Raw genomic sequence first — 71,509 nt, forward strand, 5'->3', positions numbered from 1 at the left:
AAAATAATCCCCAAAATACCCCAAAAATCCACAAAAAAAGCCCCAAAAAATCCCACAAAAATCCCCCCAAAATCCCCAAAAAATCCACCAAAAATCACAAAAAATACCAAAAAAAAAATCTCATTTTTCATCGCCGTATTGGTATTTTTGTGTTCGGGACAAAGGGAGGGAAATGGCTGGAGAAATCCCAGAAAATTCCCTAAAATCCCCAAAATCCACAAAATACCCCAAAAAATAAAAAAAAATCCCTCGAGAATCCCCAAAGAAATCCCAAAATATCCAAAATACTCAAAAATCCACAAGAAAATCTCCCAAAAAGTCCACAAAAAATAAAAAAAAAATCTCATTTTGCATCGCAGTATTGATATGTTTGTGTTCGGGACAAAGGGAGGGAAATGGCTGGAGAAATCCTCCAAAAATCCCCTAAAAAATCCTAAAAAAATGCACCAAAAAATCCTAAAAATACCCCCAAAATAATCCCCAAAAATCCCAGAAAAATCCCCACCAAAAATCTCCTAAAAATCCCAAAAAAATCCCCAAAAATCACAAAAAACACAAAAAAAAAAAAATCTGATTTTGCATCGCCGAATTGATATGTTTGTGTTCGGGACAAAGGAAGGGAAATGGCTGGAGAAATCCTCAAAAAATCCCCTAAAAAAATCCCCAAAAAATCCCCAAAAATCTTTTAAAAATCCCCCCCAAAAAATCCCCAAAATACCCCAAAAAATCCCAAAAAAAATCCCCCAAAAATCCACAAAAAATCCATTAAAAATCCACCAAAAATCACAAAAAACACCCAAAAAAATCTCATTTTTCATTGCCGCATTGATATTTTTGTGTTCGGGACAAAGGGAGCGAAATGGCTGGAGAAATCCCAGAAAAATCCCCTAAAAAAATCCCCAAAATACCCTCCAAAATCCACAAAAAAGCCCCAAAAATCCCAAAAAAATCCCCCAAAAATCCATAAAAATCCACAAAGAAATCACAAAAAAATCTCCAAAAAAATTTCATTTTGCATCTCCGAATTGATATGTTTGTGTTCGGGACAAAGGGAGGGAAATGGCTGGAGAAATCCTCCCAAAAATCCCCTAAAAAAATTCCCAAAAAATCCTAAAAATACCCAAAAAAACCTCCCAAACCCCCTAAAAATCCCCCCAAAAAATCCCCCAAAATTCCCAAAAATATCCAAAAAATACCCCAAAAAATAACAGAAAAATCCCCCAAAAAATCTCATTTTTCATCGCAGTATTGATATGTTTGTGTTCGGGACAAAGGGAGGGAAATGGCTGGAAAAATCCCAGGAAAATCCCCCCAAAAAATCCCCAAAAAATCCTAAAAAAATCCCCCCAAAAATCCGAAATAAATCCACAAAAAATCCACAAAAAATCCGCAAAGAATGCACAACAAATCCACAAAAAATAACTAAAAAATCTCCCAAAAAATCTCATTTTGCATCGCAGTATTGATATGTTTGTGTTCGGGACAAAGGGAGGGAAATGGCTGGAGAAATCTCCCAAAAATCCCCAAAAAAATCCCCAAAAAATCCCCAAAAATTCCTAAAAATCTCCCAAAAAAACCCTAAAAACACACCCAAAAAATCCCCCAAATTCCCAAAAATATCCAAAAAAATACCCCAAAAAATAACAGAAAAATCCCAAAAAAATCTCATTTTTCATCGCAGTATTGATATTTTTGTGCTCGGGACAAAGGGAGGGAAATGGCTGGAGAAATCCTCAAAAAATCCCCAAAAAAATTCCCAAAAAATGCACAAAAAATCCTAAAAATACCTCCAAAAATATCCCCAAAAATCCCAGAAAAATCCCCAAAAAATCCCCCAAAAATCCACCAAAAATCACAAAAAACACCAAAAAAAATCTCATGTTGCATCGCAGTATTGATATGTTTGTGTTCGGGACAAAGGGAGGGAAATGGCTGAAAAAATCCCTCAAAAATCGCCCAAAAAAACCCCAAAAATACCCCCAAAATCTTTTAAAAATCCCCCAAAAAATCCCCAAAAAATCCCCCAAAAAATCCATAAAAAATCCGCAAAGAAATCACAAAAAAATCCCCAAAAATCTCATTTTGCATCTCTGTATTGATATTTTTGTGTTCGGGACAAAGGGAGGGAAATGGCTGGAAAAATCCCAGGAAAATCCCCCAAAAAATCCCGAAAAAATCCCCAAAAAATCTCCAAAATATCCCCAAAATACCCCAAAAAATCTCCCAAAAATCCACAAAAAATCCGCAAAGAAATCACAACAAATCCACAAAAAATAACTAAAAAATCTCCCAAAAAATCTCATTTTGCATCGCAGTATTGATATTTTTGTGCTCGGGACAAAGGGAGGGAAATGGCTGGAGAAATCCCAGGAAAATCCCCAGAAAACCCCAAAAAATCCCCAAAATACCCCCAAAAATCCACAAAAAATCCCCAAAAAGATCCACAAAAACTCCGCAAAGAAATCACAAATAAATCCAAAGAAAACCCCCCAAAAACCCCAAAAAATCTCATTTTCCATCGCCCTATTGATATTTTTGTGTTTGAGACAAAAGGAGGTAAATCGCTCCCACCGCGCAGGAAAAATCCAAAAAAAATCCCAAAAAATCCCCCAAAAAATCCCAAAAAAATCCCCAAAACAGACCCAAAAATTCTCCCAAAAAATCTCCCAAAAAATCCCCAAAAAAATCCCCCAAAAAACCCCCCAATGAAAACAACGAAATCCACAAAAAAACCCAAAAAAACCCCAAAAAAATCCCCCAAAAAAACCCAAAAAAGACCCCAAAAACCCCAAAAAAACCCAAATAAAAACCCAAAAAATTCTCATTCCTCATCGCTGTATTGATATTTTTTTAAAGATATTTTTTACCCCAAAAAACCCATTCGGGAATAATATATTCCTATTTTTTGTGGATTTTTCCACCCAAAAAACATCTTTATTTCCATTTTTTGTGGATTTTTCCCCCTAAAAACCTCTTTATTTCCATTTTTGGTGGATTTTTTCCCCTAGAAACCTTTTTATTCCTATTTTTTGCGGATTTTTCCACCCAAAAAACCTCTTTGTTTCCATTTTTTGTGGATTTTTTCCCCTAAAAACCTCTTCATTTCCATTTTTTGTGTATTTTTCCCCTAAAAACCTTTTTATTCCTATTTTTTGTGGCTTTTTCCACCAAAAAAACCTCTTTATTTCCATTTTTGGTGGATTTTTTTCCCCTAAAAACCTCTTTATTTCCATTTTCTTGAGGATTTTTCCCCCTAAAAACCTCTTTATTTCTATTTTTTGCGGATTTTCCCATAAAAAATCCCACCGGGATTTTATTGTGTATTTCTATTTTTTGTGGATTTTTTTTTCCCCTTTAAAAAACCCAATTATTTCCATTTTTGGGTGATTTTTTCTTTATTTTTCCCCCCCAAAAAATCTTTTTATTTCTATTTTTTGTGGGTTTTTTGGTGTGATTTTTGTGGATTTTTTGTAGGTTTTTTATGGGATTTTTGTGGATTTATTGTGGATTTATTATGAATTTTTTCCCTTCTCTCCCTCTCCGGACCGAAGAAAAAAAACCCCAAAAATAAAGAAATAATTATAAAAAAATCCCAAATCCCACCTCGGATTTGGGAGAAAAGTTCGGGATTTTAGCCTTTAGGGTTTAGGATTTTTTTCCAATTCTGCAGTTTTTGATTTTTTGTGGATTTATTGTGGATTTTTTCCTCTCTTTCTCTCTCTCCGGACAGAAAAAACCCCAAAAAATTACAAAAAAATCCCAAATCTCAACTCGGATTTGGGGAGAAAATTTGGGATTTTAGCCTTTAAGGTTTTTAGGATTTTTTTTCCCAATCCTGCAGTTTTGGGGATTTTTGTGGTTTCTGCGGTTTATTGTGGAATTTTTCCTCTCTTTCCTCTGTAAAAGAACCCCACCAAAATCCCAAATCCCACCTCGGATTTGGGGAGAAAATTCGGGATTTTAGCCTTTAGGGTTTTTAGGATTTTTTTCCCAATTCTGCAGTTTTTTGGGGATTTTTTTGTGGATTTATTGTGGATTTTTTCCTCTCTGTCTCTCTCCGAACAGAAAAAAACCCCAAAAAATAAAAAATTTATTACAAAAAAATCCCAAATCTCACCTCGGATTTGGGGAGAAAATTCGGGATTTTAGCCTTTAGGGTTTTTAGGATTTTTTTTCCCCAATTCTGCAGTTTTTTGGGGATTTTTTTGTGGATTTATTGTGGATTTTTTCCCCTTTCTCTCTCTCCGGACCGAAAAAAACCCAAATAATTACAAAAAAATCCAAATTCTCACCGCGGGATTTTGGGAGAAAATTTGGGATTTTAACCTTTAGAGTTTTTAGGAATTTTTTTCCCAATTCTGCAGTTTTTTGGGGATTTTTTTGTGGATTTATTGTGGATTTTTTTCCTCTCTCTGTCTCTCTCCGAACAGCAAAAAACCCAAAAAAACCCCAAAAAATAAAAATTTTATTACCAAAAAATCCCAAATCTCACCTCGGATTTGGGGAGAAAATTCGGGATTTTAGCCTTTAGGGTTTTTAGGATATTTTTTCCCAATTCTGCAGTTTTTTGGGGATTTTTTTGTGGATTTATTGTGGATTTTTTCCTCTCTCTGTCTCTCTCATGGCCGAAAAAACCCCCAAAAAATCGAAAAAATAAAGAAATAATTACCAAAAAATCCCAAATCTCACCTCGAGATTTGGGGAGAAAATTCGGGATTTTAGCCTTTAGGGTTTTTAGGATATTTTTTTCCCAATTCTGCCGGTTTTTGGGGATTTTTTTGTGGATTTATTGTGGATTTATTGTGGATTTTTTCCTCTCTCCGAGCCAAAAAATTTTTAAAAAACCCCAAATAATTACCAAAAAATCCCAAATCTCACCTCGGATTTGGGGAGAAAATTCGGGATTTTAGCCTTTAGGGTTTTTAGGATATTTTTTCCCAATTCTGCAGTTTTTTGGGGATTTTTCTGTGGATTTATTGCGGATTTTTTCCTCTTTCTCCGAGCCAAAAAAACCTCCAAAAAATCGAAAAAATAAAGAAATAATTACCAAAAAATCCCAAATCTCACCTCGGATTTGGGGAGAAAATTTGGGATTTTAGCCTTTAGGGTTTTGAGGATTTTTTTTCCCAATTCTGCCGGTTTTTGGGGATTTTTTTGTGGATTTTTTTGTGGATTTATTGTGGATTTTTTCCTCTCTCCGAGCCAAAAAATTTTAAAAAAAACCCAAATAATTACCAAAAAATCCCAAATCTCACCTCGGATTTGGGGAGAAAATTCGGGATTTTAGCCTTTAGGGTTTTTAGGATTTTTTCCCAATTCTGCAGTTTTTTAGGGATTCTTTTTGTGCATTTTTCTGCGGATTTATTGTGGATTTTTTCCTCTCTTTCTCTCTCTCCGGACCAAAAAAAACCCCAAATAATTACCAAAAAATCCCAAATCTCACCTCAGAATTTGGGGAGAAAATTCGGGATTTTAGCCTTTAGGGTTTTTAGGATATTTTTTCCCAATTCTGCAGTTTTTTGGGGATTTTTCGGTGGATTTATTATGGATTTTTTCCTCTTTGTCTCTCTCCGAACAGAAAAAAAACCCCAAAAAACCCCAAAAAATAAAAAATTTATTACCAAAAAATCCCAAATCTCACCTCGGATTTGGGGAGAAAATTCGGGATTTTAGCCTTTAGGGGTTTTAGGATTTTTTTTCCCAATCTGCAGTTTTTTGGGGATTTTTTTGTGGATTTTTCTGTGGATTTATTATGGATTTTTTCCTCTCTCCGAGCCAAAAAATTTAAAAAAAAAAAAAAAAAATTATAAAAAAATCCCAAATCTCAACTCGGATTTGGGGAGAAAATTCGGGATTTTAGCCTTTAGGGTTTTTAGGATTTTTTTTCCCAATTCCGCCGTTTTTTGGGATTTTTTCCCCATTTTTTCTCTCACTTCACACAAAGGCTGCTCAACCCGCGGCTGCAGCAGCGCCAGATGGCAGCGAGAAAAAAATCCCAAAAATTCCCATTTTTTGGGGAAGAAATGGAGAAAAAAAACCCGAAAAGAGAACTGGGGGAATTTGGGAAAAATCGGATTTATTGCTGGGTTGTTTCTGATTTATTTCTGATTTTTTTCTGATTTTTCTGGGTTATTTCTGATTTTTTTGTGATTTATTTGTGATTTATTTCTGATTTTTTTGTGATTTATTTATGATTTATTTGTGATTTATTTCTGATTTATTTCTGATTTATTTCTGATTTTTTTCTGGGGTTTTTTTCTGATTTCTTTCTGATTTTTTTCTTATTTATTTCTGGGGTTTTTTTCTGATTTCTTTCTGATTTTTTTTTTTCTTATTTATTTCTGGGTTTTTTCTGATTTTTTTCTGATTTATTTCTGATTTTTTTTCTGGTTTTTCTGGGTGATTTCTGATTTATTTCTGATTTGTTTCTGATTTATTTCTGATTTATTTCTGATTTGTTTCTGATTTTTTTCTGGGTTTTTTTTCTGATTTCTTTCTGATTTTTTTCTTATTTATTTCTGGGTTTTTTCTGATTTTTTTCTGGCTTTTTCTGGTTTTTTTCTGGTTTTTCTGGGTTATTTCTGATTTATTTCTGATTTATTTCTGATTTATTTCTGATTTATTTCTGATTTATTTCTGGGTTTTTTCTGGTTTTTTTTTTCCCTGTTTTTTTCTGGGTTTATTTCTGATTTTTTTCTGATTTATTTATGATTTATTTCTGGGTTATTTCTGAATTATTTACGATTTTTTTCTGGGTTATTTCTGGGTTATTTCTGGGTTATTTCTGAATTTTTCCCTGTTTTTTTCTGGGTTATTTCGGATTTTTTTGGTGATTTCATTCTGATTTTTTCCTGTTTTTTCTGGTTTATTTCTGTTTTATTTCTGATTCTTTTCTGGTTTATTTCTGATTTTTTCCTGATTTATTTATGATTTTTTTCTGTTTTATTAATGATTTGTTTCTGAATTTTTTTCCTGATTTTTTTCTGTTTTTTCTGGTTTATTTCTGATTTATTTTTGATTTATTTCATATTTATTTCTGATTTATTTCCTATTTATTTCTGATTTATTTCTGGTTTATTCACGATTTTTTTCTGATTTATTTCTGATTTTATTTCTGATTTTTTTTCTGGTTTTTCTGTTTTATTTCTGATTTTTTTTCCTGATTTTTTCTGATTTATTTCTGATTTATTTCCGTTTTATTTCTGATTTATTTCTGATTTTTTTTTCCTGTTTTTTGCGTTACTTTTGTAATCATTTTAGTATGTTCTTCGGGTTTGTTGCCGTTTTGGGATTTTTTTATTATTTTTCTCCTCATTTTGGGGTTTTTTTCGCTTTTTTTGGGGCTGGTTTTGGGGCTGGATTGGCTAGTTATAGGGTTGGCTATGGGGTTGTTATGGGATTGGCTATGGGGTTGGCTATGGGGTTCATTATGGGGTTGGACTGGTTGGTTATGGGGTTGGATTTTTTGGCTATAGGGTTGGCTATGGGACTGACTATGGGGTTTGTTATAGGGTTGGTTATGGGGTTGGATTGGCTACAGGGCTGGTTTTGGGGTTGGATTGGCTGGTTATTGGATTATTTATAGGGTTGGTTATGAGGTTGGATTTTTTGGATATAGGGTTGGCTATGGGGTTGGCTATGGGGTTCATTATAGGATTGGATATAGGGTTGGTTATGGGGTTGGATTTGCTACAGGGTTGGCTATGGGGCTGGTTGTGGGATTTGCTATAGGAATGGCTATGGAGTTGGCTATGGGATTGTTATGGGACTGGCTATAGGATCGGCTATAGGAATGGCTATCAGACTGGCTATAGGATTGGCTATAGGATTGGCTATAGGATTGTTATGGGGCTGGCTATAGGATTGACTATAGGGTTGGCTATAGGGTTGGCTATGGGGCTTATTATAGGAATGGCTATAGGGTTGGTATAGGGTTGGCTATGGGGTTGTTATGGGGCTGGCTATAGGATTGTTATGGGTTTGGCTATAGGGCTGGCTATGGGGTTGCTATGGGGTTCATTATAGGATTGGCTTTAGGATTGGCTATAGGATTGGCTATGGGGGTTGTTATGGGGTTGGCTATAGGATTGCCATGGGGCTGGCTATAGGATCGGCTATAAGGCTGGCTATGGGTTTGGCTATGGGACTGGCTATAGGATCAGCTATAGGAATGTCTATCAGACTGGCTATAGGAATGGCTATGGGTTTGGCTATAAGATTGTTATAGGATCGGCTATAGGATCGGCTATAGGGCTGGCTATGGGTTTGGCTATGGGTTTGGCTATAGGATTGTTATAGGATCGGCTATAGGATCGGCTATAGGGCTGGCTGTGGGTTTGACTATGGGTTTGGCTATAGGATTGCTATGGGGTTCACTCTAGGCTCGGCTCTGGGGTCAGCTGTAGGTTCCCTGGGCTCTCCCCTTGCCCGTGACCCCACTGCCCTCCCTCACCCCACACAGCTCGGAGCCTCAGCAGCACAAAGCTGCCGACCCCAAATGGGGTCAGACGGCCCTAAAAGCCTCTGCAGACCCCAAATGGGGTCAGACGGCCCTAAAAGCCTCTGCAGACCCTAAATGGGGTCAGACGGCCCTAAAAGCCTCTGCAGACCCCAAATGGGGTCAGACGGCCCTAAAAGCCTCTGCAGACCCTAAATGGCAGCAGACGGCCCTAAATGGGATCAGACGGCCCTAAATGGAATCAGACGGCCCTAAATGCAGTCTGGAGGCCCTAAAAGGGAGCAGACGGCCCTAAATGGGGTCTGGGGGCCCTAAGTGCAGTCTGGGGGCCCTAAAACGGGGTCTGGAGGCCCTAAAAGGGATCAGACTGCCCTAAAAGGGGTCTGGCTGCTCTCAATGCAGTCTGGCGGCCCTGAAAGGCTTCAGACGACCCTAAAAGGCTTCAGACGACCCTGAAAGGCTTCAGACGACCCTGAAAGGTTTCTGGCTGCCCTGAGAGAGTTCTGGCTGCCCTGAAATGGTTCAGACGGCCCTAAGTGGGGTCTGCTGGCCCTAAAAGGACTGTGGAAACCCCAAAAGGGTTCAGGAGACCTTAAAGGGACTCAGGAAACCCCAAAAGGATTCAGAAAACCCTAAAAGGGTTCAGGAGACCCCAAAAGGACTCAGGAAACCCTAAAAGGCCTCAGCCAGTCCCAAAAGGGTTCAGGACACCCCAAAAGGACTCTGAAAACCCTAAAAAGGTTCAGGAGACCCTAAAAGGGACTCAGGAAGCCCCAAAAGGCCTCAGGAAGCCCCAAAAGGACTCTGAAAACCCCAAAAGAGCTCAGCTGACCCCAAAAGGGTTCAGGAGACCCTAAAGGGACTCTGAAAATCCTAAAAGGACTCTGGAAACCCCAAAAGGACTCTGAAAACCCCAAAAGAGCTCAGCTGACCTCAAAAGGGCTCAGAAGACCCTAAAAGGGACTCAGGAAACCCTAAAGGGACTCAGAAAACCCCAAAAGGCCTCAGGAAACCCCAAAAGGACTCTGGAAATCCTAAAAGGACTCTGGAAATCCTAAAAGGGCACAGCTGACCCCAAAAGGGTTCGGGAGACCCTAAAGGGACTCTGGAAATCCTAAAAGGACTCTGGAAACCCCAAAAGGACTCTGAAAACCCCAAAAGAGTTCAGGTGACCCCAAAAGGGCTCAGAAGACCCTAAAAGGGACTCAGGAAACCCTAAAGGGACTCAGGAAACCCCAAAAGGATTCTGGAAATCCTAAAAGGACTCAGGAAATCCTAAAAGGGCACAGCTGACCCCAAAAGGGTTCAGGAGACCCTAAAAGGGACTCTGAAAATCCTAAAAGGCCTCAGGAAGCCCCGAAAGGACTCAGGAAACCCCAAAAGGACTCAGGTGACCCTAAAAGCACTCAGGTGACCCCAAAAGGACTCTGGAAATCCTAAAAGGCCTCAGGAAGCCCCGAAAGGACTCAGGAAACCCCAAAAGGACTCTGAAAATCCTAAAAGGACTCTGGAAACCCCAAAAGAGTTCGGGTGACCCCAAAAGGGCTCAGAAGACCCTAAAAGGGATTCAGGAAACCCTAAAGGGACTCAGGAAATCCTAAAGGACTCAGAAAACCCCAAAAGCACTCAGGAAACCCCAAAAGGGCTCTGGAAATCCCAAAAGCACTCAGAAAACCCCAAAAGCACTCAGGAAACCCCAAAAGGACTCTGGAAATCCCCAAAAGGGCTCTGGAAACCCTAAAGGACTCAGAAAACCCCAAAAGGCCTCAGGTGGCCCTAAAAGATCTCATTTGACCCCAAAAGGAGAGGTTTGGGATTAGGGAAATGGGATTTGGGGTCACAATGAAACCTTTTGGCCCTAAAAGCTGCAAAAGCCCCGCAGGGGATTTGGGGTCTGGAGGAGTTAATTAACGAGGATGAATTAATTAATGGGAAGGAGGAAAATCCCCTCTGGGGTTGGGCTGTGTTCGGGGAGGGATGGAGGGGAAATCCCAATAAAAATCCTAATAAAATCCCAATAAAAATCCTAATAAAGTCCTAGTAAAATCCTAATAAAAATCCTAATAAAATCCTAATAAAAATCCTAATAAAATCCTAATAAAATCCTAATAAAATCCTAATAAAATCCTAATTAAAATCCTAATAAAAATCCTAATAAAAATCCTCATAAAATCCTAATAAAAATCCTCATAAAAATCCTCATAAAAATCCTCATAAAATCCTAATAAAAATCCTAATAAAATCCTAATCGAATAAAAATCCTCATAAAATAAAAATCCTCATAAAATAAAAATCCTCATAAAATAAAAATCCTCATAAAATAAAAATCCTCGTAAAAATCCCCATAAAAATCCTCGTAAAAATGCCAAATAAAATCACAATGAAAATCCCAATAAAATCCCTAGAAAATCCCTATAAAATCCCTGAAAAAAATCCCTATAAAATCCCTAAAAAAATCCCTAAAAAATCCCAATAAAATCCTTATAAAATCCTAATAAAATCCCAATGAAAATCCCTATAAAATCCTTATAAAATCCCTAAAAAAATCCCTATAAAAATCCCAATAAAATCCCTAAAAATAATCCGAATAAATATGATGACAAAGTGGATTTTCCCCTAAAAAAAAATCGCAAAGAATTCCTGAAATAAACGCAATAAAAATGAGGATTTCCCCGAAAATAAATCCTGGAGGAAAATCCCAACCTCTTCCCTCTTTAATCTTAATTTCTTTTTGGGTCATAAATCTGAAAAATAAATCCTTTTCCAGACCCTGAGAGCTCCTTAATGGGTTTTGTGGGATTTTTATTTTATTTTATATTTTGTATTTTATATTTATATTTTATATTTTATATTTTATATTTTATATTTTATATTTTATATTTTATATTTTATTTTATTTTCCTGCTGATGGTAAAAAATGAGGATTTTTATTTTATTTTATGTTTTATTTTATTTTATTTTATTTTCCTGCTGATGGTAAAAAATGAGGATTTTTATTTTATTTTATGTTTTATTTTATTTTATTTTATTTTATTTTATTTTATTTTATATTTTCCTGCAGGTCGTAAAAAATGGGGATTATTTTTATTTTATTTTATTCTATTATATTTTATTATTTTATTTTATTTCCTTTTTATTTTATTTTATTTTATTATTTTCCTCCCTGGCCACGTGCTGGGGATGTTGCTGCAACCCCAAAAAAAACCCTTAAAAAACCCCTAAAAAACCCCAAAAAACCCCAAAAATCCCCCAAAAAACACTTTAAAAAAACCCTAAAAAAACCCCAAAAACCCCAAAAAATCCCCAAAATTCACAAAAATCCCCAAATCAATCCTAAATCCCCAAAATCCCAAAATCCCCAAAAAATCCTCAAAAAATTCTGGGAAAAAAGGAGATAAATCAGGGGGAGGAAAATGGAAAATAAATCAGTTTTCTCTCCAGAAAAAAACAACCAAAAAATCCCCCAAAAAATCCAGGAAAAAGCCAAGAGGCAAATCATGGAAAGAAAAGGAAAAAAATCAGTTTTTTCCCCCAAAAAACCCCAAAAATTCCTGGAAAAAGCAAAGAAACACATCGAAGGAAGGAAAATAAAATAAATAAAAATCAGATTTTTTTGGGGGATTTTTTGGGAAACATTTTGGGGGCAAAATTGGGAGGGAAATAAATTGAATTTTTGGGGATTCATCGACTCTCTCTGCTGGATTTTCCTGATTTTTCTGCTTTTCTGCCTCCTGGAAAAATGGGGTTGGGGAAGTTGGAATTTCCTTTTTTGGGTTTTGGGGTTTTTAGGTATTTTGGGGATTTTGGGGATTTTTGGGGTTTTTTTAGTTTTTTGGGGATTTTTAGGGTTTTAGGTTTTTGGGGGTTTTTGGGTGTTTTTTAGGTTTTGGGGGTTTTGGGGTTTTGATTTATTGGGGGTTTTGGGTTTTTAGGGTTTTTTCCCATCATTTTCCCCTCGCAGTGCAAAGAAAAGGAATTGAGGGGGAAGGGATTTGACTTTTCCCATTTTTTGGGGTTTTTTTTGGGGTTTTTTGGGGGTTTTTTAAGGGTTTTTTGGGTTTTTTTCCATCATTTCCCCTCTCAGTGCAAAGAAAAGCAGCAGGAGATGTGAGAAGTTCTCGATATCTATTATTTTCCTAATTTTCCTCTCGATTTTTCTCCCCTTTCCACCCTCAGTTTCCACCTCTCCATTCTTTTATTTCCATTTTCCCCTTTATTTCCACTTTCCCTTATTTCCAATTTTCCCTTTATTCCCATTTTCCCCCTTTATTTCCCCTTAATTTCCATTTTTCCCAATTTCCATTTTTTCTCTTTATTCCCATTTTCCCCTTTATTCCCATTTTTCCCTTTATTATTTCCATTTTTCCCTTTATTCCCATTTTCCCTTAATTCCCATTTCCCCCTTGATTTCCATGTTTCCCTTTATTCCCATTTTTTTCCCTTATTTTCCCTTTTTTTCCATTTTTCCCATTAATTCAATTTTTCCCTTTATTCCCATTTTTCTCCTTATTCCCATTTTCCCCCTTAATTCCATTTTTCCCTTTATTCCCATTTTTCCCTTAATTCCATTTCCCCCTTTATTCCCATTTTTTCCTTAATTCCCACTTTTCTCCTAAATTCCCATTTTTCCCATTATTTCCATTTTTTCCCATTATTCCCATTTTCTCTTTTATTTCCTTTTTTTCCCTTAATTCCATTTTTTCCCATTATTTCCATTTTCCCCTTAATTCCCATTTCTTCCCTTTATTCCCATTTTTCCCCTTAATTCCCATTTTTCCCTTAATTTCCTTTTTTCCCCTTAATTCCCATTTTTACCTTAATTCCATTTTTTCCCTTAATTCCCATTTTCTCCTTTATTTCCTTTTTTCCCTTAATTCCCATTTTTCCCATTAATTCAATTTTCCCCTTAATTCCATTTTTCCCTTTATTCCCATTTTTTCCCATTTCCATTTTTCCCTTTATTCCCATTTTTCCCTTAATTCCCATTTTTCCCATTATTTCCATTTTTCCCCTCAATTCCCATTTTCCCTTGATTTCCATGTTTCCCTTTATTTCCATTTTTTCCCTTTATTTTCCCTTTATTCCCATTTTTCTCCTTAATTTCCTTTTTTCCTTTTATTTCCATTTTTCCCTTTCATTCCATTTTTCCCCTTAATTCCCACTTTTCCCTTTATTATTTCCATTTTTCCCTTAATTGCCATTTTCCCTAATTCCCATTTTTCCCTCAATTCCCATTTTCCCCTTAATTTCCATTTCCCCCTTTATTCCCATTTTTCCCCTTAATTCCATTTTCCCCTCAATTCCATTTTTTCCCTAATTCCCATTTTCCCATTATTCCCATTTTTCCCTTAATTCCCATTTCCCCTTAATTCCCATTTTTCCCTTTATTCCCATTTTTTCCCTTTATTCTCATTTTTCTCCTTTATTCCCATTTTCCCCCCTTAATTCCATTTTTCCCCTCAATTCCCATTTTCTCCTTTATTTCCTTTTTTCCCTTAATTCCCATTTTTCCCATTAATTCAATTTTTCCCCTTAATTCCCATTTTTACCTTAATTCCATTTTTTCCCTCAATTTCCATTTTTCCCTTTATTCCATTTTCCCCTTAATTCCATTTTTTCCCTTAATTCCATTTTCCCTAATTCCCATTTCCCCCTTTATTCCCATTTTTCCCTTTATTCCCATTTTTTTCCCTTAATTCCAATTTTTCCCTTTATTTCCATTTTTTCCTTTTTTCCCATTTTTTCCCCTCATCCCCATTTTCCCCTCAATTCCCATTTTCCCCTCAGTTCCCATTTTCCCCTCAATTCCCATTTTTCCCATTAATTCCATTTTTCCCTCAATTCCATTTTCCCTCAATTCCCATTTTTTCCCATTAATTCCATTTTCCCTTTATTCCCATTTTCCCCTCAATTCCATTTTCCCTAATTCTCATTTTTCCCCTCAATTCCCATTTTTTTCCCTTAATTCCATTTTTTCCCATTATTCCCATTTTCCCCTTTATTTCCATTTTCCCCTCAATTCCCATTTTTCCCCTTTATTCCCATTTTTCCCTTAATTCCCATTTTTCCCTCAATCCAATTTTTCCCTTTAATTCCATTTTTCCCCCTCAATTCCCTTCCCCTCCCCTCCTCCCCGCGGCCCCAAAATGTGAATTTCTCGGATCACTTCCATCCCATTTTCCCTCATTTCCATCCCAACCTCCCCAAACCTCCTCCATCCATCTTTTTTATCTTTTTTTTCCCTTTTTTTTTCCCCATTTCTCTTCTCCCCTCTCAGCCTCCCGAAGCCATAAATTAACACCAATTAATTAAAACTCCAAATCCCTTCGCTCAGCAGGTTTTTCTTTTTTCCCTACAGAAACACAAAAACGCGCCGAAAACACCCAAAAAAAATTAAAAAAAAATTCCAAAAAAATACCAAAAAAATACAAAAAAATTCAAATTAAAACCACCAAACCTGGGAGGAATTTAAAGAACAAAACACACCTGAAATCACATTTTTTTCTCATTTTTTTTCCTTGTTTTCTCCATTTTTTTTGTGGTTTTTCGGGTTTTTTTTTTTCTTTTGTTTTTTTTTAAAGGAAATATTTACAGATTCTCTACAATCATCCGGAACAGAACAAAGAGTTACAGTTCAGGGGCGAGACGAGGAGAAAAAGACACAAAATTTTGGGGTACAGCAGGAAAAAAAACATCCAAACACTGCAAAGACATCACCAGCCACTCCAGCCCTCCTCTTTTTCCATTTTTTTCCCTTTTTTCCCCCATTTTTATCCATTTTTTCCCAATTTTTCCCATTTTTTTTCCCTTTTTTCCCACTTTTTTCCATTTTTTTTCCACTTTTTTCCGGGTTTTTCCCCATTTTTCCCCATTTTTCCCCATTTTTCTTCAATTTTTTCCCCATTTTTTCCCATTTTTTCCCCTTTTTTCCCCATTTTTTTCCATATTTTCCATATTTTTCCATTTTCCCATTTTTTCCCACTTTTTTCCATATTTTCCACTTTTTCCATTTTTCCCATTTTCCCCTTTCCTTTTTTTCCTTTTCCATTTTTCCCTTTTTTCCCATTTTTCCATTTTTTCCCCCTTTCTTTCCCATTTTTTTCCATTTTTTCCCATTTTTTTCCATTTTTTCCATTTTTTCCATTTTTTCCACTTTTTTCCCATTTTTCCCCTTTTTTCCACTTTTTCCCTTTCCATTTTCCACTCTTTTCCATTTTCCCATTTTTTCCCCTTTTTTCCCCATTTTTTTCCATTATTTTTTCCATTATTTTTTCCATTTTTTCCCATTTTTTCCCCACTTTTTTCCATATTTTCCCTTTTTTCCCCACTTTTTCCATATTTTGCCACTTTTTCCCATTTTTTTCCATTTTTTCCTCATTTTTTCCATTTTCCCCACTTTTTTCCATTTTTTTTCCATTTTTTCCCATTTTTTTCCATTTTTTTCATTTTTTTCCCACTTTTTTCCAGTTTTTCCCACTTTTTTCCATTTTTCCCCTTTTTTCCCATTTTTCCACTTTTTTCTCCTTTTTTCTCCTTTTTTCCCATTTTTCCCACTTTTTCCACTTTTTCCATTTTTCTCCCATATTTCCCCTTTTTTTCCCATTTTTCCCATTTTTTTATCCTTTTTTTCCTCCTTTTTTTCCATTTTTTCTCTTTTTTTCCCTTTTTTCCCATTTTCCATTTTTTCTCCTTTTTCCTTTTTCCCATTTTCCATTATTTTTCCTTTTTCCCCCTTTTTCCATTTTCCTTTTTGTTTTCCTTTTTCCATTTTCTTTTTTCCTTTTTTCCTTTTTTCCCCTTTTTCCATTTTTTCCCTTTTTTCCATTTTTCCTTTTTCTCATTTTTCACTCCTTTTTCACACCAAACAATTCACTCGCTGGATTTTCTCTCACCACCAAAACAATTTAAAAATCATCAAAATAAAAAATTATTAATAAAAAAAAAAATTCAAAGCTTTAATTTAGGGCATAAAATAGAATAATCATCATCATCATTATCATCATAATATAAAAAAAATCATAAAAAATAATAATAAAAATTCAAGTAATTCCTCGAGTTTCGCCGAGGGCAGAGCAAGGCGGAAAAAAGGAAGAGAAAAACCAAAAAAACCCTCAAAAAGCTCCATTTTTTGTCATTTTTGTCATTTTTTGTCATTTTTGTCATTTTTGTCATTTTTGTCATTTTTTTCCATTTTTGTCATTTTGTCAATTTTTGTCATTTTGTCAATTTTTCCATTTTTTCCATTTTTCCCATTTCTAATTTTAAATCCCATTTTACAAAATCCTCGAAGCCCAAACCTCAACACATTCAGCTAGAAATATTTCATCCTTTTAAAATTAATATTATTAATTGTAATTATTAATTATTATTTTCCTGATTTTCCTCTTTTTTTTTTTCTCCTTTTTTTGTGTTTTTCCCCATTTTTCTCTCATTTTCCTTTTCCTTTTCCTTCCTCGCTCTGCCAACATTGATTTTCCTTTTTTTTCTCCTTTTTTCTCCTTTTTCTCTCCTTTTTTCTCTCTTTTTACTCTCATTTTTCCCTCCTTTTTTCCCTCCTTTTTCCTCCTTTTATTCCTCCTTTTTTCACCATTTTTTCCTCCATTTTTCCTCCTTTTTTTCCTCTTTTTTCACCTTTTTATCTCCTTTTTTCCTCCTTTTTTCCTCCTTTTTTCCACCTTTTTTTCTCCTTTTCTCCTCCTTCTTCCATCTCTTTTTCCTCCTTTTCCTTCCTCCATTTTTCCTCCTTTTTCCTCATTTTTTCCCCATTTTTCCTCATTTCCTCCTCCTTTCCCTCCATTCCCCTCAATATTTTCCATTACTTCCCCACTTCCCTCCATTCCTTCCATTTCCCTCTTTTTTTCCCATTTTTTCCACATTTTCCTCATTATTTTTCCACATTATTTTTTCCTTTTTTCCACATTTTCCTCATTATTTTTCCTCCTTTTTTCCACATTATCCTCATTTTTCTCATTATTTTTTCCTCCTTTTTTCTCATTTTTCCTCCATTTTTCCCTCATTTTTTTCCTCCTTTTTGCTCATTTTTTCCTCCTTTTTTCCTCCTTTTTTCCTCTTTTTTCCCACATTTTCCTCATTTTTCTCATTATTTTTTCCTCATTTTTTTCTCAATTTTTTCCACATTTTCCTCATTTTTCTCATTATTTTTTCCTCCTTTTTTCCTCATTTTTCTCATTATTTTTTCCTTATTTTTCTCATTATTTTTTCCTTATTTTTCTCATTATTTTTTCATCCTTTTTTCCCACATTTTCCTCATTATTTTTTCCTCCTTTTTTCCTCCTTTTTCCCCACATTTTCCTCATTATTTTTTCCTCTTTTTTTCCACATTTTTCCTCCTTTTCTCCTCCTTTTCTCCTCCTTTTTTCCCGCATTTTCCTCATTATTTTTTCCTCCTTTTTTCCCTCATTTTCCTCATTATTTTTCCCTCTTTTTTCCCACATTTTTCCTCCTTTTCTCCTCCTTTTCTCCTCCTTTTTTCCTCCTTTTTTCCCCCATTTTCCTCCTTTTTTCTCCTCCTTTTTTTCCTCCATTTCCCCACATTTCCCTCATTTTTTCCCCTTTTCCCCCATTTTTCCCCCATTTCCCCCCATTTCCCCCCAAATCCCCTCCCTCTCCTCCCCTCTCACTGCTGCTCCTTCTCGCTTTTCTCCTTATTCATTTTCTTCATTTTCATCCTCCTGTTCTGGAACCAGATTTTCACCTGCCGCTCGCTCAGGTTCAGCCCTCGCGCCACTTCGTACCTCCTGTCCCGCGTCAGGTACATGTTGAACAGGAACTCCTTCTCCAGCTCCAGCGTCTGGTACTTGGTGTACGGACAGCGCTTCTTGCGGGTGGAACGGGCGTGGATCCAGTTCGCCACGGGGTTGCCTGGGGGAAGAAAATATTTTAGGGTTTATTGCAAGATTTGGAAATTTTTCCAAAATTTTTCACAATTTTTTCACAATTTTTTGTCATTTTTCCCTACTTTTCCACCATTTTTCCCATTTTTTCACCATTTTTTGTCATTTTTTGCCATTTTCCCCCTATTTTTTTGCCATTTTTTCCCCATTGATTCAATTTTCTTCCCCATTTTTCCCCATTTTTTCCCCATTTCCCCCCATTTTTTTGCATTTTTTTGCCATTTTTTACCATTTTTCGCCCATTTTTCCCCATTTTTTGTACTCTTTTCACCTTTTTTTGCCATTTTTCACGATTTTCCCCCATTTTCTTCACCATTTTTGCCTTTTTTTGCCATTTCCCCCCATTTTTTCACCATTTTTCAGCATTTTTTCACCACTATTTGCCATTTTTTCGCCATTTTTTTCAGCATTTTTTCAGCATTTTTTGCCATTTTTTGCCCATTTTTTTCACAATTTTTTGCCATCGTTTTCCCATTTTTCCCCATTTTTCACAATTTTTTAATCATTTTTTGGCCATTTTTTGCCCCTTTTTCACGAATACATTTGGTATTTCGTGTAGGGACAGCGCTTCTTGCGGGTGGAGCGGGCGTGGATCCAGTTCGCCACGGGGTTGCCTGGGGGAGGAAATGGTTTTAGAGGGTTATTTTGGAGGTTTTGGAATTTTTCCCAATTTTTTTCCGATTTTTTCACCATTTTTTGCGATTTTTTTCACAATTTTTTGCCATTTTTTTCACAATTTTTGGCCATTATTTGCCATTTGTCCCCATTTTTTGCCATTTTTCCCCATTTTCTTCACCATTTTTTCACAATTTTCCCCCATTTTTCCCCATTTTCCCCCATTCTTAATGTAGGGACAGCGCTTCTTGCGCGTGGAACGAGCGTGGATCCAGTTCGCCACGGGGTTGCCTGGGGGAGGAAATGATTTTAGAGGGTTTTCAGAATTTTTCGCAATTTTTTCCGATTTTTTTCACAATTTTTTCACCATTTTTTTTGTTTTTTCCACAATTTTTCACCATTTTTTACCACTTTTTGCCTTTTTCTGCCATTTTTTTCACAATTTTTGGCCATTTTTCACAATTTTTTGCCATTTTTTCCCCATTTTTCCCCATTTTTCCCCCATTTTTTCATCATTTTTCCCCATTTTCCCCCATTCTTAGTGTAGGGACAGCGCTTCTTGCACGTGGATCCAGTTTGCTACAGGGTTGCCTGGGGGAAGAGAGGGGTTTAGAGGGTTATTTTGGAGGTTTTGGAATTTTTCCCAATTTTTTTCCGATTTTTTCACAATTTTTTGCGATTTTTTTCAGCATTTTTTCACAATTTTTTGCCATTTTTTTGCCATTTTTTCCCCTTTTTTCACCATTTTTCCCCCATTTTTCATCATTTTTTCACAATTTTCCCCCATTTTTCCCCATTTTCCCCTATTTTTCCCCATTTTCCCCCATTCTTAGTGTAGGGACAGCGCTTCTTGCGCGTCAAGCGAGCGTGGATCCAGTTCGCTACGGGGTTGCCTGGGGGAAGAGATTGTTTTAGGGTTTATTGCAAGTTTTGGAAATTTTTCACATTTTTTTCCGATTTTTTTCACCATTTTTTGCGATTTTTTCACAATTTTTTCACAATTTTTCCCCATTTTTTCACGATTTTTTGCGATTTTTTTCACAATTTTTTCACCATTTTTTCACAATTTTTTCACGATTTTTTCACCTTTTTTGCGATTTTTTTCACAATTTTTGCCATTTTTCCCCATTTTTTCCCCATTTCTTGCCATTTTTTCCCCCATTTTTTCCCCATTTTTTGCCATTTTTTGCCCCATTTTTTCACCTTTTTTTCACCTTTTTTTCATCATTTTCCACCATTTTTTCCCATTTTTTGGCCTTTTTTTATCATTTTTTTCACCATTTTTCCCCATTTTTTCCCCATTTTTTTCACAATTTTCCCCCCATTTTTTCACAATTTTTCCCCCATTTTTTCCCATTTTTTGGCCATCTTTTTGCCCCTTTTTCACGAATACGTTTGGTATTTCATGTACAGACAGCGCTTCTTGCGCGTCGAACGGGCGTGGATCCAGTTTGCTACAGGGTTCCCTGGGGGAAGAAATGATTTTAGAGGGTTTTTGCAAGGTTTGGAAATTTTTCCAAATTTTTTCACAATTTTTTGTCATTTTTTTCAGCATTTTTTGCCATTATTTGCCTGTTTTTTCCAAAATTTTTGGCCATTTTTCCACCATTTTTTGTCATTTTTCCCCATTTTCTTCACCATTTTTGCCTTTTTTTTGCCTTTTTTTGCCATTTTTCTGCCATTTTTTGCCCATTTTCCCCCATTTTTCCCCCATTTTTTCCCCATTTTTTCCCCATTTTTCCCCCATTTTTTCAGCTTTTATTCAATTTTTTTCCCATTTTTTCATCATTTTTTCACCATTTTCCACCATTTTTTGCCATTTTTTCACCATTTTTTGCCATTTTTTCCCCCATTTTTCCCCATTTTTTCCCCATTTTTTCAGCTTTTATTCAATTTTTTTGCTATTTTTTCACAATTTTTTGCCATTGTTTTGCCATTTTTCCTCATTTTGCCCCCAGTTTTTGCCATTTTTTTTACCATTTTCCCATTTTTTCCCATTTTTTCTCCATTTTTTCCCATTTTTTCCCCATTTTTCCCCATTTTTTCCCTTTTTTCCCCATTTTTTCCCCATTTTTCCCTCATTTTCTCCCCATTTTCCCACATCTTTTTCTCCACCAGGTCGCCTGTGGAAAGAGAGGGGTTTAGAGGGTCATTTACAAGTTTTTGGAATTTTTTCACAATTTTTGGCCATTTTTTTCACAATTTTTTCACCATTTTTTGCCATTTTTTTCATCATTTTTTCACCATTTTTTGCCATTTTTCACCATTTCCCCTCCATTTATTCAATTTTTCCAATTTTTCCCCATTTTTTTCATTTTTTCCCCATTTTTTCCCCATTTTTCCCCATTTTTTCCCTTTTTTCCCCCAATTTTTCCCCCATTTATTGAATTCTTTTCCCATTTTTTTGCCATTTTTTCCACCATTTTTCCTCCATTAATTCAATTTTTCCACCATTTTTTCCCATTTTTTACCATTTTTCCCCCATTTCTTTCACAGTTTTCCCATTTTTTTCAACATTTATTCAATTTTTTCCCCATTTTTCCCCCATTTTTTGCCATTTTTTCACCATTTTTTTCACCATTTTTCACAATTTTTTCACAATTTTTTGCCATTTTTTCACCACTTTTTCCCCATTTTCCCACGTTTTCTCCATTTTTTCCCCATTATTTCCATATTTTCCCCATTATTTCCATATTTTTTCCCACGTTTTTCCCCATTTTCCCCATTTTTTTCGGTTTTTTCCCATTATTTTCATATTTTCCCCACTATTTCCCCATTTTCCCCCATTATTTTCATACTTTTCCCCATTTTCCCCCATTTTTTTCACCACTGGGTTGCCTCGGGAAGGAAATTATTTTAGAGGCTTTTTCCGAATTTTTTCACAATTTTTCCCCAATTTTTTCCCCAATTTTTTCCCCATTTTTTCCCCAATTTTTTCCCCAATTTTTTCACAATTTTTCCCCAATTTTTCCCCAATTTTTTCCCATTTTTTCCCCATTATTTTCATATTTTTCCCCCATTTTTTTCTCCACCGGGTTGCCTGGAGAAGCAGAGGGGTTTAGAGGTTTTTCCAAGTTTTGGAGGTTTTTCACAAATTTTACCATTTTTTCCCACATTTTTCAGCATTTTTTCACCATTTTTCCCCATTTTTTGACATTTTTTTGACATTTTCCCCTCATTTTTTGCCACCTTTTCACCATTTTTCCCCCATTTATTCCAATTTTTTGCCATTTTTTCCACCATTTTTTCCCCATTGATACAATTTTTCCCCATTTCTCCCCATTATTTTCGTATTTTCCCCATAATTTTCATTTTTTCCCCCATTTTTTCCCATTTTTTCCATATTTTTCCATATTTTCTCCCATTTTTCACAATTTTCCCCATTTTCCCCGCATTTTTCAGCATTTTTCCCCCATTTTTCCCTATTTCCCCCAATTTTCCCCCATTTTTAAAATATTTTTCCTTTTTTCCTCCATTTATTCCCATTTTTTACACCATTTTTGCCATTTTTCATCATTTTTTGCTATTTTTTCCCCCATTTTTCCCCATTTTTCCCCATTATTTTCATACTTTCCCAATTATTATAATATTTTTCCTCCATTTTTTCATATTTTTTAATATTTTTCCCATTATTTTCATCTTTTCCCTCATTATTTTCATGTTTCCCCCAATTTTTAAAATATTCTCCCCAATTTCTTTCCTATTTTTCCCTATTTTATTTTCCATTTTATTCCACATTTTCCCCATTTTCCCATATTTTTCCCATATTTTCCTCATTTATTTCACTTTCCCCCCTTTCTTTTCATATTTTTCCCCATTATTTTCACATTTTTTCCCCAATTTCTAAAATATCATTCTTATTTTTCCCCATTTTTCCCACTTTTCCCCACTTTTTTCATACTTTTCCCAACTTTTCTCATATTTTCCCCCATTTTTCCCAATTTTTTCCCATTTTTTCCCCAATTTTTTTCCATTTTTTTCCCATTTTCCCTCAATTTTCCCCATTTTTTTCCACTTCTCATATTTTTCCCCATTTTTTCATATTTTCCCCATTTTTTCCATCTATTTCCCCCATTTTCCCCCATTTTTTCCCATTTTTCCCAGTTTTTTCCGATTTTTCCCATTTTCCCCATTTTTTCCCATTTTTCCCAGTTTTTTCCCATTTTTCCCATTTTTCCCATTTTCCCCCATTTTTCCCAGTTTTTTCCCAAATTTCCCCATTTTCTCTGCTTTTCCATTTCCACCTTTTCAGGACGTTTTCCATATTTTTCCACAATTTATTCCATTTTTTCCCATTTTTTCCCATTTTTCCATTTCTCCATTTTTCCCAATTTTCCCATTTTTTCCCATTTTTTCCCCATTTTCCCATTTTCCCCATTTTTTCCCATTTTTCCATTTCTCCATTTCTCCATTTTCCCCAATTTTCCCATTTTTTCCCATTTTTTTCCATTTTTCCCATTTTTCCCTTTTTTCCCATTTTTTCCCTTTTTTCCCATTTTTTCCCATTTTTTCCCATTTTTCCCATTTTCCCTTTTTTCCCATTTTTCCCCCATTTTTCCCATTTTTCCCATTTCTCCATTTCGCTATTTTTCCCATTTTTCCCATTTTTCCCATTTTTTCCCATTTTTCCCATTTTTTCCATTTTTCCCATTTTCCCCATTTTTCCATTTCTCCATTTCTCCTTTTTTCCCATTTTTTCCCATTTCTCCATTTTCCCCATTTTTCCCCAATTTTCCCATTTTCTCCATTTTTTCACCATTTTTCCCTTTTTCCCCATTTTTCCATTTCTCCATTTTTCCCATTTTTCCCCATTTTTTCCCAATTTTCCCATTTTCCCCATTTTTTCCCATTTTTCCATTTCTCCATTTTCCCATTTTTCCCCATTTTTCCCATTTTTCCAATTCTTTTTCATTTTTTCACCTTTTTCACCTTTTTCCCCATTTTTCCATTTCTCCCATTTTTTCCCATTTTTCCCATTTTTTTCCATTTCTCCATTTTTTCTCCATTTTTTCCCATTTTTCCCCATTTTTCCCATTTTTTTTCCATTTTTCCCCATTTTCTCCCATTTTTTCCATTTTTCCATTTCTCCATTTTTCCGCATTTTTTCCCATTTTTTCCCAGTTTTCCCCATTTTCCCAATTTTTCCAATTTTTTCCCATTTTTCCCATTTTTTCCCATTTTCCCCATTTTTTCCTATTTTTCCCATTTTTCCCCATTTCCCACCTCAATCTCCCAAACATTCCCCAATTTCAAATTTCCTCTTTTTCCTCACATTTCCATTTTTAAATCCAATTTTTTCCCTTTTTTTCCCATCCGGAAAAACCCAAATCTTCCCTTTTTTAACCATTTTTTTTTCCCCTCGAGGCCAAAAAATCCTCTTTTCTTCCCCAAAAATCTGAAGTGACCTCAGCGAGAGGTTTTTCAAACAAAAAAAATTCTGTTTATTTGCCAAAAGGTCATTTCCTCTCTCTTCTCGCTGCCCTTTAGAAAAAACCAAAAAAACCCAAAAAACCGTAAAAAAATTCCAGAAAAATCCCAGAAAAAAACCAGAAAAAAACTCAGAAAAAAACCAGAAAAAAACCAGAAAAAAACTCAGAAAAAAACCAGAAAAAACTCAGAAAAAAACTCAGAAAAAACCTCAGAAAAAACCTCAGAAAAAACCAGAAAAAAAACCAGAAAAAAACCAGAAAAAAACACTAAAAATCAGAAAAAAACAAAAAAATACCAGAAAAAAAAGGGGTAAAAAAACAGGACAAAAACATTAAAAAACCATTTTAAAAACATTCAAAAACCCGAAAAAAACCCAGAAAAAAACAGAAAAAAACCAGAAAAAAACCAGGAAAAAACCATTAAAAAACGAGGGAAAAAACCAGAAAAATAACCATAAAAAACCGAAAAAAACCCCATTAAAAAACAGGAAAAAAAACCGGAAAAAAACAGGGAAAAACCCATAAAAAACACAGGAAAAAACCATTAAAAATACAGAAAAAAAAACCTATAAAAAACCAGAAAAAAACCAGAAAAAAACAGAAAAAAAACACGTAAAAAAACAGTAAATAAACCAGAAAAAAATCCATAAAAAAACCAGAAAAAAACCGTAAAAAGCCAGAAAAAAACCCATAAAAATCGCCAAAAAATTCCAGAAAAATAACTAAATTCAAACCAAACACACCTAAAAACAAAATCCAAATACTCCAAGCGGCACGAGAGGGTTGAAAATAAAAAATAGGATTATTTTCCGGGTGGAAATCGAGGAAAAAACTCCTAAAAAAGCCCAAATTCTTCCCATTTCTGAGGCCAAAAATCTCATTTTCCAGCCTCGCGCCGCGAAAATCTGATTTTTTGGGGTTTTTTGGGGGGAATTTGGGGGTTTTGGGGGTTTATTTGAAGTTTTTCGGGATTTATTTGGGGTTTTATTTGGGTTTTATTTGGATTTTTTGGGTTTTATTTGTGTTTTATTTGGGTTTTTTGGGGGTTTTTGGGTTTTATTTGAGGTTTTATTTGGGTTTTTTGGGTTTTATTTGGGTTTTTTGGGTTTTATTTTGGTTTTATTTGAGGTTTTATTTGGGTTTATTTGGGTTTATTTGGGTTTTTTTCGGGTTTTATTTGGGTTTTATTTGGGTTTTTTCCGGTTTTATTTGGGTTTTTTGGGTTTTATTTTGGTTTTATTTGAGGTTTTATTTGGGTTTTTTAGGTTTTATTTGGGTTTTATTTGGATTTTTTGGGTTTTATTTGGGTTTTATTTGGGTTTTATTTTGGTTTTATTTGGGTTTTATTTGGGTTTTTTGGGTTTTATCCAGTTTTATTTGGGTTTTTTTCAGTTTTTTCGGGTTTTATTAGAGTTTTTTCAGGTTTTATTTGGGTTTTTTGGGGTTTTATTTGGGTTTTATTGGAGTTTTTTCGGGTTTTATTTAGATTTTTGGGGTTTTTTTTAAAAGGTTTTTTCTCCTCCGACTCACAATTTCCCCCTTGGCTGGTTTTTTTTAGGATTTTTCCCCAAAATCTTCCCCAAATTGTTTTTCTCCCAAAAATTTCTTCACCCCATTTCTGTCCCATTGATTGTCAAACCCCAAATGAGCCAAAAAATCGCTTTTTAGGCCCAAAATTCCCCTAAAAATTCCCCCAAAAATCTCCCAAAAATCCCAAAAAAATCGCACCAAAATCCCCAAAAAATACTCCCAAAATACGCCAAAAATCCCAAAAAAATCCCCTAAAAATATCACCAAAATCCAAAAAAAATCCCCCAAAAATCATCCAAAAATCACCCAAAAATCTCCCAAAAATCCCCAAAAATCCCCCAAAATATCACAAAAATCCTCCAAAAAATCCCCCAAAAATCACCTGAAAATACCCCAAAAATCACTCAAAAATCACCCAAATCTCCCAAAATCGCCCAAAAATAAAAAAAAATCCCCTAAAAATATCACAAAAATCCCCCAAAAATCCTCCAAAAAATCCCCCAAAAATCCCCAAAAATCCCTCAAAAATCACCCAAAAATCCCCCAAAAATCCCAAAAAAATCCCCAAAAAACCCCAAAAGCTCCTCGGCGGTTTTTGGGGTGAATTTCGGGGATTTTCTCCTCTTTTCGCTTTGCCTTTACCTGCAAATAATTCCGATTTTTTCACCTTCCTCGGTTGAATTTTGGGGTTTTTTTTCAAAGTTTTGGAGTTTTTTTTAAAGTTTTGGGTTTTTTTAAAAACTTCTCCTCTCCCTCCTCGGAGCTTCTCCTCCAAAAATCTGCATTTTTACCCCAAAAATCTGCATTTTTACCCCAAAATTCTGCATTTTTACCCCAAAAATCTGCATTTTTACCCCAAAATCCTGCATTTTCACCCCAAAATTCTGCAATTTTACCCCAAAATCCTGGGTTTTTATCCCAAAATTCTGCATTTCTACCCCAAAATCCTGTCTTTTTACCCCAAAATTCTGCATTTTTACCCCAAAATCCTTCATTTTTACCCCAAAATCCTTCATTTTCACCCCAAAATTCTGCACTTTTACCCCCAAATTCTGCATTTTTACCCCAAAATTCTGCAATTTTACCCCAAAATCCTTCATTTTCACCCCAAAATTCTGCATTTTTACCCCAAAATCCAGGTTTTTTACCCCAAAATTCTACATTTTTACCCCAAAATTCTGCATTTCTACCCCAAAATTCTGCATTTTTACCCCAAAATTCTGCATTTTTACCCCAAAATCCTTCATTTCTACCCCAAAATTCTGCATTTTTACCCCAAAATCCTTCATTTCTACCCCAAAATTCTGCATTTTTACCCCAAAATTCTGCATTTCTCTCCCAAAATTCTGCATTTCTCTCCCAAAATTCTGCATTTCTCTCCCAAAATTCTGCATTTCTACCCCAAAATCCTGAATTTTTACCCCAAAATTCTGCAATTTTACCCCAAAATCCTGAATTTTTACCCCAAAATCCTGAATTTTTACCCCAAAATTCTGCATTTTTACCCCAAAATCCTGTATTTTTACCCCAAAATTCTGCAATTTTACCCCAAAATCCTTCATTTTTACCCCAAAAATCTGCATTTCTACCCCAAAATCCTGCATTTTTACGCCAAAATTCTGCATTTCTACCCCAAAATTCTGCATTTTTACCCCAAAATCCTGGTTTTTTACCCCAAAATTCTGCATTTCTCTCCCAAAATTCTGCATTTTCACCCCAAAATCCTTCATTTTCACCCCAAAATTCTGTATTTCTACCCCAAAATTCTGCATTTTTACCCCAAAATCCTGGTTTTTTACCCCAAAATTCTGCATTTTTACCCCAAAAATCTGCAATTTTACCCCAAAAATCTGCATTTTTACCCCAAAATCCTTCATTTTTACCCCAAAATTCAGCAGTTTTACCCCAAAATTCTGCAGTTTTATCCCAAAATTCTGCATTTTTATCCCAAAATTCTGCATTTCTACCCCAAAATTCTGCATTTCTACCCCAAAATCCTGTATTTTTACCCCAAAATCCTGTATTTTTACCCCAAAATCCCGAATTTTTATCCCAAAAATCCCAATTTTCTCCGAATTTCTCCTTTTCCCCCCAAACCTCCACCTTTCCCTTCTTTCCCACGCCGAGTTTATTTTATTTTGGGGCAAAAAATGAAGTTTTTTATTTAATTCCGGGGAAAAAAATGAAGTTTTTTATTTAATCCCGTAGGAAAAAATGAAGTTTTTTATTTAATTCCGGGGAAAAAAAGAGATTTTTTCATTTCATCTCAGGGAAAAAATGAAGTTTTTAATTTAAAAAGAGATTTTTCATTTAATCCGGGAAGGAAAAATGAGATTTTTAATTTAATTTCGAGGGAAAAAAATGAGATTTTAATTTAATTCTCGGGGAAAAAATTGGGTTTTTAATTTAATCTCGGGATGGGGGAGGAATGAAGTTTTTAATTTAATTTTGGGGGGAAAAATGAGATTTTTTATTTCATTCCGGGAGGGAAAAGTGAATTTTTCATTTAATCCTGGGGGGGAAAAAATGAGATTTTTCATTTAATCCGGAGGGGAAAATGAGATTTTTTATTTAATCCGGAGGAACAAAAATGAATATTTTTATTTAATCGTGGGGGAGAAAAAAAAGAGATTTTTAACTGAATTCTGGGGGGAAAAAATGAGATTTTTAATTGAATTCCTGGGGAAAAAAATGAGATTTTTCATGTAATTATGGGGAAAAAAAGAGATTTTTAATTTCATCCTGGGGGGGAAAAAAAGAGATTTTTTATTTAATCTTGGGGCAAAAAAATGAAGTTTTTAATTTAATCCGGAGGGGAAAAAATGAGATTTTTCATGTAATTATGGGGGAAAAAAGGAGATTTTTAATTTCATCCTGGGGGGTGAAAAAAGAGATTTTTTCATTTAATTCCGGGGGGGAAAAAATGAAGTTTTTCATTTAATTCCGGAGGGGAAAAAAGAGATTTTTAATTGAATCCAGAGGGGGAAAAATTGAGATTTTTAATTTAATTCCTGGGGAAAAAATGAGGTTTTTTATTTAATTCCGGGGGAAAAAAATTGAGATTTTTAATTTAATTCCTGGGGGAAAAAATGAATTTTTTAATATAATTCCAGGGGAAAAAAAAAGAGATTTTTAATTGAATCCAGGGGGGGAAAAAAATTGAGATTTTTAATTTATTTCCTGGGGAAAAAATGAGGTTTTTTATTTAATTCCGGAGGGGAAAAAAGAGATTTTAACAGATTTTTGATTTCATCCGGGAGGGGAAAAAATGAGGTTTCTCATTTAATTCCGGAGGGGAAAAAAAAGAGATTTTAACAGATTTTTAATTGAATCCGGGGGGGGGAAAATTGAGATTTTTAATTTAATTTCTGGGGAAAAAATGTGGTTTTTTATTTAATTCCGGGGGAAAAAAATGAATTTTTTCATTTAATTCCGGAGGGGAAAATGAGATTTTTCATGTAATTATGGGGGAAAAAAGGAGATTTTTAATTTCATCCTGGGGGGTGAAAAAATGAGGTTTTTTATTTAATTCCGGAGGGGAAAAAAGGAGATTTTAACAGATTTTTAATTGAATCCAGGGGAGGGGGGAAATGAGGTTTTTTAATTTAATTCAGGGGAAAAAAAAGAATTTTTTCATTGAATTCTGGAGGGGAAAAATGAGATTTTTCATGTAATTATGGGGAAAAAAGGAGATTTTTAATTTCATCCTGGGGAGGAAAAAAATGAATTTTTTCATTTAATTCCAGGGGAAAAAATGAGATTTTAATTTAATTCCGGGGGGGAAAAAAATGAATTTTTTCATTTAATTCCGGAGGGGAAAAAAGGAGATTTTAACAGATTTTTAATTTCATCCGGGGGGGTGAAAAATGAGGTTTTTTAATTTAATTCCTGGGGAAAAAATGAGGTTTTTTATTTAATTCAGGGGAGAAAAAAATGAATTTTTTCATTTAATTCCGGAGGGGAAAAAAGGAGATTTGAAGCGATTTTCGCGGGGAGATGAAAGGAAAAACCCAAATTCAGATCAAGATAAGATAAACTTTCCTTTTCCTTCCCTAAACACCCAAAAAAAAAATGAAATAAAAAATTCCCAAACCATCTCCACCTCTTTCCCTGCGGCGATTTTCTCGTTCCTGGAAAGTTGATTTATAAAAAGGAATTAATTCCTCGATTTCTCTTCCTCTCGTTGGAATTTGGGATTTTGTCGCGATTTTTGTGGGGTTGGGAGGAGGAGGAGGGAGAAGGAAAATAATTAAAAACAAAAATAAAAATAAAAATAAAAATAAAATTAAAAATTAACATGAAGATTAAAATTAGAATTAAAATTAGAATTAAAATAAAATAATAAAAAATAAAAATAAAATAAAAAAATAAAAAATAAAAATAAAATTAAAATTAGAATAAAATAAAAATAAAATAAAAATAAAAATAAAATAAAAATGAAAATGAAAATGAAAATGAAAATAAAAATAAAATAATAAAATAAAAATTAAAATAAAATAAAATTAAAATTAAAATTAAAATTAAGATGAACATTAAAAATTAAAATTAACATTAAAAATAAAATTAACATTAAAATTAACATTAAAAAAAGGTGGAAATGAAGGAAAATAAAGGGGGGAAAGGAGGGGATGATAATTAAAATTAAAATTAAATAGAAGGTGGAAATAAAGCGAAATAAAGGGGAAAATAAAGGGGGGAAGAGGGGAGGATAATTCAAATTAAAATTAAAAATAAAATTTAAATAAAAGGTGGAAATGAAGGGAAATAAAGGGGGAAATGAGGGTGATAATTATAATTAAAATTATAAATAATTAAAATAAAAAGAGGAGGAAATAAAGCGAAATAAAGGAAAATCAAGGGGGAAAGGAGGGCGATAATTCAAATTAAAATGAAAAATAAAATTTAAATAAAAGGTGGAAATAAAGCGAAATAAAGCGGGGAAATGAGGGTGAAAATTATAATTAAAATTACAAATAAAATTTAAATAAAGAGTGGAAATAAAGGGAAATAAAGGAAAATAAAGGGGGGAAAGGAGGGAAATGAGGGCGATAATTAAAATTAAAATTAAAATTAAAATTAAAATTAAAATTAAATAAAAAGGGAGGAAATGAAGGGAAATAAAGGGGGAAAGGAGGAGGATAATTATAAATAAATGAAATAAAAGGGGTGGAAATAAAGCGAAATAAAGGAAAATAAAGCGGGAAAAGGGAAAGGGAAATTATAATTAAAATGAAATAAAGGGGAGGAAATAAAGAGAAAAAGGGAAAATGAGGATGATAATTCCAATTAAAATTTGAAGAAAGGGGGAGGAAGGAAAGGAAAGTAGAGCAGAAAAAAGGGGGAAAATCGGGGGGAAATCGGGGAAAAATCAGAAAAAAAACCGGAAAAAAACCCCAGAAATAAACCATGAAAAAACCGGGAAAAAAGCCAGAAAAAAACCCAGAAAAAACCATGAAAAAAACCGGAAAAAAACCCAGAAAAAAATCAGTGAAAACCCAGAAAAAACCAGCAAAAAATCAGAAAAATACCGGGAAAAAAGGGGAAAAACCCAGAAAAAAACCACAAAAAAATCGGGAAAAAAAGGGAAAAAAAGGGAAAAAAAGGGAAAAAAACCCAAACTAACCTCCTCACCACCTCCACCTCCCTAAATCCCCCAAACCCTCCTTAACCCCCTCTCACTACATCCCCCAAAACCCCATAAAAACCCCCAAAAAAACCCCCAAAAAACCCAAAAAACCCCCAAAAAGACCCCAAAAAAACCTCAAAATGCCCCCAAACAACCCCAAGAAAATAACAACCCCACAAAACCCCCCAAAAAACCCAAAAACCCCAAAAAACCCAAAAAACCCAAAAAAACCCCAAAATCACCCCAAAAAACCCCCAAAAAAACCCCAAAAAACCTCAAAAAAACCCCAAAAAACCCCAAAAAACCCCAAAACCCCCCAAAAACCCTAAAAACCAACCCAAAACCCAAAAAAAAAACCCCAAAAACCTAAAAAATAACCCCAAAAAACCCCAAAATAACCCCAAAAAAACCCAAAAAACCCCAAAAAAACACCCAAAAAAACCCCCAAAAAACAAAAAAACCCAAAATACCCCAAAACCCCAAAAACCCAACCCAAATCCCCCAAAAAACCCCAAAAAAACCCAAAAAAACCCCAAAATCACCCCAAAAAAACCCCCAAAAAACCCAAAAACAACCCCAAAAAAACCCAAAAACCCCAAAAAAACCCCAAAAACCCCAAAAAACCCATAAAAAACCCCAAACCAAAAACTCCATAAAAACTGCAAAACCCCTTAAAAAAACTAAACCCAAAACCCCATTAAAACCCCAAAAAACCCCAAAATACCCCAAAACCACAAAAAACCCCAAAAAACCCCAAATCCAATAAAACCCCCAAAAACCCATAAACTACCAAAAACCCTAAAAACCCCACAAAAACCCCATAAAAATCCCCAAACAACCTCATAAAAAACCCCAAAACCCCAAAAACCTAAATACCCCCAAACAACCGCATAAAAATCCCCCAAACAATCCCCAAACAACCCCCAAAAAACCTCAAAATGCCCCAAAAAACCCCAAATAAAACTCAAAAAAACCCTCAAATGCCCCCAAAAACCCCAAAAAACCCCAAAATCCCCAAATCCCCCCAAACCCTCCCATCCCTTACCGGCTTCCAGCTCGTGCTTCTCCTCTTTGTTGTGTTTCGCTCCGGCCGCTCCTCCTTCCCCCTCGCCGCTGCCCGCGGCCACCCCGCGCTCCCTCAACTCGCCAAAAACCAGCTCCGCGTAACCTCCGCGGCCCTCCGCGCCCTCCGCCCCTCTCCGCGGGTGAAGATGATGATGATGATGGTGGTGCCGACCGCCGAACGCGTCCGTTTTGACGCCGAACGCGTCCGTTTTGACGCCGAACGCCCCGAACGGCGGGAAGGAAACCGGACACTCCAACCAGCTCCGCACGTAGCGCTGCTGCTGCTCCGCGCTCTGCGGCGCAAAACCCGCGCCGGGAGGAGGAGGAGGAGGAGGGTGGTGAGGATGATGAGGATGATGATGGTGATACCCGACGGCGGCTTGGGGACTCCACGAGGAGGCGAAGGAAGGTTTCGGGGCGAAGCTACACGCCGGGAAATCGCCGCAGTCCGGCAGCAGAGGCGCGGAGGGTTGCGCGGCGAAGCGCGGGGCGAGCAGCGAGTCCACCTCGGCCTCCGGGGCGAGTAGAGAATCCACGTAGTAGTTGCCGAGGGTGGCCGGAGCAGCCATGGCCGCGCGGCGCCCGCATGGACGGCAGGAAAAGCGAGGGTTTGGACTGCTTTTTTTGGCTCCGCTGCTGCTGGTTTTTACTCCTTTTTTTCCCTTTTCTGCTGGTTTTTCTGTTCTCGTTTTTTCGCCTCTTCTCCGGGTTTTTACTCCTTTTTTTTCCCTCTTCTGCTGGTTTTTCTGTTCTCGTTTTTTCGCCTCGTCTTCTGGTTTTTTTTCCTCCTGTTTTCGCCTCTTCTCCTGTTTTTTCCTCCTTTTTTTTCGCCTCTTCTCCTGTTTTTTCTCCTCCTTTTTTTCCTCCGCTTCTCCTGTTTTTTCCTCCTTTTTTTTCCCTCTTCTCCTTTTTTTTTCCTCCTTTTTCTCCTTTTCTCCTTTTTTTCCTCCTTTTTTTCTCTTCTCCTTTTTTCTCCTCTTCTCCTTTTTTTCTTCCTCTTTTTTCTCCTCTTCTCCTGTTTTTCCTCCTTTTTTTCCCCTCTTCTCCTGTTTTCTCTTCCTTTTTTTTCCCTCTCCTTCTCCTTTTTTCCCTCCTTTTTTCTCCTCCTCTCCTTTTTTTTTCCTCCTTTTTCCTCCTCTTCTCCTTTTTTTTCTCCTCCTTTTATTTCTCTTCTCCTTTTTTTTTTCCTCCTTTTTTCTCTCCTCCTTTTTTTTCCCTCCTCTCCTTTTTTTCCTCCTTTTTTCTCCTCTTCTCCTCCTTTTTTCTCCTCCTCTCCTTTTTTTTCTCCTCCTTTTCTCTCTTCTCCTTTTTTTTCTCCTCCTTTTTTCTCCTCTTCTCCTCCTTTTTTCTCCTCTTCTCCTCCTTTTTTCTCCTCTCCTTTTCCGCCGCGCCGAGCGCCGATGGGGAAGTTTTTATCCGCCCGCCGCTGCCGAGGAACAATCAGCGCAGGTAATTATTTTTTTTTTTTTTCGCCTCTTCTCTCTTCTCTCTCTCTCTCTCTCCTCGTTGCGATTTTTTTTTTTTTTCCCGAGCTCGTTATGCTTTTTTTTTTTTAATTTTTTGGGTTTTTTTTTCCGGAGGAGGAGGGAGGAGGAGGAGGAGGAGGAGGAGGAGGAGGAGGAGGAGGAGGCGATTTTTCTTTTTCTTCTTTTTTTTTTTCTCCTCCTCCTCCTCCAGGCTCGGTTGGGTTGCGATTGGAGCTTTTTGGCTTCACGTGGTTTGGGTTTAGCCCCAAAAAAAAAAAAAAAAAAAATCTCGGCCGGATCGATCCGCTGGGTTGGTTGGTTGGTTTTTTTGGCATTCTTTGCGCTTTTTTTGGGCATTTTTTCCTTTTTTTTTTGAGTTCTTTTCCCTTTTTTTTGCGTTCTTTTTATTTTTTTTTGTAGCATTTTTTCCTTTTTTTTTTGGCTTTTTTTTCTTCTTTTTTTTAACATTCTTTTCTTTTTTTTTCCAGCATTCTTTCTCTTTTTTTTTGCTTTTTTCTTTTTTTTTTTTTTTGCGTTCTTTTTATTTATTTATTTTTTTGCATCCTTTTTATTTCTTTTTTTTTTGGCGCTTCCTCTTTCATTTATTTGCTTCTTTTTCCTTCTTTCCCTTCCTTTCGTATTTGTTTCTCTCTCTGTTTTACTTTTTTCTCTCTCTATTTTAGTTTTTTCTCTCTCCTTTTTTTACTCTCTTTTTTCCCTTCTTTTCTTTCCTTTTTTCCCCTTTTTTCCCTTTTTTCCCCCTTTTTTTCCCCTTTTTCCCCTTTTTTTCCCCTTTTTTCCCCTTTTTTCCCCTTATTCTCCCTTTTTCCTTCTTTTCCCCCTTTATTCCCTTTTTTCTCCTTTTTTCCCTTTTTTCCCTTATTTCCATTTTTTCCCCTTTTTCCCTTTTTTTCCCCTTTTTCCCTTTTTTTCCCCTTTTTCCCCTTTATTTTCCATTTTTTCCCCTTTTTCCCTTATTTCCATTTTCCCCTTTTTCCTTTATTTCTCCTTTTTTCCCTTTTTTTCCCTTTATTTCCCCTTTTTCCCCTTATTTTCCCTTTTTCCTTTTTCCCCTTTTTCCCCCCTTTTCCCTTTATTCCCCTTTTTTCCCATTTTTCATCATTTCCCAATTTTTTCCCCATTTTTTCTCTCCCTCCCTCCTTCCCCCTCCTCCTCCTCCCATTTCCATTATTTAATTTATTTAATTTTTTTTTAACTCCTCACTCCTCCCGCTTTCCCCCTCTTCAAAAAAATTAAAAAAATAAATAAAAAATTTAAAAAAAAAAACCTCTCGGAGGGCGGAGATGAGGATGAGGAGGAGGAGGAGGAGGAAGGATGATGATGATGATGATGATGATGATGATGAAGAATTCTCACCCCGCAGGCGGAGAATCCGCGAGGTAAAACCACCAAATATTCCCTTTTTTTTTTTCTTTTTTTTTTAAATTTAATTCTCTATTTTTCCACCCAAAAATTCTCTCCTTCCTCTCCTCCAAAATTCGGGTTTTTCACCCCAAATCCACCCGCGGCTGGAGGGGAGAAAATGCCGGAGAGGGAAATGGGGAAAAAAGGGAAAAAAGGGGAAAAAAGGTGAAAAAAGGGAAAAAAGAGATTTTTGGGGATGAAAATCGCAGAGCGGGAAAAGGAAATAAAGGGAAAAAAGGGAAAAAAAGGGAAAAAAAGGGGAAAAAAAAGGGGGAAAAAAAAGGGAAAAAAAGAGATTTTTGGGGATGAAAATGCCAGAGCAGAAAATGGGGAAAAAAAGGGAAAAAAAGGGGAAAAAAGAGATTTTTGGGGATGAAAATCCCAGAGCGGAAAATGGGGAAAAAAAGGGGAAAAAAGGAGAAAAAAGAGATTTTTCGTGATGAAAATCGCAGAGCGAAAAAAAGGGAAAAAAGGGAAAAAAAGAGATTTTTGGGGATGAAAATCCCACAGCGGAAAAAGGGAAAAAAAGTGGAAAAAGACATTTTTTTAGTGATGAAAATTCCAGAGGCGAAAATGGGGAAAAAAGGGGAAAAAACCCGATTTTTGGTGATGAAAATTGCACAGCGGAAAAAAGGGGAAAAAAGGGGAAAAAAGAGATTTTTAGTGATGAAAATCGCAGAGCGGAAAAAAGGGGGAAAAAGGGGGAAAAAGGGGAAAAAAGGGGAAAAAAAGGGGAAAAAAACCGATTTTTTTGTGATGTTTGCAGCTCGGATCGGAGCGTCGAGTTCCTCCGGCAGCGAAAAAAGACATTTTTGCGCCCAAAAAAAGACATTTTTCGCCCAAAAAATGATATTTTTCGCCGAAAAAATGACATTTTTCGCAAAAAAAAAGACATTTTTAGCAAGAAAAAAAGACATTTTCCGCCGAAAAAATGACATTTTTCGCCCAAAAAATGACATTTTTCGCAAAAAAAAGGACATTTTTAGCCAAAAAAAAGACATTTTTCGCCCAAAAAAAGGACATTTTTCGCCCAAAAAATGACATTTTTCGCCCAAAATAAGACATTTTTCGCAAAAAAATGACATTTTCGACCTAAAAAATGACATTTTTCCCCCAAAAAACGAATTTTCTCCCAACTTCGGACAGCCGGAAAAACGCGAATTGGAAAAATAAAATTGAATAATCATCGTCGGGATGGAAAACGACGAAAATCCCTGAAAACGGAGCGAAAAAAATGGGAAATAAATTGGGAATAAATTGGGAATAAATGGGAGTTCAGGAGGAGCTACCGGATGGATTTGATTTTCCTTTTTTATGTCTTTCAATAAAATTTTTTTTACGAGGATCGTTTGGTTTGTTCGTAAAAGTGTCGTTCGTTGGTTTTATGGTTTGTTTTATTTTATTTTATAGTTTATTTTATTTTGTTTTATTTTATTTTATTTCTTTTGGGTTTTTTCGGGGAGAATCTGATTTTTTGGGGGTTTTTTTTGGGTGAAAAATGGGAAGTTTTGGGGTTTTTTTGGACGAAAATTCGATTTTTTGGGGGTTTTTTTTAATGACGTTCGAAAGGTTTTGGGTTTCTTTTAGCGAAAGTCGATTTTTGGGGTTTTTTGGATGAAAATTCGAATGGTTTTTGGGGTTTTTTTGATGAAAATTCGAATGTTTTGGGTTTTTTTGATGAAAACTCGAAAGGTTTTGGGGTTTTTTTAGATGAAAATTCGATTTTTTGGGGGTTTTTTTAATGAAAACTTGAAAGTTTTGGGGTTTTTGTGATGAAAACTCGAAAGTTTTTCGGGTTTTTTTTAATGAAATTCAGATTTTTTGGGGGTTTTGAATGAAAATTCGAATGTTTTTGGGGTTTTTTGATGAAAAATCGAATATTTTGGGGTTTTTTTCAATGAAAACTCGGAAGGTTTGGGTTTTTTTAAATGAAAAATCGATATTTTGGGGTTTTTTTAATGGAAACTCGAAAGATTTGGGGGTTTTTAAATGAAGATTCGAATGTTTTTGGGGTTTTTTTGGATGAAAAATCGAAAGTTTTGGGGTTTTTTTAATGAAAAATGGGAAGTTTTGGGGTTTTTTTAATGAAAAATCGAAAGTTTTGGGGTTTTTTTAATGAAAAATGGGAAGTTTTGGTTTTTTTTAATGAAAACTCGAAAGGTTTTGGGTTTTTTTTAACGAAATTCGAATGTTTTTCGGTTTTTTAAATGAGAATTCGAAGGTTTTTGGGGTTTTTTTAAATGAAATTCGAATATTTTTGGGGTTTTTGTGATGAAACTCGAAAGGTTTTGGGTTTTTTTAGTGAAACTCGTTTTTTTTGGGGTTTTTTTAATGGAACTGGAATGTTTTTGGGGCTTTTCGATCAAAACTCGAATATTTTTGGGGTTTTTTTTTAACGAAACTCTAAAATTTTGGGTTTTTTCGATGAAAACTCGAATATTTTTGGGTTTTTTTGATGAAAATTCGAAAGTTTTTTGGGTTTTTTTGATGAAAACTCTAAATTTTTGAGTTTTCCGAGCGGGAAAAATCGGGAGAGTTGGAAAAAAATGGGATTTTGGGAGAAAAACTTTGATTTTGGGGAGGAAAGAGAAGGAAGGGAAGGTGAGGAAACTCCAGGGAGGATTTGGAAGCAAAAAATTGAATTAAATTTATTTTTAAAAACCAAAAAAAAACCTCTCAGGGTTTGGATTTTTGGGTTTTTTGGGAAGATGGAACAACCTCGGGAAAGGAAAAAATATAAAAAATGGATTTTTGGAGTTTTTTGGGATTTTCTCAAGCGGAGAGGAAAATTTAAAAAATATTAAAAAAAGGATTTTTCGGATTTTTTTGGGATTTCCTCAAGCTGGGAGAGAAATGGGGAAATTGGGGAGGAAAAGGGGAAATTTGGGATTTTCGGGAAATCCTAAAAATCTCCTCCGAGAGGCTTGGAGTGAATCCTCAACACCCAAAATCCCAATTTTTACCCATTTTTCGCCCAATTTTCACCCATTTTTCACTCATTTTTCACCCAAATTTCACCCAATTTTCACCCTTTTTTAACCCAATTTTCACTCATATTTTACCCAATTTTCACCCTTTTTAAAATGCAATTTTCACCCTTTTTTAACCCAATTTTCACCCTTTTTTCACCCATTTTTCATCCATTTTTCACCCAATTTTCACTCATTTTTTACCCAATTTTCACCCTTTTTTAAAATGCAATTTTCACCCTTTTTTCATCCAATTTTCACCCATTTTTGACCCATTTTTCACCATTTTTTAACCCAATTTTCACCCTTTTTTTACCCAATTTTCACCCTTTTTTCACCCATTTTTCATCCATTTTTAAATGCAATTTTCACCCATTTTTAACCCAATTTTCACCCTTTTTTAAATGCAATTTTCACCCTTTTTTTACCCAATTTTCACCCTTTTTTAACCCAATTTTCACCCTTTTTTCACCCATTTTTCATCCATTTTTCACCCATTTTTTTACCCAATTTTCACCCTTTTTTGACCCAATTTTCACCCTTTTTTAACCCAATTTTCACTCATTTTTTAACCCAATTTTCACCCTTTTTTAAAATGCAATTTTCACCCTTTTTTCATCCAATTTTCATCCATTTTTTACCCAATTTTCACCCTTTTTTCACCCATTTTTCATCCATTTTTCACCCTTTTTTAACCCAATTTTCACCATTTTTTTAATGCAATTTTCACCGTTTTTTCATCCAATTTTCACCCATTTTTTACCCAATTTTTCACCCTTTTTCACCCATTTTTCACCATTTTTCACCTTTCGAAGCTGCGAGAGGAAAATCCAGAGAAAAATCGAGGCAGAAATTGAGGAAAAAAACCCCAAAAAACCGAAAAAATCCCCAAAAATCCTCTCCGGAATCCCACGAGGTGAATCAACACAAAATCCCCAAAAAATCCACTTAGGGCTGGAAATCGCAGGATGGAAAAAAAATGAGATTTTTCAGCTAAAAAACTGGAATTTTTCAGGGTTTTTTCCCCCAAAAAATCCGATTTTTCCTCAAAAAAATCCGATTTTTTCCCCAAAAATTCCCATTTTTTCCCCAAAAATTCCCATTTTTTCCCAAAAAAATCCCATTTTTTCCCAAAAATTCCGATTTTTCCCCCAAACTCTCCAGCTGGGGGAGGAGAGGATTTTTTTCTCGCTTTGCTTTGGGATTTTTGAGCCTCAAAAGGGAATTTTTGGGAGGAATTTGGGATTTTTTTCCTTCGGTTTTCCCGGTTTTTCTGCCATTGGGAGTCATTTGGATTTAAAAAAATAAAAATAAAAATAAAAATAAAAATAATAATAAAAATAATAAAAATAATAAAAATAATAACAATAAAATGAAAATGAAAATGAAAATAAAAATAAAAATAAAGATAAAAATAAAGATAAAAATAAATATAAATATAAAGATAAAAATAAAATAATTACATAAAATAAATATAAAATATTCTCATTTTTCTGCTCTTTATCCCAATTTTCCGAGCGCTAAAAATATCTTTTTTTATGTTTTTTTTCGGGAATATTTTGAGGAAAATTCTCGGGAAATTGGGAGGAAAAGAAGGAAAAATGAGGAGGAGAGAGTTGAGCGAGTGAGGAGCTGCGGGGAGAGAAAAATGGGAATTTGGGGTGAAAAATGGGAATTTTTCATGGAAAAATGGGAATTTGGGGAGGAAAAATGGGAATTTCGGGTGGAAAATGGGAATTTGGGGTGAAAAAATGGGAATTTGGGGAGGAAAAATGGGAATTTGGGAAGGAAAAATGGGAATTTTTCATGGAAAAATGGGAATTTTTCATGGAAAATGCGAATTTCTTCTAAAAAATGGAAAATTCGGGAGGAAAAATGGGAATTTGGGGTGGAAAAAAGGGAATTCCGGGAGGAAAAATGGGAATTTTTCCCGGAAAAATGGGAATTTGGGGCTGAAAAATGGGAATTTCGCCTGGAAAATGCGATTTTTTCCCTGGAAAATGGGAATTCCGGGCGGAAAAGTGGGAATTCTGCCCGAAAAAAAAGCGAATTTCGGGCTGAAAAATGGGAATTTTTCCCTGGAAAATGGGAATTCTACAGGGAAAAAAATGGGAATTTCATCTGGAAAATGGGAATTTTGGGAGGAAAAATGGGAATTTGGAGTGGAAAAAAGGGAATTCTACCCGAAAAAAAGCGAATTTCGGGCTGCAAAATGGGAATTTTTCCCTGGAAAATGGGAATTCTACCGGGAAAATTAGATTTTTTTTCCCGGGAAAGTGGGAATTCCGGGCGGAAAAATGGGAATTCTACAGGGAAAAAATGCGAATTTCGGGCTGAAAAATGGGAATTTTTCCCTGGAAAATGATAATTCCGAGCTGAAAAAAAGGGAATTCTACCGGGAAAAATGGGAATTCTGTCCTGGAAAATTAGGTTTTTCCCGGGAAAAAATAGGAATTGCGGGCGGGAAAACGAGAATTCCGGGGGGAAATGGGAATTCTACCCGAAAAACTGCGAATTTCGGGCTGAAAAATGCGAATTTTTCCCGGGAAAATGGGAATTCCTAGCTGGAAAAAGGGAATTTTTCCCGAAAAAATGCGAATTTTTCCCTGGAAAATGGGAATTTTTCCCTGAAAAATGGGAATTTTATCCGGAAAATGCGAATTTTTCCCGGAAAAATGGGAGTTTTTTCCTGGAAAATACGAATTCCGAGCTGAAAAATGCGAATTTTTCCCGCAAAAATGGGAATTTTTCCCGGGAAAAATGGGAATTCCGCCCGGGAAATGCTATTTTTTCCCGAAAAATGCGATTTTTTTCCCCTAAAAAATGGGAATTTTGTCCGGAAAAATGGGAATTATACCCCAAAAAATGCCAATTCCGGACGGAAAAATGGGAATTTTGTCCGAAAAAATGAGAAGTTTTCCCTAAAAAATGCGACTTTTTCCCGAAAAAAAGGGAATTCCGCCCGGGAAATGCTATTTTTTCCCGAAAAACGCGATTTTTTTCCCGCAAAAATGGGAATTTTCCCCCGAAAAATGGGAATTTTGTCCGGGAAATGCTATTTTTTCCCGAGAAATGCGATTTTTTTTCCCGCAAAAATAGGAATTTTGTCCGGAAAATGGGAATTATACCCGAAAAAATGCCAATTCCGGACTGAAAAATGGGAATTCTACCCGAAAAAATGCGAATTTTTCCCTCAAAAATGGGAATTTTTCCCCGGAAAAAAGGGAATTCCGCCCGGGAAATGCTATTTTTTCCCGAAAAATGCGATTTTTTTCCCGAAAAAATGGGAATTCTGCGAGGAAAAATAGGAATTCTACCTGAAAAAAAGCCAATTCCGGGCGGAAAAATGGGAATTTTGTCCGAAAAAATGAGAAGTTTTCCCTAAAAAATGCGACTTTTTCCCGAAAAAAAGGGAATTCCGCCCGGGAAATGCTATTTTTCCCCGAAAAACGCGATTTTTTTCCCTCAAAAATGGGAATTTTTCCCCCGAAAAACGCGACTTTGGGTCTCGATCGGCGCTGGGATTTCCCGCGGCTGCCGGAGGAACACAAAGGAGGAAATTCTTTGGATTTCTTTCCTCGCGAAGCTCTCGGGGAGAATCGGAAATTCCCAAAAATCCTCCCTGGAGCCGCGCGAGGGGCGAAGGTGGGAAATCCGGATGGAGGGTTGGGATGGGAGAGAGGATTGGGGGAAAAAAATGGGATTTTGGGGGGAAAAATGGGATTTTTAGGGGAAAAAATGGGATTTTTGAGGAGGAAAAGTGGGATTTTGGGGAGAAAAATGGGATTTTGGGGAGAAAAATGGGATTTTGGGGGAGAAAAATGGGATTTTGGGGAGAAAAATGGGATTTTTGAGGGGAAAAATGGGATTTTTGAGGAGGAAAAATGGGATTTTCAGGCGAAAAAATGGGATTTTGAAGGAAAAAATGGGATTTTGAGGGGAAAAAATGGGATTTTGAAGGGAAAAAATGGGATTTTGAGGCGAAAAATGGGATTTTGAGGAGGAAAAGTGGGATTTTGAGGATAAAAATAGGATTTTCAGGCGAAAAAATGGGATTTTGAGGCGAAAAAGTGGGATTTTGAAGGGAAAAATGAGGATTTTGAAGGGAAAAATGAGGATTTTTAGGATAAAAATGGGGATTTTCAGGCGAAAAACTGGGATTTGGAGGCGAAAAAGTGAGATTTTTAAAGAAAAACTGGGATTTTGAAGAGAAAAACTGGGATTTGGAAGATAAAAATGAGGATTTTGAGGTGAAAAACTGGGATTTGGAGGAGAAAGAAATCCGGTTTTGGGGCTAAAGCTGCGAGTTTGAGGATAAAAATTCGGTTTGGGGGATAAAAATTCGGATTTTGAGGATAAAAATCAGAACTTTGAGGATAAAAATGAGAATTTTGAGGCTAAAAATTCGGTTTTTGAGGGTAAAAATGAGACTTTTGAGGGTAAAGATCTGGGATTTAATCAGAATTTTCCCCCAAATTCCTAAACTTCATCAAAAAAAAACCCAAAAATCTTCAATTCTTCCCATCGCCCGGAAATTCCGGGAGGGAAAAATTCCTCCAAAAGCAGCGAAATGGGAAAAAATTCCCATTTTTTGGGGGAAAATTCCCATTTTTCAGGGAAAATTCCCATTTTTTCCGGGAATTCTGGCAGCTCGCGGCTCTGCTTGGGAGATTTTTGGGGAGATTTTCCTGGAAATTGGGGAGAAATAAATCGGAAAATTCCCAATCCTGGAGAAAAATTCCCTCAAACTTCCCTGTTTGGAATTTTAGAAAAAAACCCAAATTTTTAGAGAAAAACCCAAATTTTTAGAGAAAAAACCCAAATTTTTAGAGAAAAACCCAAATTTTTTAGAGAAAAACCCCAAATTTTTTAGAGGAAAAACCCAATTTTAGAGAAAAACCCAAATTTTAGAGAAAAACCCAATTTTTAGAGAAAAACTCAAATTTTAGAAAAAAAACATCAAATTTTTTAGAGAAAAAACCCAAATTTTTTAGACAAAAACCCCAATTTTTTTAGAGAAAAAACCCAAATTTTTTAGAGAAAAAAACCTTTTGGGATTTAGTTTCTTCCTGGCGGAGCTAAGAAATAAAACTACCAAATAATTCCAATAAATAATAATAATAATAACAATTTCCTGGAGGATTTTTGGAGCTAAAATCCGAATTTTTTTGGGATTTAAAAATCCCAAAATTTCTCCTCCCGAGCGGCGATTTTCCCTCTTCTCCCTAATTCCCAACATTTTTCCTTCTCTCCGAGAAATTGGGGCGAAAAATTCACTTTAATTCGACAGAAATCAATTAAAAAATAAAATTAAAAAGGGAAATAAATAAATGAAATTCTCCCAGCCAGGCTGACGCTGCTTTTTGGGGAATTTTCCAGCTTTTTTAGGATTTTTTGGGATTTTTTTCTGCGGGAATTTCAGCCGGGAAGAGGTTTGGGGAAAAACTTTCGGATTTTTTCCCTTTTTTCCCAATTTTTTATCCTTTTTTTCCCAATTTTTATCCCTTTTTTTCCCAATTTTTAATCCCTTTTTTCCCATTTTTTCCCATCTTTTTTTCCTTTTTTCCCATTTTCCCTATTTTTATCCTTTTTTTCCCGATTTTGATCCCTTTTTCCCCATTTTTTGGGTTTTTTTTCCCATTTTTTATCCCTTTTTTCCCATTTTTCCCCAATTTTTTACCCCTTTTTTCCCTTTTTCTCCCATTTTCATCCCTTTTTTCCTGATATTTTATCCCTTTTTTCCCATTTTTTGATCCCTTTTTTCCCATTTTCCCCTTTTTCCCATTTTTTCCCATTTTTCCCATTTTTTATCCCATTTTTTCCCCTTTTTCCCCAGGCGGAGGAAGGAAAACCACAAAAAGGCTCCAAAAAACCCCAAAAATTCCCCAAATTCGAGGTTTGGCGGCAAAACTTTGGGGTTTTTTCCCCATTTTTCCCTTTTTTTCCCATTTTATTTCCATTTTTACCCTTTTTTCCCCCTTTTCCCCCATTTTTTATCCCTTTTTTTCCCATTTTTAATCACTTCTTTTCCCTTTTTTCCCATTTTCCCCCATTTTTTATCCCTTTTTCCCCATTTTTCCCCCATTTTCCCCATTTTTTTATCCCTTTTTTCCCATTTTTCCCCCATTTTCCCCATTTTTTTATCCCTTTTTTCCCCATTTTTAATCCTTTTTTTCCCCTTTTTTTCCCCTTTTTTCCCCTTTTTTCCCATTTTTTCCCATTTTTCCCCATTTCCCCCCCAAGCAGAGGAGGACAAACCCCACAAAATCTCCAAAAAACCCCAAAAATTCCCCAAATTAGAGGTTTGGGGACAAAATTTGGGGTTTTTTCCCCCATTTTTCCCCATTTTTTCCCCATTTTTTCCCATTTTTTCCCCTTTTTTCCCCAAGATTTTTCCCCTTTTCCCATTTTTTATCCCTTTTTCCTCGATTTTTTCCCTTTTTCCCATTTTTTCCCCATTTTTTACCCCTTTTTTCCCATTTTTTCCCATTTTTCCCCCGATTTTTCCTTTTTTCCCATTTTTTCCCCTTTTTTCCCCCAAGATTTTTCCCCTTTTCCCCATTTTTTAATCCCTTTTTCCTCGATTTTTTCCCTTTTTCCCCATTTTTTCCCATTTTTTATCCCTTTTTCCCCCATTTTTTCCCATTTTTTCCCTTTTTCCCCATTTTTTACTCCTTTTTTCCCATTTTTCCCCATTTTTTCCCCTTTTCTCCTCAAGATTTTTCCCATTTTTCCCCATTTTTTTATCCCTTTTTCCTCGATTTTTTCCTTTTTTCCCATTTTTCCCCAATTTTTCCCCTTTTTTCCCCCCTAGACGACAAAAAAACCCCAAAATCCCCAAAATTCCCAACCCCGACCCTTCAATCCGCACCGTCAAGTTCGAATTTTGCCGAATTTGGGATTTTCCGGTGGCGAATCAGCAATTTCCGACCTTCAGCCCCAAAAAAAATTCCTTTTTTTTTTTTTTCTCCTTTCTTTGTCCTTCCCCTTCCTCTCCTCGCCAAGTTCTCCTCCAAACCTTTTGTTCCTCACTCCTCCTCCTCTTTCGTCCCCAAAAAACCCGAAAAATGGGGAAAAATGGGGAAAAAATGGGGAAAAAATGGGGAAAAAATGGGGAAAAATGGGAAAAAAAAGGAAAAAAAAGGCTCTGGAAGAGAAGATTTTCCCGAATTTCCAGGATTTTGGGGAGAAAAAAGGATGGAAAATGTGAATTTCGAACCATCGAGGATCTCGCAGCTTTTTGCTTTTGGAATTATTTGGGGAAAAATGGGAAAAAATGGGGAAAAATGGGGAAAAATGGGAAAAAAAAGGGAAAAAAATGGGAAAAATGAGAAAAAAAAGGGAAAAAATGGGAAAAAATGGGATAAAAAGGCTCCGGAATCGAAGATATTCCCAATTTCCAGTGGATTTTCAGGATTTTGGGGAGAAAAAAGGATGGAAAATGTGAATTTCGAACCATCGAGGATCTCGCAGCTTTTTGCTTTTGGAATTATTTGGGGGAAAAATGGAAAAAAAGGGAAAAAAATGGGGAAAAATGGGAAAAAAAAGGGAAAAAAAGGGAAAAAATGGGAAAAAAAGGCTCCGGAATCGAAGATATTCCCAATTTCCAGCGGATTTCCAGGATTTTGGGGAGAAAAAAAAGGAAAATATTAATTTCGAACCATCGAGGATCTCGCAGCTTTTTGGTTTTGGAATTATTTGGGGAAAAAATTGGGAAAAAAAGGGGAAAAATGGGGAAAAAATGAGAAAAAAAAAGGGAAAAAAGGCTCTGGAAGAGAAGATATTCCCAAATTTCCAAGATTTTGGAGACAAAAAAAGGAAAAAATATTAATTTCGAACCATCGAGGATCTCGCAGCTTTTTGCTTTTTCACTCCACGCTGGAATTATTGGGGAAAAAATGGGAAAAAATGGGAAAAAATGGGAAAAAATGGGAAAAAAAAGGAAAAAATCGCATTTATTTCGAGTTTCTCCCAAGGAAAAACAAAACCTGGAATTCCTCGTTGGATCTCCACGTTGAAGGTAAATAAAAATCTTAATTTTTTGGGGGTTTTATTTTGGGGAAATGAATTCCTCCTTCCCTCCTCGCGTTTTCTCACAGAATTTAGGATTTTTTTTATTATTATTTCTCCTCGGAATGATTTTTTTTTTAAAGTTCTTTTCGCTCTTTCTTTTAAAAAATAAATTAAAAATTTCAAAATTCCTCGGGAATCCCAAAATCCGCATTTTCCGCCCAGTTTTGGGGGTTTGGATTTCCCAAAATCCTCATTTTTCTCCCGATTTTTGGGAATTTCGATGATCCCAAACCCTCAGGAATCCCAAAATCCACTTTTTTCCCCCCAAATTTTAGGGATTTAGGGTGGAAAAATCCTCTTTTCTCCCCAAATCTTCGGATCTGCATTTCCCCAAACCCTCCAGGAGTCCCAAAAATCCGGATTTTCTCCCAAATTTTAGGGATTTAGGGTGGAAAAATCCTCATTTTTCCCCCAATTTTACCATCCGGATTTCCCCCAAACCCCTCAGGATTCCCAAAAATCCACATTTTCCCCTAATTTTAGGGTAGAAAATCCTCATTTTCTCCCAAATTTTAGCATCCGGATTTCCCCCAAACCCCTCAAAAACCCAAAAATCCTCATTTTCGCCCCAAAATTTAGTGATTTTAGGGCGAAAAATCCTCATTTTTTCCCAAACTTTCCCCATTTTTTTCTCTCCTCGACTCACAAAAAACCCGAAAAAAATTGTTAAAACCCACAAAACACCCAAAAAACCCCAAAATCCTCTTTTTTCCCCCCAATTTTAGCATCCGGATTTCCCCCAACCCCTCGAGAATCCCAAAAATCCTCATTTCCCCCCAAAATTTAGTGATTTTTGGTGAAAAATCCTCATTTTCCCCAAACTTTCCGCATTTTTTTCTCTCCTCGACTCAGAAAAAAATTCAAAAAATTCAAAAAACCCCAAAAATTTAAAAATAATCTCCTGAGGAGCAGGAAACAAGTCTGAAATCCTCATTTTTCCCCAAATTTTAGGATTTTAAGGCGAAAAATCCTCATTTTTTCCCAAACTTTCCGCATTTTTTTCACTCCTCGACTCACAAAAAACCCGAAAAAAATTGTTAAAAACCACAAAAACCCCAAAAAATTTCAAAACCTCCCCGGAGCAGCAGCGAAATAGTCAGAAATCCTCATTTTCGCCCCAAAATTTACTGATTTTTGGTGAAAAATCCTCATTTTTCCCCAAATTTCCCCCATTTTTTTCTCTCCTCGACTCACAAAAAAATTCAAAAAAACACAAAAAAACCCAAAAAATTTTAAAACCTCCCCGGAGCAGCGAACAAGTCAGAAATCCTCATTTTCCCCCCAAAATTTAGGATTTTAAGGTGAAAAATCCTCATTTTTTCCCAAACTTTCCCCATTTTTTTCACTCCTCGACTCACAAAAAACATCAAAAAACCACAAAAAACCACAAAAAATTTAAAAATCATCCCCGGAGCAGCAGCGAACAAGTCAGAAATCCTCATTTCCCCCAAATTTTAGGGTGGAAAATCCTCATTTTCCCCCAAAATTTAGTGATTTTTGGTGAAAAATCTTCATTTTTCCCCAAACTTTCCCCATTTTTTTCACTCTTCGACTCAAAAAAATCATCAAAAAAACCACAAAAAACCCTAAAACATTTTAAAAACCTCCCCGGAGGAGCAGAGAAAAAGTCTGAAATCCTCATTTCCCCCCAAAATTTAGCGATTTTTGGCGAAAAATCCTCATTTTTCCCCAAACTTTCTGCATTTTTTCACTCCTCGACTCACAAAAAAACCCAAAAAACCCCAAAAAATGTAAAAACCTCCCCGGAGGATCCTCGAACAAGTCCGAACGGAACAGGAAAAATTCCTTTTTCGCCTGGAGGAACATTTTTTGCAATGTTACCGGATGGATCGATGGAGATTTTTCCAGCCAAGCTGTAATTAGCGGCGACGCTAATTAGCGACTTGCGGCGGCGAGTTGCGCTTTGGCTGCGCAGCCTGCAGGCTTTTGGGGGAAAAAATCCCAAATTTCGGCAAAGCAGGAGGAGGAGGAGGAGGAGGAGGAAGGATGGAGAGGAGCGGAGAGGAGGTTTGAGCGGAAAAATGCGATTTTTGGGGAGGAAAAAATGGGGTTTTGGGGTTTTTGGGGGGAAAAAATGGGATTTTGGGGTTTTTTTGGGAGGAAAAAATGGGATTTTTGGGGGAGAAATTTTGAAAAAATGGGATTTTTGGGGGTTTTGGGAGGAAAAAATGGGATTTTTGGGGGAGAAATTTTTTTTAAAATGGGATTTTCGGGGGTTTTGGGAGGAAAAAAATGGGATTTTGGGGTTTTCGGGGAGGAAAAAATGGGATTTTGGGGTTTTTGGAGAGGAAAATTTGAGGTTTGAGGGAAAAAAAAATGGGATTTTGGGGTTTTTAGGGAGGAAAAAATGGGATTTTTGGGGTTTTTGGGAGGAAAAAATGGGATTTTTGGGGGAGAAATTTTTAAAAAATGGGATTTTTGGGGGTTTTGGGAGGAAAAAATGGGATTTTGGGGGTTTTGGGAGGAAAAAATGGGATTTTGGTGTTTTTTGGAGAGGAAAAAATTGGATTTTGGGGTTTTTTGGAGAGGAAAAAATGGGATTTTGGGGTTTTTGGGGAGGAAAAAGGGAGGTTTGAGAGGAAAAAAATGGGATTTTGGGGTTTTTGGAGAGGAGAATTGGAGGTTTGAGCGAAAAAATGGGATTTTTGGGGGGTTTGGAAGGAAAAAATGGGATTTTTGGGGGTTTGGGGAGGAAAAAACGGGATTTTGGGGGTTTTGGGGAGGAAAAAATGGGATTTTGGGGTTTTTGGGGAGGAAAAAATGGGATTTTTGGAGAGGAAAAAATGGGATTTTGGGGTTTTGGGAGAGGAAAATTGGAGGTTTGAGGGGAAAAAATGGGATTTTGGACGTTTTTTGGGGAGGAGAATTGGAGGTTTGAGCGAAAAAATGGGATTTTGGGGGTTTTTCGGGAGGAAAAAATGGGATTTTGGGATTTTTGGGGAGGAGAATTGGAGGTTTGAGAGAAAAAAAAATGGGATTTTGGGGGTTTTGGGGAGGAAAAAATGGGATTTTTGGGGGTTTTGGGGAGGAAAAAATGGGATTTTGGGAGGTTTTTGGGGAGGAGAATTGGAGGTTTGAGAGAAAAAAAATGGGATTTTGAGAGAGAAAAAAGCCCAAAAAAAGGGATTTTGGGGGTTTTGGGGAGGAGAATTGGAGGTTTGAGCGAAAAAATGGGATTTTGGGAGAGGAAAATTGGAGGTTTGAGCCCTAAAAAATAGGATTTTGGGAGGCTTGAGCTAAAAAAATGGGATTTTGGGATTTTTGGAGAGGAAAATTGGAGGATCGGGAGAGGAAAATGGGAGGTTTGAGCTAAAAAAAGGGGATTTTGGATGTCTGAGTCCCCAAAAAATGGGGTTTGGGAGATTTGAGCGCCAAAAAATGGGGTTTTGGGAGAGGAAAAAGCTAAAAAAAAAAAGGGATTTTGGGAGAGGAGAACTGGAGGTTTGAGCCCCAAAAAATGGGATTTTTGGAGGTTTGAGTAGCAAAACAATGGGATTTTTAGAGGCTTGAACCCCAAAAAATGGGATTTTAGGAGAGGAAAAAAAGGGATTTTGGGAGGGGAAAATTGGAGGTTTGAACCCCAAAAAATGGGATTTTGGGAGAGGAAAATAGGAGGTTTGAGCCATAAAAATGGGATTTTTGGAGGTTTGAGCTCCAAAAAATGGGATTTTGGGATTTTTGGAGGTTTGAGCTCCAAAAAATGGGATTTTGGGATTTTTGGAGAGGAAAATGGGAGGTTTGGGCACAAAAAAAAAGGGAATTTGGGAGAGGAAAAAATAGGATTTTGGGAGAGGAAAGTTGGAGGTTTGGCAGAAGGAAAATGGGAGGTTTGAGCCCCAAAAATTGGGATTTTCGGAAGTTTGAACCCCCCAAAAATGGGATTTTTAGGGTTTGAGCCCAAAAAATGGAATTATTGGAGGTTTGAGCTTCAAAAAATTGGGATTTTTAGGGTTTGAACCCCAAAAAATTGGGATTTTGGGAGGTTTGGGAGGTTGGAAGGTTCGCTGGGGAGGAACAACCTGCGGGGAGGGAAAATCCCGCGGAACTCCTGAGCCATTTCTGGGTCATTTCTGCGCAATTTCCGCACAATTTCCGCGCAATTTCCGCGCAATTCCATCACAATTCCTATCGGAATCCCTGAAAAATCCCAGCGCAATTTCCGCACAATTTCTGCCTAATTTCAGCTCAATTTCTGCCCAATTTCAGCTCAATTTCCGCCTAATTTCTGCTCAATCTCCACCTAATTTCTGCCCAATTTCAGCTCAATTTCCGCGCAATTTCTGCGTAATTTCAGCTCAATTTCAGCTCAATTTCTGCCTAATTTCAGCTCAATTTCTGCCTAATTTCTGTTCAATTTCTGCCCAAATTCTGCTCAAATTCCGCTCAATTTCTGCCACAATTTCTGCTCAATTTCTGCACAATTTCTGCTCAATTTCTGCCTAATTTCAGCTCAATTTCTGCCTAATTTCAGCTCAATTTCAGCTCAATTTCTGCTCAATTTCTGCCCAAATTCTGCTCAATTTCCGCACAATTTCAGCTCAATTTCCGCCTAATTTCAGCTCAAATTCTGCTCAATTTCTACTCAATTTCAGCTCAATTTCTGCCCAATTTCTGCTCAATTTCTGCCCAAATTCTGCTCAATTTCCGCACAATTTCAGCTCAATTTCCGCCTAATTTCAGCTCAAATTCTGCTCAATTTCTACTCAATTTCAGCTCAATTTCTGCCCAATTTCTGTTCAATTTCTGCCCAAATTCTGCTCAAATTCCGCTCAATTTCTGCACAATTTCTGCTCAATTTCTGCCTAATTTCAGCTCAATTTCTGCCCAAATTCTGCTCAATTTTTGCACAATTTCTACTCAATTTCCGCACAATTTCTGCTCAATTTCCGCCTAATTTCAGCTCAAATTCTGCTCAATTTCTACTCAATTTCTGCGTGATTTCTGCTCAATTTCAGCTCAATTTCAGCTCAATTTCTACTCAATTTCCGCTCAATTTCTGCTCAATTTCCGCCTAATTTCTGCCCAATTTCAGCTCAATTTCTGCATAATTTCTGCTCAATTTCTGCTCAAATTCTGCTCAAATTCTGCTCAATTTCCGCTCAATTTCTGCCTAATTTCAGCTCAATTTCTGCATAATTTCTGCTGAATTTCTGCCCAAATTCTGCTCAATTTCTGCACAATTTCTGCTCAATTTCTGCCTAATTTCAGCTCAATTTCAGCTCAATTTCAGCTCAATTTCTGCCCAAATTCTGCTCAAATTCCGCTCAATTTCTGCCACAATTTCTGCTCAATTTCTGCTCAATTTCCGCCTAATTTCAGCTCAATTTCTGCCCAATTTCAGCCCAATTTCAGCTCAATTTCTGCTCAAATTCAACTCAATTTCCGCTCAATTTCCGCACAATTCCAGCCCCATTTCCTGCCCGTTTCCAGCCGCAATTCTTGTCCCAATTTCCACGCAATTCCATCCCAAATTCCCATCACAATTCCTGAAAAATCCCTGAAAAATTCCTGAAAAATCCCTGAAAAATTCCTGAAAAATTCCTGAAAAATCCCTGAAAAATCCCTGAAAAATTCCTGAAAAATTCCTGAAAAATTCCTGAAAAATTCCTGAAAAATCCCTGAAAAATCCCTGAAAAATTCCTGAAAAATTCCTGAAAAATTCCTGAAAAATCCCAGCGCGATTTCTGCTCAATTTCCGCTCAATTTCAGCTCAATTTCTGCACAATTCTTGTCCCAATTCCTCCACAATTTCCATCATAATTTCCATCATAATTCCCATTTTAATTCCATCCCAATTCCCGCGCATTTTCCGCACATTTCCCGCACAATTCCATCCCAATTTCCGCACAATTCCATGTTTTTTCCGGCAATTTTCCCACAATTTCCGCGCGTTTTCCCCACATTTTCAGCACAATTCCGTTTTTCCCAAATTTTTCCCACATTTTTCCCACATTTTCTGCACAATTTCCGCACAATTCCCCGTTTTTCCCAAAATTTTCCCACAATTTCCGCGCCTTTTCCCCACATTTTCCGCCCAAATCCAAATTTTTCACACATTTTCCCGACAATTTCCGCACATTTTCAGCACAATTCCAAATTTTTCCCACATTTTCCGCACATTTTCCGCACATTTCCCTGTTTTTCCCACATTTTCCTCACATTTTCCGAACTTTTTCCGAACATTTTCTGCACATTTTCCGCACAATTCCAAGTTTTTCCCACATTTTTCCCACATTTTCTGCACATTTTTCGCACAATTCCAAATTTTTCCCACATTTTCTCTATATTTTCCGCACAATTCCAAGTTTTTCCCACATTTTTCCCACATTTTCCTCACATTTCCCACATTTTTCCCATATTTTCCTCACATTTCCCACATTTTCCTCACATTTTCCGAACATTTTCTGCACTTTTTCCGCACAATTCCAAATTTTTCCCACATTTTCTCTATATTTTCCTCACATTTCCCTGTTTTTCCCACATTTTTTGTGCATTTTTCGCACATTTTCATGTTTTTCCCACATTTTTCCCACATTTTCCTGTTTTCTCACCATTCCCATGGATTTTCCATCCCCAGGAAACTCCAAAGGATTTTTTTTTTCCCCAAAAAAATCCTCTCGGGTGAGAAACCGGAATGGATTTAAATCCACCAAAAAAACCCCAAAATATCCCAAAAAATAATATCCCAAATATTCCAAAATATCCAAAAAATAATAACCAAAATATCCCAAAAATAATAACCAATATCCCAAAAAATAAATATCCAAAATATCCCAAAAATAATATCCAAAATATCCCAAAAATATCCAAAAAATAAATAACCAAAATATCCCAAAAATAATATCCCAAATATCCCAAATATCCCAAAAATAATAACCAAAATATCCAAAATACCCAAAAAATAATAACCAAAATATCCCAAAAAATAAATAACCAAAATATCCCCAAAAATAAATATCCAAAATATCCCCAAAAATAATATCCCAAATATCACAAATATCCCAAAAAATAAATAACCAAAATATCCCAAAAATAAATATCCCAAATATCCCAAAATATCCCAAAATATCCAAAATATCCCAAAAAAACCAAATGATCCCAAATCTCCTCACCGCGGCGCTTTTGCTCCGAGATTTTGGGGTTTTTTTGGGTTTTTCTGGAGGTTTTTCCTCTTTTGGGTTTTTTTGGGGTTTTTTGGAGGTTTTTGCCTCTTTCGGGGATTTTTTGGTTTTTTTCTCCGAGGTTTTTTTCCTCTTTTGGGGTTTTTTTGGGGTTTTTTTCAGAGGTTTTTACCTCTTTCGGATTTTTTTGGGATTTTTTTCGGGTTTCTCTCAGAGATTTTTACCTCTTTCGGAAGTTTTTCTTTTCGGTTTTTTTTTCGGATTTTTTTCACCACTTCGGGTTGGTTTTTGGGGATTTTTTTGGGGATTTTTGGGGGATTTTTTGGGGTTTTTTCGGGTTTTTCTCAGAGAGATTTTTACCTCTTTTGGAGTTTTTCTTTTCGCTTTTTTCCGGATTTTTTTCCACCACTTCGGGTTGATTTTTAGGGATTTTTTTGGGGATTTTTTTTGGGTTTTTTGGGTTTTTTTCGGGTTTTTTCGGAGGTTTTTACCTCTTTTGGAAGTTTTTCTTTTCGCTTTTTTCCGGATTTTTTTTTCCACTTCGAGTTGGTTTTTTTTGGGATTTTTGGGGAATTTTTTTGGGGTTTTTTTCGGGTTTTTTCGGGTTTTTCTCAGAGATTTTTACCTCTTTTGGAGTTTTTCTTTTCGCTTTTTTCCGGATTTTTTTTTCCACTTCGGGTTGTTTTTTTTGGTTTTTTTTCGGGTTTTTCTCAAAGATTTTTACCTCTTTTGGGGTTTTTCTTTCCGGCTTTTTTCCGGATTTTTTTCCCACTTCGAGTTGGTTTTTTTGGGATTTTTGGGAGATTTTTTGGGAATTTTTTTGGGTTGTTTTTCGGTTTTTTTCGGGTTTTTCTCAGAGATTTTTACCTCTTTTGGGGTTTTTCTTTCCGGTTTTTTTTCCGGATTTTTTTACCACTTCGGGTTGTTTTTTTGGGGATTTTTCGGGTTTTTCTCAAAGATTTTTACCTCTTTTGGAGTTTTTCTTTTCGCTTTTTTCCGGATTTTTTTTTCCACTTCGAGTTGTTTTTTTGGGGATTTTTTGGGGAATTTTTTGGGGTTTTTTTCTGTTTTTTCGGGGCAATTTCGGGTTCACTGCTGGGTTATTCCTGAGTCGCTTCGGGGTTGATTTTTCTCTGTTTTGATTATTTTTTTTTCCTTCCTCCTTTCGCAGCCAAAAATCGAATCCAAACCCTGAGGCTTTTCTCGCCCACGCGGAGAGAAAATAAAAATAAATTAATTAAAAACCTCGAAGGATTTCCCAATTCCACCTGCTGGCAGCGAGGAATTCCAGGAAAAAAATCCTAAAAAATCGCCGAAATTCCAGGAAAAAAATCATAAAATATCCCAGGAAAAATCGCGGATTTACAGGGAAAAAAAATCCCAAAAAATCGCCGGAATTCCAGGAAAAAAATCCTAAAAAATCGCCGAAATTCCAGGAAAAAAATCCTAAAAAATCCCAGGAAAAATCGCGGATTTACAGGGAAAAAAACCCGGAAAACAATCGCCGAAATTCCAGGAATTAAACCCAAAAAAATCGCTGAAATTCCAGGAAAAAAATCCTTTAAAATCCCAGGAAAAATCGCGGATTTACAGGGGAAAAAAATCCCAAAAAATCGCCGAAATTCCAGGGAAAAAATACTAAAAAATTCGAGGAAAAATCGCGGATTTACAGGGAAAAAAACCGCAAAAGAATCGACGAAATTCCAGGGAAAAAATCCTAAAAAATCCCAGGAAAAATCGCCGATATTCCAGGAATTAAAGGAAAAAAAATCCAGGAGAAATTCCCGATATTCCAGGGAAAAAAAACTCCAAAAATCGCCGAAATTCCAGGGAAAAAAAAGACAAAGAAATCACCGAAATTCCAGGAATTAAACCCCAAAAACCCGAAGAGAAATCGCGGATATTCCAGGAAAAAAACCCAAAAAAATCGCAGGAAAATTTCCCGATATTCCAGGAATTTAACCCCCCAAAAAGTCACCGAAATTCCAGGAAAAAAACCACAAAAAATCCCAGGAGAAATTCCCGATATTCCAGAAATAAAACCCAAAAAAAATCCCAGGAAAAATTCCCGATATTCCAGGAAAAAAACCCCAAAAATCACCGAAATTCCAGGAATTAAACCCCAAAAAAACCAAAGAAAAATCGCGGATATTCCAGGATTAAAACCCAAAAAAATCCCAGGAGAAATCGCCGAAATTCCAGGAAAAAAAATCCCAAAAAAACCAAAGAGAAATTCCCGATATTCCAGGAATAAAACCCAAAAAATCCCAGGAAAAATTCGGATATTCTAGGAAAAAAAACCCCAAAAAACCCGACGAGAAATCGCCGAAATTCCAGGAAAAAACCCAAAAAAATCCCAGGAAAAATTCCCCATATTCCAGAAAAAAAACCCAAAAAAATCCCAGGAAAAATTCCCGATATTCCAGGAATAAAACCCAAAAAACTCCCAGGAGAAATTCCCGATATTCCAGGAAAAAAAACCCCAAAAATCGCCGAAATTCAAGGAATTAAACCGCAAAAAAACCAAAGAAAAGTCGCGGATATTCCAGGATTTAAACCCCAAAAAATCCCAGGAGAAATCGCCGATAATTCAGGAATTAAACCCCCAAAAAATCACCGAAATTTCAGGAATTAAACCCCAAAAAATCACCGAAATTCCAGGAATTAAACCCCAAGAAATCAAAGAGAAATCGCCGAAATTCCGGGGAAAAAAAACCCCAAAAAATCCCAGAAGAAATCGCCGAAATTCCAGGAATAAAACCCAAAAAATCCCAGGAAAAATTCGGATATTCTAGGAAAAAAAACCCAAAAAACCCGACGAGAAATCGCCGAAATTCCAGGAATAAAACCCCAAGAAATCAAAGAGAAATCGCCGAAATTCCAGGGAAAAAAAACCTAAAAATCCCAGGAAAAATTCGGATATTCCAGGAAAAAAAACCCAAAAAACCCGACGAGAAATCGCCGAAATTCCAGGAAAAAACCCAAAAAAAATCCCAGGAGAAATTCCCGATATTCCAGGAAAAAAAACCCCAAAAATCGCCGAAATTCCAGGGAAAAAAAACCCAAAGAAATCACCGAAATTCCAGGAATTAAACCCAAAAAAACCAAAGAAAAATCGCGGATATTCCAGGAATTAAACCCAAAAAATCCCAGGTGAAATCGCCGAAATTCCAGGAATTTAACCTCCAAAAAATCACCGAAATTCCAGGAAAAAAACCCCAAAAAATCACCGAAATTCCAGGAAAAAAACCCCAAAAAATCACCGAAATTCCAGGAAAAAAACCCCAAAATAACCCGAAGAGAAATCGCCGAAATTCCAGGAATTAAACCCAAAAAAACCCCAAAAATCCCGAGGAGAAATCACCATAAAACCCCCAAAAAACCCCAAAATTCCTCCCTAAAATCACCGAAAAATCACCGCGGAACGGAGAGGGAAAAACCAACCAAATAAATAAAAATAAATGGAAAATAAATGGAAATAAATACAGAAATAAATGGAAATAAATACAGAAATAAATGGAAATAAATGGAAATAATTACAGAAATAAATGGAAATAAATGGAAATAATTACAGAAATAAATCGAAATTAATGGAAATAAAATGGAAATAATTACAGAAATAAATGGAAATGAATCGAAATAAATACAGAAATAAATGGAAATAAATGGAAATAAATCGAAATAAATGGAAATAAAATGGAAATAATTACAGAAATAAATGGAAATAATTACAGAAATAAATGGAAATAAATCGAAATAAATACAGAAATAAATAGAAATAATTACTGAAATAAATGGAAATAAATCCCAATCAATCCCAATAACCGGCCAGGGGTTTTCCTGGGAAAATTCATCTTTTTCCATAAAAACCCTGGAAAATCCCAAACCCATCAATTCCAACAGTTTGAATTTCAGAATGAAAAAGCAGAGAGGAGAATTTCCCTTTTTACTGCATCGCTGGGTTTGAACTTTCAGCCTTTCTTTTAGTGAGTTTTATTGGCTCTTTTATTGTGTTTTAGTTGCTATTTTATTGTATTTTATTTGTTATTTTATTTGCTATTTTATTGTATTTTATTTGCTATTTTATTGTATTTTGTTTCCTATTTTATTTGCTATTTTATTTTCTATTTTATTTTATTTGCTATTTTATTTTATTTGCTATTTTATTGCTATTTTATTTGCTATTTTATTTTATTTTATTCCCTATTTTATCATATTTTATTTGCTATTTTATTTTATTTTATTTCGTATTTTATTTTCTATCCTATTTTATTTTATTTTATTTGTATTTTATTTTATTTGCTATTTTATTTTATTTCTATTTTATTTTATTTTCTATTTTATTTTGTTTCCTATTTTATTTTATTTGCAATTTTATTTTATTTCCTATTTTATTTTATTTCCTATTTTATTTTATTTGCTATTTTATTTTATTTCATTTGCTCTTTTACTTTATTTTGTTTCCTATTTTGTTTTATTTCTTATTTTATTTTATTTTATTTTCTATTTTATTATATTTTCTATTTTATTTTCTTTCCTATTTTATTTTATTTTCTCTTTTATTTGATTTTATTTTCTATTCTATTTTATTTTATTTCCTATTTTATTTCCCATTTTATTTTCCGATATTTCTCTCTCCAGGGTTCCTCACAAATATTTTATTTTATTTCCTATTTTATTTTATTTTCTTCTATTCCCTATTTTATCTTATTTTATTTTCTATTTTATTTGGTATTTTATTTTATTTTATTTGCTATTTTATTTTATTTCCCATTTTATTTTATTTTCCGATTTCTCTCTCCAGGGTTCCTCACAAATATTTTATTTTATTTTCTATTTTATTTTATTTGATATTTTATTTTATTTCCCATTTTATTTTATTTGATTTTCTTTTATTTCCCATTTTATTTTCCGATTTCTCTCTCCAGGGTTCCTCACAAATATTTTATTTTATTTTCTATTTTATTTTATTTGATTTTATTTCCCATTTTATTTTCCGATTTCTCTCTCCAGGTTTCCTCACAAATAAAAACCAATTTCAATCCTCTTTGAGTAAAAAAATCGCTTTTTTCGTCTCTTTCCTGCTGTTTTGGGCTTTTGGGGAGAAAATAAAAAATGAGGAAAAAAAAGAGAATTTTCGGGTTGTTAATTCCTAAAGGAGGAAATTTCTATAAAACGAATAAATCCTTTCAATCCATTAATTAATTATTGCCTCGTTAATAGTGATTCGTTAATTAATTAAAGCTCAACCTACCGGTAAAGTGATTTTTTCTGCTGAAATCTTCATTTCCGGCAGAGCTGATTGAGGTTTGGGAGGTTTTGCTGCTTTAAATCAATTTTTCGTCTTTAATTTGGATTTTTCTTAATTAATTAATTTATTTTCTTCATTAATTGGCTTTTTTGGCTGCTTTAATTTATTTTTTTCTTCTTTAATTTGGTTTTTTCTTAATTATTTTGGGTTTTTTCTGCATTAATTTATTTTTTTTTCTTCGTTAATTTGGATTTTTCCTTCATTAATTTGGATTTTTTCTTCGTTAATTTGGATTTTTCCTTCATTAATTTGGATTTTTCTTCATTAATTTGGATTTTTCCTTCATTAATTTGGTTTTTTTTTTTGCTTTTTTAATTAATTTTTTGCTTCATTAATTTGGTTTTTTCTTCATTAATTTATTTTTTCCTTCTTTAATTTGGATTTTTTCCTTCATTAATTTGGATTTTTCCTTCATTAATTTGGTTTTTTTCTTCATTAATTTGTTTTTTTGGCTTCTTTAATTAATTTTTTTCTTCTTTAATTTGGTTTTCTTCCTTCTTTTATTTTGCTTTTTTTGCTTTTTTAATTAATTTTTTGCTTCTTTAATTTGGTTTTTTCTTAATTATTTTGGGTTTTTTCTGCATTAATTTATTTTTTTCTTCATTAATTTGGTTTTTTTCTTCTTTGTTTAATTTTTTCCTTCTTTATTTTGGGTTTTTTCCTTCTTTAATTTGGATTTTTTTCTTCATTAATTTGGGATTTTTCCTTCTTTAATTAATTTTTTCTTCTTTAATTTGGTTTTTTTCCTTCTTTTATTTTGGTTTTTTTTTGCTTTTTTAATTATTTTTTTGCTTCTTTAATTTGGTTTTTTTGCTCCTTTATTTTTTTATTCTTTAATTTGGATTTTTTCCTTCATTAATTTGGATTTTTCCTTCATTAATTTGGTTTTTTTCCTTCTTTAATTTATTTTTTCTTCTTTAATTTATTTTTTTCCTTCTTTAATTTGGTTTTTTTGCTTCTTTATATAATTTTTTGCTTCTTTAATTTGGGTTTTTTTCCTCCTTTAATTTATTTTTTTCTTCTTTAATTTGGATTTTTTCCTTCATTAATTTGGTTTTTTTTCCTTCTTTAATTTGTTTTTTTTTCCTTCTTTAATTGGTTTTTTTTCTTCTCTAATTTGGTTTTTTTTCTTCTCTAATTTCTTTTTTTTCCTTCTTTAGTTTAGTTTTTTGCTTCTTTAATTGTTTTTTTTTCTTCTTTAATTTATTTTTCCTTCTTAAATTTTTTTTTTCATTAATTTATTTTTCTTCATTAATTTATTTTTTCATTAATTAATTTTTTTCTTCTGTAATTTAATTTTTTCTTCTTTAATTTGGTTTTTTCTTCATTAATTTGGATTTTTCTTCTTTTTAATTTTTTTCTTCTTTTTTTTTGTTTCTTTTTAACTAATTTTTGCTTCTTAATTTGGTTTTTTTCTTCAATTTGGGTTTTTTCCTTAATTTGTTTTTTTCTTTAATTATTTAGGTTTTTTTCTTCTTTAATTTGGGTTTTTTCCTTCTTTAATTTGTTTTTTTTTTCTTTAATTAGTTAGTTTTTTTCTTCCTTAATTAATTTTTTCCTTCTTTAATTTGTTTTTTTTTTTCTTTAATTTGGATTTTTTCTTCTCCAATTTGGTTTTTTTTGCTTCTTTAATTTGTTTTTTTCCTCTTTATTTTTTCCTTCATTAATTAATTTTTTCCTTCTTCTATAATTGTTTTTTTTCCTCTATTTTTCACCCTTTTTTATCAATTTTTCAATTCCCATAAAAACCCCAAAAAAGCACAATTTCCACCCAAAAACGACAACAAAACACATCAAAACCACAACATTTTCCCACCAAAAAAACATCCAAAAATCAGATTTTAAATCGTTAATTCACTTTATTCCCATTTTTCTCACAATTCCCAACCTCAGCAGCATTTTGGGGAGAAAAATCCACATTTTCGTCATTTAAATCAACTCCTGAAAAACCAAAATTTGGGATAAAAAACCCAAAAAATCACAAAAACCAACAGAAAAAATTCACATTTTCTCCACTTAAATCAACTCCTAAAATTTGGGGAAAAAACCCCAAAAAATCACCAAAACTGACCGAAAAAATCCACATTTTCTCCACTCAAATCAACTCCTGAAAAACCAAAATTTGGGAGAAAAAATCCCAAAAAAATCACCAAAACCAACAGAAAAAATTCACATTTTCGCCACTTAAATCAACTCCTGGAAAACCAAAATTTGGGATAAAAATCCCAAAAAATCACCAAAACCAACAGAAAAAATTCACATTTTCTCCACTTAAATCAACTCCTAAAATTTGGGGAAAAAACCCCAAAAAAATCACCAAAACTAAGAAAAAAATTCACATTTTTTCCACTCAAATCAACTCCTGGAAAACCAAAATTTGGGAGAAAAAACCCCAAAAAATCACCAAAACCAACCGAAAAAATCCACATTTTCTCCACTTAAATCAACTCCTAAAATTTGGGGAAAAAACCCCAAAAATCACCAAAACCAACAGAAAAAATTCACATTTTTTCCACTTAAATCAACTCCTGGAAAACCAAAATTTGGGAGAAAAAACCCAAAAAATCACCAAAACTAACAAAAAAATTCACATTTTTTCCACTCAAATCAACTCCTGGAAAACCAAAATTTGGGAGAAAAAATCCCAAAAAATCACCAAAACCAACAGAAAAAATTCACATTTTCTCCACTTAAATCAACTCCTAAAATTTGGGATAAAAAACCCCAAAAATCACCAAAACTAACAGAAAAAATTCACATTTTCTCCACTCAAATCAACTCCTAAAATTTGGGGAAAAAACCCCAAAAAATCACCAAAACCAACCGAAAAAAATCACAATTTTCACCAAATCTCAACCAAACCAGCAGCGAAAATCCCCAAAATTCCCCAAATATTCCCAATTTTTGGGGTTTTTTTCCTCCTCAGCCACAATTCAGATTTTTCGGGATTTCGGGATTTTAAATCCAGGAAAAAACAACAGAAATTCCCTTTTTTTCCCCTAAAATTCCATTTTTTTCCCCTAAAATTCCCATTTTTTTCCCCTAAAATTCCCATTTTTTCCCAAAATCCCCTTTTTTCCCTAAAATTCCCTTTTTTCCACCAAAAATTCCCTTTTTTTCCCCTAAAATTCCCTTTTTTCCCCTAAAATTCCCAAATTTTTCCCCTAAAATTCCCATTTTTTCCCCTAAAATTCCCATTTTTTTCCCAAAAATTCCCATTTTTCCCTAAAATTCCCATTTTCCCCTAAAAATTCCCATTTTTTCCCCTAAAATTCCCATTTTTTCCCCTAAAATTCCCATTTTTTCCCCTAAAATTCCCTTTTTTTTCCCCAAAATTCCCATTTTTTCCCCTAAAATTCCCAAATTTTTCCCCTAAAATTCCCATTTTTTTCCCTAAAATTCCCTTTTTTTTCCCCAAAAAATTCCCATTTTTTCCCTAAAATTCCCAAATTTTTCCCTAAAATTCCCATTTTTTCCCCAAAATTCAAATTTCAACTCCCTAAAAGCACCAAAAAAAATCCCAAATCTCTTTCCCATTTGAAAAAAAAATGAAATTAAAAAATAAAAATGAATCATTAAAGTGATTTGTTGTTAATTATTGTTAATTTTGATTTCCAAACTGCGTTTTTTGAAAGGAGATTTGGGGTGGAAAATCCCAAAATTAGCGACGAAAAGAGGAAATTGGGGAAGAAAAAATCAGAGGAAAAAGGGAAAAATCAGAGGGAAAGGAAAAAATAGAATTTAAAAGGAAAAAATAGAATTTAAAAGGAAAAAATAGAATTTAAAAGGAAAAAAATCAAATTATAAAAGGAAAAAATCAAATTATAAAAGGAAAAAAATCAAATTATAAAAGGAAAAAATCAAATTATAAAAGGAAAAAATCAAATTATGAAAGGAAAAAAATCAAATTGTAAAAGGAAAAAATCAAATTATAAAAGGAAAAAAATCAAATTATAAAAGGAAAAAATCAAATTGTAAAAGGAAAAAATCAAATTAAAATTGGGAAAATTAAACCTAAAAGGGAAAAAAAATCAAATGAAAATGGGGAAAATTAAAATAAAAGGGAAAAAGTCAAATTAAAGGAAAAAAATCAAATGAAAATGGGGAAAAAATCAAAGGGAAAAATCAAATTAAAAGGAAAAAAGTCAAATTAAAATGGGGGAAAATCAAATTAAAAGGGAAAAAATCAAATTATAAAAGGGAAAAATCAAATTATAAAAGGCAAAAATCAAATTAAAAAGGGGAAAATCAAATTAAAAAGGGGAAAAAATCAAATTAAAAAGGGGAAAATCAAATTTAAATGGGGAAAATCAAATTAAAAAGGGGAAAAATCAAATTAAAATGGGGAAAATCAAATTAAAATGGGGAAAATCATTAAAAGGGAAAAAATCAAATTAAAAAGGGAAAAATCAAATTAAAAGTGGGAAAAAATCAAATTAAAAAGGGGAAAATCAAATTAAAAAGGGGAAAATCAAATTAAAAGTGGGAAAAAATCAAATTAAAAGGGAAAAAATCAAATTAAAAGGAAAAAAATCGAATTAAAAGGGGAAAAATATCAAACAAATGGGAAAAAAAATCAGAGGAAAAGGAGGGAAGTGAAATTATTAAATGGGCAAAAAAATCAAATTAAATGGAGAAAAAATCAATTTAAATGGGAAAAAATCAAATTAAATGGGAAAAAATCAAATTAAATGGGAAAAAAACCAAATCAAAGGATGAAGGTGAAAATCGAATTAAAAGAGCAAAAATAAAATGAAAAAAAATGGGCGAAAAATCAGATTAAAAGGGAAAAAAAGTCAGAGAAGATGGGAAAATATGGAAGAAAAAAGGGGAAAAATCAAATAAAAAGGGGGAAAACAAATTGAAGGGGAAATGATCAAATTAAAGGGAAAAAATGGAAAATAAAGGGGAAAAAGATGAAATTAAAGGGGAAAAAATGAAATTAAAGGGGAAAAAATTCAAAATAAAATGGGGCAAAAATTGAAATAAAGGGGAAAAAAAATCAAAATAAAATGGGCCAAAAATTCAAATTAGAAGGGGGAAAAAATTTGAAATTAAAGAGGCAAGAAATCGAAATAAAATGGGCAAAAATTCCAAATAAAATGAGCAAAAATTCAAAATAAAATGGGCAAAAATTGAAATTAAAATGGGCAAAATTCCAAATAAAATGAGCAAAAATACAAATTAAAATGGGCAAAAAATCGAAAAAAATGGACAAAAATCAAAATAAAATGGGGCAAAAAAATCAAAATAAAATGGGGCAAAAATCCAAATTAAAATGGGCAAAAATTCCAAATAAAATAGGCCAAAAATTCAAATTAAAAGGGGCAAAAAACTGAAATTAAAGGGGCAAAAAATTCAAATTAAAATGGGCAAAAATCCAAATTAAATGAGCAAAAAATCGAAATAAAATGGGCAAAAATTCCAAATAAAATGGGGCAAAAATTCAAATAAAATTGGCAAAAATCCAAAATAAAATTGGCAAAAAAAGGAAATAAAATGGGCAAAAAATCCAAAATAAAAATGGCAAAAAAATGGAAATAAAATGGGCAAAAAATCGAAATAAAATGGGCAAAAAATCGAAATAAAATGGGCAAAAAATCGAAATAAAATGAGCAAAAAATGGAAATAAAATGGGCAAAAATCCAAAATAAAAATGGCAAAAAAAAGGAAATAAAATGGGCAAAAAATCCAAATAAAACGGGGCAAAAAATCGAAATAAAATGGGCAAAAATCCAAATAAAATGGGCAAAAAAATGGAAATAAAATGGGCAAAAATCCAAAATAAAAGAGGCAAAAAAAGAAAATAAAAAGGGGGAAAAAATAAAATTAAAGGGGCAAAAAATTCAAATAAAATGGGCAAAAAATCCAAATTAAAAATGGCAAAAAAATGGAAATAAAATGGGCAAAAATCGAAATAAAATGGGGCAAAATCCAAATAAAATTGGCAAAAATCCAAATAAAATGGGAAAAAAATCCAAATAAAATTGGCAAAAAATCGAAATAAAATGGGGCAAAAAATCCAAATAAAATGGGAAAAAAATCCAAATTAAATTGACAAAAAAATCGAAATAAAGTGGGCAAAAATCCAAATTAAATTGACAAAAAAATGGAATTAAAATGGGCAAAAATCCAAATAAAAATTGGCAAAAAAAGGAACTAAAAAGGGCAAAAGTTGAGCATGGCAGGCAGAGGCAGCAGGATTTTCTGCGGGGGGATTTGGGTTTTTCCCTCTCTCTCCCCGCAGTATTCGGGTGATTTTTGGGGTGAATTTTGGGGATTTTGGGGGATTTTGGCTGCCGTGGCTCGGAGCTGACGTGACTCAGGCAGTTTCGGGTTGTGGAGCTAAAAAAGTTCATCCCAACAACATGAAACTACCTAAACCACAGAGCAGCTGCGCGGGACTGCGGGCTCCTGGGGGATTTGAATAAAAATATAAATAAAAATATAAAATATAAAATAAAAATAATAAAAATTAAAATAAATGTATTTATCTATATTTATCTACAGAGCAGCTGCGCGGGACTGCGGGGGTCCTGGGGAATTGAAATAAAAATAAAAATAAAAATAATAAAAATAAAAATAAATGTATTTATCTATAACAACATGAAACTACCTAAACCACAGAGCAGCTGCGCGGGACTGCGGGGGTCCTGGGGAATTTGAATATAAATAATAAAAATAAAAATAAAAATAAAAATAAAAATAAAAATAAAAATAAAAATAAAAATAAAAATAAAAATAAAAATTAAAAATAAAAATAAATGTATTTATCTATGGGGGAGATCCTGGGGAATTTAAATAAAAATATAAATATAAATATAAATAAAAATAAATGTATTTATCTATATTTATCTACAGAGCAGCTGCGCGGGACTGCGGGGTCCTGGGGGAAAATAAATAAAAATAAAAATATAAAATATAAAATATAAAATATAAAATATAAAATATAAAATATAAAATATAAAATATAAAATATAAAATATAAAATATAAAATAAAAATAAAAATAAAAATAAATGTATTTATCTAGATTTATCTACAGAGCAGCTGCGGGAGTGCGGAGGGTCCTGGGGATTGAAATAAAAATAAAAATATAAATAAAAATAAAAATTAAAATTACAATTAAAAATAAAAATAAAAATAAAAATAAAAATAAATGTATTTATCTAGATTTATCTACAGAGCAGCTGCGCGGAGGCTGGGGTCCTGGGGATTAAATAAAAATAAAATATAAAATATAAAATATAAAATATAAAATATAAAATATAAAATATAAAATATAAAATATAAAATATAAAATAAATGTATTTATCTAGATTTATCTACAGAGCAGCTTGCGGGACTGCGGGGTCCTGGGGATTAAATATAAATAATAAAAATAAAAATAAAAATTAAAAATAAAAATAAATGTATTTATCTATATCAACATGAAACTACCTAAACCACAGAGCAGCTGCGCGGGACTGCGGGGGTCCTGGGGAAATTTAAATATAAATAATAAAAATAAAAATAAAAATTAAAAATAAAAATAAATGTATTTATCTATGGGGACGTCCTGGGGGTTAAATATAAATAAAATAAAAATTAAAAATAAAATAAAAATAAAAATAAAATAAAAATTAAAATTAAAATAAAAAATAAAAATAAAAATAAAAATTAAAAATAAAAATAAAAATGAAAATAAAAATAAATGTATTTATCTATATTTATCTACAGAGCAGCTGCGCGGAGGCGCGGGGTCCTGGGGGAAATAAATAAATAAAAATATAAAAATAAAAATATAAAAATAAATATAAATGTATTTATCTATGGGGGACATCCTGGGGGAAATAAAAATATAAATAAAAATATAAAAATAAATAAAAATAAAAATAAAAATAAAAATAAAAATAAAAATAAAAATTAAAAATAAAAATAAAAATAAAAATAAAAATAAATGTATTTATCTATGGGGGAGATCCTGGGGGGAATTAAATAAAAATAAAATAAAATTAAAAATAAATAAATGTATTTATCTGCGGGAGGCGCTGGGAGATCCTGCGGGAATTAAATAAATAAAAATAATTTTAAAAATTAAAATAAATGTATTTATCTATGGGGGAGATCCTGGGGGAATTAAATAAAAATAAAAATAAAAATAAAAATAAAAATAAAAATAAAAATAAAAATAAAAATAAAAATAAAAATGTTTATTCATAGGGGAGGCGCAGAGCTCCTGCGGGGGGGAAGAAATAATAAAAATAAAATAAAATAAAAATAAAAATAAATGTATTTATCTGTAGGGGAGGCGCGGAGCTCCTGCGGGGGGGAAATAAAATAAAAATAAAATAAAAAATAAAAATAAATAAATGTACTTATCTATGGGGGAGATCCTGCGGGGGGAGAAATCAAATAAAACCAGTAAAAAAATAATAAAAATAATAAAAATACTACAAATAAATATATGTATCTATGGGGGAGGTCCTGCGGGGCGAGGAATTACATAAAATAATAAAAATAAAATTTTAAAAAATTAAAATAAATGTATTTATCTATGGGGCAGGCGCGGAGCTCCTGCGGGGGGAAAAATTCATAAAAATAAAATAATAAAAATAGAAATAAATGTATTTATTTATCTATAGGGGAGGCGCGGAGCTCCTGCGGGGCGAGGAGTTAAATAAAAATTAAAATTAAAATTAAAATAAATATATTTATCTAGAGGGGAGGCCCGGAGCTCCTGCGGGGCACAGAGTTAAATAAAAATAAAATAGGAAAAAAATCATAAAAATAAAAATTAAAATAAATATATAGATCTATGGAGGAGGCGCGGAGCTCCTGCTGGGGGAGGAAATAATAAAAATTAAAATAAAAATAAAAATAAATATATTTATCTCTAGGGGAGGCGCGGAGCTCCTGCGGGGTGAGGAAATAATAAAAATTAAAATAAAAATTAAAATTAAAATAAATGTATTTATTTATCTATAGGAGAGGCGCAGAGCTCCTGCGGGGGGAGGAGATAATAAAAATAATAATTAAAATTAAATTAATAAAAAAATTAACAATTAAAATAATAACTAAAATAATATAAAAAATAATACAAAAAAAATATATAAAAATATATATATATCCACACAGGGGAGGCAGGGAGGTCCTGCTGGGCGAGGAATTAAATAAAAATAAAATTTAAATAAAAATGAAAATTCAAAAAGGCGCGGAGCCCAGGAGCCAGGAATTCAATAAAAATAATCAGAATTAAAATAAAATTAAAATAAATATATATATATATATATACAGGGGAGGCGAGGAGGTCCTGCGGGGCGAGGAATTAATAAAAATCAAAATAAAAATAATCAAAATAAAAATAAAAATGTATATCTGTAGGGGAGGTGGGGAGAGGGGAGAGGAGGGAAGTTAAAATTAAATTAAAATACAACAGGCAGAGGAGGGAAAATGAAATTAAATGAAAACACAAGGAGAGGAGGAACAATAAAATTAAAATGATATGTATTTATAAATAAAATTGCAATTATTTATATGTATGGGAGGTGGGGAGAGGAGAGAAATTAAAATTAAATTAAAATAGAGTGGGGAGAGGAGAAGTAAAATTAAATAAAAATATAGGGAGAGGAGGAAAAATAAAATTAAATAAAAATCTAGAGGGAGAAGAGGAAAAAAAGAAATAAGAATATAAGGAGAAGGAGGAAGAGGTGAGAGGGAGAGGAGGGAAATAAAATAAAATGAAATGATATAAAATAAAATAAAATAAAGTAAAATAAAATAAAATAGAAATAAAATAAAATAAAATAAAATAAAAATAAAATAAAATGGAAATACAGAGGGAGAGGAGGGAAAAAAGTGAAATAAAAATCGAAGGAGAGGAGAAAAAGAGAATTAAATAGAAATACAAAGAGAGGAGGAAAAAATAAAATAAAAATATCAGGAGAAGGAGGAAGAAGGAGAGGAGGAGAGGAAAGAAGGATTGGGGAAAAATGAGGAAAAAGGGAAAAAATGAGGAAAAAAGGAGGAAAAGGGAAAATAAAGGGAAAATTAAGGGAAAATAAAGGGAAAATAAAGGGAAAAAAGGGGAAAAATAAAGGGAAAAAAAGCAGGAAAAAGGGGAAAAAAGGAGAAAAAAAGTAGGAAAAAGGGAAAATAATAAAAGGAAAAAAAGCAGGAAAAAGGGATAAAGGGAAAATAAAGGGAAAAAGCAGAAAAATGGGAAAATAAAAGGAAAATAAAAGGAAAATAAAAGGAAAATAAAAGGAAAATTAAGGGAAAATTAAGGGAAAATAAAGGGGAAAAAAAGGGAAAATAAAGGGAAAATAAAGGGAAAAAAGCAGGAAAAAGGGGAAAAAAGGAGAAAAAAAGCAGGAAAAAGGGAAAATAATAAAAGGAAAAAAGCAGGAAAAAGGGATAAAGGGAAAATAAAGGGAAAAAAGCAGGAAAATGGGAAAATAAGGGAAAATAAAGGGAAAAAAGGGGGAAAATAAAGGGAAAAAAAGGGAAAATAAAGGGAAAATAAAGGGAAAATAAAGGGAAAATAAAGGGAAAAAAGCAGAAAAATGGGAAAATGGGAAAATAAAGGGAAAATAAAGGGAAAAAAGCAGGAAAATGGAAAATAAAAGAGAAAAAAAGGAGGAAAAAGGGAAATAAAAGGGAAAAAAGCCGAAAAAGGGGAAGGAAAAGCAAATTCTCCCTTTGTTATTTCTCCTCTTTCTCATCCCGAAATTCGCAGCTGCGCCGGAAAATGCGTTGGGAAAGGCAGGAAAAGACCTAAAATATCCCAAAAAAACCCCAAAAAAATCCAAAAAAACCCCAAAAAAACCCAAAAAAATCCCCAAAAGCCGCGCGGATCCAATGCTGGAATCGGCGGAGATTTTTGGGGTAAAAAGCTCCAAAAATGGGTTCGAAATTCGACTCGGAAATCGCAAATTTCCGCCGCTCGTCGCTCCCGAAATCCCGAATTTTCTCGGCTGATCGTCGCCGAGATTTTCCCCGCGGAAGTTGCGCAGCCGCGCAGCCAAAATCCCCCCAAAATCGCCGAATATTCCGGTTTTCACCCGAAAAATAAATCCCAAATCCCCCAAAATCTCCAAATTCTCCTTTTTTCACCCCAAAAAAAAAACCCCAAATCGCTCAAATTCTCCAAATTCTCCTTTTTTCACCCCAAAAAAAATCCCAAATCCCTCCCGAGGTTCTCTAAATTCTCCTTTTTTCACCCCAAAAAAATCCCCAAATCCCTCAAAATCTCCAAATATTCCTTTTTTCACCCCAAAAAATAAATCCCAAATCTCTCCCGAGGTTCTCCAAATTTTCCTTTTTCACCCCAAAAAAATCCCCAAATCCCTCAAAATCTCTAAATATTCCTTTTTTCAACCCAAAAAATAAATCCCCAAATCCCTCAAAACCTCCAAATATTCCTTTTTTCACCTCCAAAAAAAAATCCCCAAATCCTTCAAAATCTCTAAATATTCCTTTTATCACCCCCCAAAAAAATCCCCAAATCCCTCAAAATCTCCAAATATTCCTTTTTTCACCCCAAAAAATAAATCCCAAATCCCTCAAAATCTCCGAATATTCCTTTTTTCACCCCAAAAAATAAATCCCAAATTCCTTCCAGGGTTTTCCAAATATTCCTTTTTTCACCCCCAAAAAAAAACCCCCAAATCCCTCAAAATCTCCAAATATTCCTTTTTTCACCCCAAAAAAATTCCCCAAATCGCTCCCGAGGTTCTCCAAATTCCCCTTTTTTCACCCCAAAAAAATCCCCAAATCCCTTCCGGGGTTTTCTCCAAATATTCCTTTTTTTCAACCCAAAAAAAAAAATCCCAAATCTGCCAAAAAATCCCAAATCTTCCCCGCCGAGGCGAAGCGGCAAAGGAAGTTGGGAGGGAAATGGGAATTTCGGGTTTTTTGGGAGGAAAATGGGAATTTCGGGGATTTGGGGAGGAAAATGGGAATTTCGGGGATTTGGGGAGGAAAATGGGAATTTCGGGGTTTAGCTCTGGCCGGAAATCCGCTGGGAAAATCCCTAAAAATCCCCAAAAATCACCGAAATTCCCCCAAAATCCCCCAAATCCAGGAAAGCCGCGGCGCATCCGGTAACCAAACGCAGACAGAGAGATAAAAAGAGGATAAAAAATGGAAATAAAATTTAAAAAAATCACAAAAAAATCCCCCAAAACCCCCAAATCCAGGAAACCCGCAGCGCATCCGGTAACCAAACACAGACAGAGAGATAAAAAGAGGATAAAAAATGGAAATAAAAACCAAAAAAATCACCAAAAATTCCCTAAAATCCCGAAAATCCAGCAAACCCGCAGCGCATCCGGTAACCAAACGCAGACAGAGAGAGAAAAGAGAATAAAAAATGAAAATAAAAACCCCAAAAATCACCGAAATTCCCCCAAATCCAGGAAATCCGGTAACCAAAGGCAGACAGAGACATAAAAGAGAATAAAAAATGAAAATAAAAACCCAAAAAATCACAGAAATTCCCCCAAAT

The 71,509-nt window shown here is 34.3% G+C and overlaps 1 protein-coding gene across 1 annotated transcript; it reads right to left on the reverse strand.

Annotated features, from left to right (window-relative positions):
* Positions 1-18,095: 18,095 nt before the first annotated feature.
* Positions 18,096-33,206, reverse strand: LOC146420495 (homeobox protein Hox-C9-like). Its single transcript, XM_085048209.1, has 3 exons — positions 33,012-33,206; positions 32,618-32,930; positions 18,096-18,340 (listed from the first exon to the last, which is right to left on the reverse strand). Exons 1-3 carry the CDS (start codon positions 33,204-33,206, stop codon positions 18,096-18,098), a joined length of 753 nt encoding a protein of 250 aa, XP_084904335.1.
* Positions 33,207-71,509: the final 38,303 nt, after the last annotated feature.

This window comes from Lichenostomus cassidix, unplaced genomic scaffold (assembly GCF_008360975.1).
Source record: "Lichenostomus cassidix isolate B80296 unplaced genomic scaffold, HeHo_3.0 HiC_scaffold_876, whole genome shotgun sequence".
Classification (NCBI taxonomy): Eukaryota; Metazoa; Chordata; class Aves; order Passeriformes; family Meliphagidae; genus Lichenostomus; species Lichenostomus cassidix.

Excerpts from the sequence above, each read along its gene's own strand:
- LOC146420495 (XM_085048209.1), bottom strand. The coding sequence starts at position 33,206 with ATGGCTGCTCCGGCCACCCTCGGCAACTACTACGTGGATTCTCTACTC. Across the intron at positions 32,931-33,011 it reads CGTGGAGTCCCCAAGCCGCC|AGCGCGGAGCAGCAGCAGCG; the intron begins GTCGGGTATCAC and ends TTTGCGCCGCAG. Across the intron at positions 18,341-32,617 it reads GAAGCACGAGCTGGAAGCCG|GCAACCCCGTGGCGAACTGG; the intron begins GTAAGGGATGGG and ends TTCTTCCCCCAG.